This window comes from Bombina bombina, chromosome 4 (assembly GCF_027579735.1).
Source record: "Bombina bombina isolate aBomBom1 chromosome 4, aBomBom1.pri, whole genome shotgun sequence".
Lineage (NCBI taxonomy): Eukaryota > Metazoa > Chordata > Amphibia > Anura > Bombinatoridae > Bombina > Bombina bombina.
This window is the reverse complement of record NC_069502.1, coordinates 102,531,394-102,603,482: the sequence shown is the minus strand read 5'-3', so window position 1 is coordinate 102,603,482 and position 72,089 is coordinate 102,531,394. Positions and strand designations below refer to the sequence as shown.

Here is a 72,089-nt window from a genome sequence, read left to right as displayed (position 1 = left end):
CAGCCATAGTGTCTGCTAGCTCTTTGGCTTTTTTGGTCTCTGTTTTTACCCGAGGGTATTCACCCTCCAACACTACGTGTGTATTTGTTTGGATGTCCTTTCCAATAAATTGTTTCCAACATCCGCTCTCATCTCATCTCTGCTTCTCATCTCTTCTTTTTTTCTAAAATTCTAATAAGTGGTTATGCAATATTAAGAATTAACCTTTTGTTATGACACTCCTTAAGTACTTAAAGGTTTAATGGGTCAGGTTTAATAATTGTGTTGCTAGATAGGTTTTAGGTTCAGCTCTGATGTTTTGTATATGGGAAATCAGAGTATAATGTGTTAAATCTATAAATATAAAGTTCCCAAACATGACTCATCCCAAGCCATTAATATATTAGTATTAGCAAGGACTAATTGCATTCTTATATATATTCCACTATTCTTGATACAGAAATAATTTAGACAATAATTGTATGTCAGCAGAAAAAAAGTATATTGTGTCAGAAGCTAAATTAACAAATCAATCAGAAAGTCATGTATAGTTAGTTATGTAACAGAGCATATAATTCCTTTAATAACAATTTGTGAGGGATACTGGAATATAGAAACTCTACGTCACCTGTAATCCACATTTAGGTAACATTACATTTAACATCTCTAACTGTCACAGATGAACTTAATGCCAATTGTTGCAATAAAGAATCAACACTTTCTCCAAGGTCTTCTTGGTTTTTGTTTTCTGACTGAAAATGCCACACATCTATCTTCTTGATAAAAGCCTTATTTTCACATGGGGCCAAAAATCGATTTTAAAGAGATTCTTCAACATCTTTTCAAGACCAGTTATACCCTTTCAAAGTCAACACCTGAAAGCACCTGTTAAACATTGCACATTTACAAGACACTCTGAAATGGCCACAGAACACATTTTAGAAATGTATTAGCAGATATGGCATTGATTCATTAAAGCTTTATTCATTGCTATTGTATAATATGTAAGCAGCGGCCAAAGCATACATTTATATATGTATAAACTTATTTACATATGTATTTGTATTATGTGTATATTTACAGCTAAAGAGAATTTTACAGGAAAAATAAGATCAGGACTCCAAAAGCTAAAAATTGTATGGAACAATGTCGTAATTATCATTATTGATACAATTGTTTTAATAACTTTAAAATGCAACCACGCAATCATGATTTCTAAAATAACCCTATTGCAATTTGAATCCATCCCCCATGTGTAATGATTTTAAAGTATTGTTTTTAACAAATTTTACATGAATTGATTTAAAAGCACAATTTTCTGGTTTGGTATTATCTGCTGCTTTAAACATGGAGACTATATGCTTCTATGACAAGGACTTACAACATCTTATTATGCTGGACTTTAATAGTACTGAAACTGTAAAGTGAGAAACTGCTCCATTGCAATATTGTAAATACAAAGAAAAAATACAAACAAGATTGTGTCATATTAAAATATTAAAAATGACAATATAGTGATTAAGCAAAGATGCCTAGTATGCCCATCTTGCCTACACACAAATAACATTCAGATGGTTTAGCAGTGGCGAGGATGGATTCGTTTTCCAATAAATTAATCTCACACATGTAAATTAGTATTTCCCTTACACACTGAACAAAGGGGTTAAAGAACAGGAAACCCTAAAATTTTCTTTAATGATTTGGATAGGACATACAATTTTAAACAACTTTCCAATTTACTTCTATTATCCAATTTGCTTCATTATCTTGTTATCCTTTACTTAAGGAACAGCATTGTACTTTTGGTAACTAGCTGAGCATATCTAGTTAGCCAATCACAAGAAACAAATGTGTGCAGGCACCAATCAGCAACTAGCTCTCACTAGTGTAGGATATGTGCATATTCTTTTTCAACAAGCGATACCAAGCAATCAAAGCTCATTTGAAAATAGAAGTGAATGTAAAAGTGTCTTAAAATGACATGCTCTATCTGAATTATGCACGTTTAATTTTGACTTTCCTATCCATATAATTCAAAAGAATGTTATTGTACCCTTAAGAAGTGTGAAAGGACTATTGTATATGCCAGTTTTAAATGGCTTCCCAGTTTCTATCCTGATAACAAGTACCTAATACACAAAAAGGCCTTTTCATGAACTCTTCTAGTGAACACACTTTTGCAGACATGTTGCATTGTTATCACTCGAAAAAACATGCCGACCAATTCGCTTGGCGCTAGTTTATTTTTTAAATTTTTTGCTCTTCTGTATATGATTTTTGGAAATTGTGTTACTTTATCCCCTATTATGGGATCCGTCTGTACTATGAGCAAAAAATTTAAAAAATAAACTAGCGCCAAGCGAATTGAAACCACTAAAAACAAGAAATCAAGATATAAACTTAGAAGGAAATAAAATAAAAGGCTTCTTTCCATGCTTTGGATGCCGATCCTGTAAATACAGTAGCAAACTAAAAGAAATAGAAGTGAATAACTTTAAATACAGAATTGATGAAACAATCAGATGTCAAGACAAAGGAATTATATACATAATTGAATGTTCATGTAAAAAGTACTATATAGGTGAAACGACAAGAACCCTCCGCGATAGAATTAGGGAACATCTGTCATGCATTGATAGAGGCACTCTTGACACACACCTCTATTCTCATTTTAGGGACATTCACAATAACAATCTCAAACATTTTAAATTCTGGGGTCTAGCCAAGATAAAACTTAATTGGAGAGGGGGAAATTTAGAAAATCAATTATTGAAGTTAGAAGCAAAAATGATCTACAATATGGACACACTATTTCCAACTGGCTTAAATTCAGAGCTAGATATTTCCCCTTTCTTATAATAATTTTACATCATACTAATATATATAAATACCTCCATTCTAGGGTAACCCAGAAAGTGAGATACACATAGCCTAATGGTCAAGATCTCCCTCTCTAACCCTAAAGGTCACGAGTTCAATTCCCACCACATTCCTTTGTTGGTTCAGGTAAATGTTACTAAACATCCCTTACTACCACTAAAAACAATCTATATAGATTTTAGTCTCTTATGAATATCATCACTTCTTTCTCTATGGTCTTCATTTATACAAACAAAACCATATTGTAAATATAAATGTATATTAACATATATGTGTGTGTATATACATATACTTTCACTAATACATGTATTTCACTACATACAATGTTGAGGTAGATGTAGTTTAGTGGATAATACCCTCTGCTCAGTTTCCAAAAGGTCGTGAGTTCAATCACAAAAGGGAATACTGAAAACAGTTTTACATTTTTTTTTATTTTTTTTTTAAAAATTACTCACTAAGTCATAACTTTTTTATTTTAAAAAAATCTTTACTTATAATTTCTATTTGTTCTATATATTTAAAAATTAACATATGCTCAATATTCAAGCAACTATAAACACATCAAAATCAATACAAATACATACATTATATAGATATATTTAGAACTCTCTAAATAATGTTTATTGCATTCTTACAAGAACCTTTCTAGGATCTATTCATTCTCTTTCATTTATTACAACACAAAGAACAAAAACAAATGAAGGACAATAAGCTTCTTGTAGACACACACAACTATATAATTCCACCTTTATTTTGAATTTCCATATATCTAGACTTTCCACCTTTAATTAAATTACATAGAATAGCCAATCCAAACCAGTTAAGCCCTATATATAGACTCAGGTGACACAGACAAACATGTCTTGATAAAGCCTAAGGGCCAAACGCGTTGACCTTGACACTGTTGTCACTCTGCACTTTATGTTTTTATTTTGATTGCTGTTATAATTGCCAAGAAAGGAAAGACAACTACTACAAGACTTCCTTTGCTGATTACCTCCTGCAACATTGCAGCTGGACATTACTACAACCTGCATTTGTTTCTAATCAGCTCTACTAAGTTGCACAGAGAGATTGCCAAGTTTTACTTTGATCTCCAACGATACAGATCATTCTGTTAGTCACTACTAGTGACCACAAAGATTTCCTCTAAGTCACCACTGTTAGTGACCGCAAAGACCATTTTTAAGTCACAATCTGTGACCGCAAAGATATAACCGCAAGTTAATACATTCAAGTCACAATCTGTGACCGCAAAGACCTTGCTGTATAACGTCACTGATGTCCGGTAAAGATTCTACTCCTAGTCACCACTTGTGACCGCAAAGACCCCACCACTAGTCACCTCCGTGACCGCAAAGACCTCATTACAGTCACTACAAGTGACCGCCAAGTCCACTATACAGAAAGTGAGATATACATAGCCTAATGGTTAAGATCTCTCTCTCTAACCCTAAAGGTCATGATCTTTGTTGGTTCAGGAAAGACAACTACTACAAGACCTCCTTTGCGGATTACCTTCTGCAACATTGCAGCTGGACGTTGCTACAACCTGCATTTGTTTCTAATCAGCTCTACTAAGTTGCACAGAGAGATTGCCAAGTTTTACTTTGATCTCCAACGATACAGATCATTCTGTTAGTCACTATTAGTGACCGCAAAGATTTCCTCTAAGTCACCACTGTTAGTGACCGCAAAGACCATTACAGTCACTGTTAGTGACCGCAAAGACCATTACAGTCACTACAAGTGACCGCCAAGTCCACACTGCGAGGATTGCATTATAGTCACTGCACGTGACCGCAAAGTTTAACATCCAAGTCACTGAATGTGACCGCAAAGACCACACTAAAAGAGAAATCAGGTGTGCCAAGAGACCAGCGTAAGTTGCAATCTCCCCCAAGACTCCCTAATTACACACGGATACACATACAGATTAAAGTTAAAAAAATTGCAACATAATAAGCGCTTGACAGAATATCAAGGATCACTGGTTACATTACAACTATACTGAAACAGCTACGATCACAAGTGTGACGTAGGAAAAGTCACATGACATATTTTTAAATACCAGTCTCTAACTAACGGACCGGTAACACACACCCGCCACAATAGCGGGGAGGTCATTCTTAGATCTTTAAGTTTTTTTTAATCCAATTTCTGGACATTATCATTTGTTACACTATATAACAGGTACCTGATTATCAAATAGCAGAAATATATACTACAGTTATTCAATTGTTTTCTCTGATGAAATCGATGTTATAAGGGAGACGTCCCTTTTTATTTTATGTATGCTTTTAACAAGTTATTAAATTTCTGTCTAATTATACAAATGTTTTATTAGTTTTTATATATAGATAAGAAGCTCACATTAGACAACAAGTTTATATATATCAGATGTATATACCTGTTTATTTCTTTTTATTAACTGAATGTTGATAAATACTTAGGATTACCTACAATAAATATATAATAACATTGCAGTACATACATTAAACATTTATCCAATCACAAAATACAATATATTCAAATTATAGAATTTAACTAAATACTCTACCCGTGCTAATCTAGCGCTGGACTACATTCACTACATATCAACCACTGTTTTCTTAGAGGGGAATACATTAGTCTAGCAGGGTCAATTCTCCAGCGCCTCATCTTTCTCACTACCACTATATGTCTCATGATCATAGCAATATAAGACCAGATTATAATATTGAGCCTTAAAAACCTGAGCTTTGGTATTCTGAGTGAACCCTACACTTTATATATGCACTATCCTGGGTAGTACAATAAATGACCTCTAGCTGCCAGATCTATCCAAAAGTTAATTAAAACAAATCTGACCCAGGAGTAGAGTATAAGAGGAATATATTAATAAAATTGAGCATGTCTTATATGTGTGGGCCTGGGCAAGTTCTCAGAGCGTAACAGATCCTCACCCAGCGTATAGCTAGGTTCCCCTAAATAAACTGTTAACTAGATTGCTACACTATAGTAAATATCAAGTGACTGTTTAATACACAATATCATAGATTAGGAAATAAAAGGGTGACATATATAATCTGCCTAATGTCAAAGATACATCTTGTGCTGATAGAACTGCTATTGATGTTAGTGTACATGGTATACAAAAACAAGCAGTGTAGGACATAGAACCTTCTTAATATGGATCAAAGTATAGTGGGCAAAGCTCTACTGACCAAAACAAAAAATATATTGAATAAGTCTAATATACGTAAACCTAGGTGTATTCTTTGTTTGGTAGCTATTAATGATTATCTGGATAGACATAGGAGCTTTATAGTATGTATAAGAGGACAGGATATAACATAAGAAAGCATAATTATAACCAATAAAACATTATGATGAAAAAATAACTGAAGAGTCCACAATTCCATTGCAATATAAGGGTTAAAACAGATTACGTTAGCATAAGGTATCCTCAACTGAAGGGTAACCAAGTACCTCATAATTGCCAGTTAATATCGGTAAAACAGTCAGCCGACACCTCTTCTTTGTAACAGAGCATAATTGGAAATACAACAGGTGAGGGGGCCAAACAGATTGTATTGAATCAGCATGTCAGGGGGGGTTTCTTGGGTGAAATATATGTGGAGTTGTAAGGCAGTATTGAGCCCATATTTTGTGGCTATCGGAGCCTCCATTCCCGCCATGCGACACTGAGCATTTCTTCGCTCCCCCCATACATTAGGAACCTGCTCCGCATTCCTCCATTCTCTAAACAAAGACACATCCCATGCCCCATGGCCAGCCGCTCCGACACAGGTCTCGGTTGAGTAATGCTTCATATGTAAGTCTGTGACTAAAGTGGCTATATCAGGTCTGAGTTGAGTACAGGGGAGTATTGGTTCTCTGATGCAGATGATGATTTCCTGCTGCCTCAATGGTTTCCTTATCTCTAGCATGGGATCTGCCTTGAAAGGGGCATAGTATTCACTGACTTTAGCGGTGCCATGTGGCAGAACATCTCTCTTGCAATCCACCATCTTGATCACGGAATTAGTTCCCTGTGTGCTCATGGCCCTCAATAGGTTGGAGAGATCTTCATAATCACGGGACATCTGACAGTCTAAGTCCTCAAGCAGTGCTCGCACCTGTGCAGCAAAATCCCCCTCCATGTATAGATAATAATAAGAGTAAGATCCCCTTGATAGTTGCTTCACCTCCTAATAGATTCCAGAGATAGATCCCACTCTACCCGGTTAGCCCTCAGACTGGGAGGGGGGGGGTAGGTGGTATTGTGAGATGGGCCGCAGCAGTCCTTCTTAATCGAGCTGAATTATATCCTCTGTTGGATAAAATTACTATGCAAGTGGTTTCATCAGAATCAGCATTGACTCCTAGTGAGGCAGGTAGAGTTATAATAGTAAAAAGCTGAAAATATACTAAGTAAATAACTCTACTTTTGTAAATAGTAAGGAGAGCCAAGTAGATATGCGTCCGATCCTGTCTGCGACTTAGTCACGCCCCAAACTTTCCCTTTCTTAATAACATTTCCTGTTAGAATTGGTCATTTCTCTGCTTGTAAAATTTAATTTTTAATATACTACAGGACTTTTTCTTATAAGCTCTCTCTTTTAATCTAGTCATTGGAATGGTTAAAATTCCAATAGATATAGAGGAATGAGTTCAGGCGGTGTAAAATATAGCCAGGTGGGACAAGCTAATCAGAGTGAAAAATATATCGGTAAATACAGAAAACTGCAGTTGACCCTTTAACATATGCAATTCACTAATGACATCCCCCTGGACCCTGAGCACCTTGACCAAATTGCAAGATGGAGTTCCTCTTTCCTCTTGTTTGTTTGTTTGTAAGAACCTGACCTTCCGGTTTAATAACCACTTCCAAGTGTGCAAGTATAATAACATTAATACAAGTAGATAACCAGTTGCCTCCTTGCAAAAATGCACATACCTTTAAACTTGCCAAGCTCCGGTTTCTTTTCTGTATTCAAGTGCCTGGAGTGTAGTTTGGTATATCGTGCACGCACAAGTCGCTTCCTGTCAGGGGCAAACCATGGTTCCTCGTCCTACTGGTGCTTCCGGTTCGTTGCGCCAACCTCTGCAGCCCCCAGCCCAAAAGATCCGTGCTCACTCAGGCCAAACAAGTGCATAGAAAAAAACATAATTTATGCTTACCTGATAAATTTATTTCTCTTGTAGTGTATCCAGTCCACGGATCATCCATTACTTATGGGATATTAACTCCTCCCCAACAGGAAGTGCAAGAGGATTCACCCAGCAGAGCTGCTACATAGCTCCTCCCCTAACTGCCATTACCAGTCATTCGACCGAAAACATGCAGAGAAAGGAAAACCATAGGGTGCAGTGGTGACTGTAGTTTAATGGAAAAATTACCTGCCTTAAAGTGACAGGGCGGGCCGTGGACTGGATACACTACAAGAGAAATAAATTTATCAGGTAAGCATAAATTATGTTTTCTCTTGTTAAGTGTATCCAGTCCACGGATCATCCATTACTTATGGGATACCAATACCAAAGCTAAAGTACACGGATGACGGGAGGGACAGGCAGGCTCTTTATACGGAAGGAACCACTGCCTGAAGAACCTTTCTCCCAAAAACAGCCTCCGAAGAAGCAAAAGTGTCAAATTTGTAAAATTTGGAAAAAGTATGAAGAGAAGACCAAGTTGCAGCCTTGCAAATCTGTTCAACAGAAGCCTCATTCTTAAAGGCCCAAGTGGAAGCCACAGCTCTAGTAGAATGTGCTGTAATTCTTTCAGGAGGCTGCTGTCCAGCAGTCTCATAGGCTAACCGTATTATGCTACGAAGCCAAAAGGAGAGAGAGGTAGCCGAAGCTTTTTGACCTCTCCTCTGAGCAGAATAAACGACAAACAGGGAAGACGTTTGTCGAAAATCCTTAGTTGCCTGTAGATAAAATTTCAGGGCACGGACTACATCTAGATTGTGTAGCAGACGTTCCTTTTTCGAAGAAGGATTAGGACACAAAGATGGAACCACAATCTCTTGATTGATATTCCTGTTAGTGACCACCTTAGGTAGGAACCCAGGTTTAGTACGCAGAACTACCTTGTCTGAATGAAAAATCAGATAAGGAGAATCACAATGTAAGGCAGATAACTCAGAGACTCTTCGAGCCGAGGAAATCGACATTAAAAACAGAACTTTCCAAGATAACAACTTGATATCAATGGAATGAAGGGGTTCAAACGGAACCCCCTGTAAAACATTAAGAACTAAGTTCAAACTCCATGGTGGAGCAACAGTTTTAAACACAGGCTTGATCCTAGCTAAAGCCTGACAAAAAGCTTGAACGTCCGGAACTTCTGACAGACGTTTGTGTAAAAGAATGGACAGAGCTGAAATCTGTCCCTTTAAGGAACTAGCGGATAAACCCTTTTCTAAACCTTCTTGTAGAAAAGACAATATCCTCGGAATCCTAACCTTACTCCATGAGTAACTCTTGGATTCGCACCAATATAAGTATTTGCGCCATATCTTATGGTAAATCTTTCTGGTAACAGGCTTCCTAGCCTGTATTAAGGTATCAATAACTGACTCAGAAAAACCACGTTTTGATAAAATCAAGCGTTCAATTTCCAAGCAGTCAGCTTCAGAGAAATTAGATTTTGATGTTTGAAGGGACCCTGGATCAGAAGGTCCTGTTTCAGAGGTAGCGACCAAGGTGGACAGGATGACATGTCCACTAGATCTGCATACCAAGTCCTGCGTGGCCATGCAGGCGCTATTAGAATCACTGATGCTCTCTCCTGTTTGATTCTGGCAATCAATCAAGGAAGCATCGGGAAGGGTGGAAACACATAAGCCATCCCGAAGGTCCAAGGTGCTGTCAAAGCATCTATCAGAACCGCTCCCGGATCCCTGGATCTGGACCCGTAACGAGGAAGCTTGGCGTTCTGTCGAGACGCCATGAGATCTATCTCTGGTTTGCCCCAACGTCGAAGTATTTGGGCAAAGACCTCCGGATGAAGTTCCCACTCCCCCGGATGAAAAGTCTGACGACTTAAGAAATCCGCCTCCCAGTTCTCCACTCCCGGGATGTGGATTGCTGACAGGTGGCAAGAGTGAGACTCTGCCCAGCGAATTATCTTTGATACTTCCATCATTGCTAGGGAGCTTCTTGTCCCTCCCTGATGGTTGATGTAAGCTACAGTCGTGATGTTGTCCGACTGAAACCTGATGAACCCCCGAGTTGTTAACTGGGGCCAAGCCAGAAGGGCATTGAGAACTGCTCTCAATTCCAGAATGTTTATTGGTAGGAGACTCTCCTCCTGATTCCATTGTCCCTGAGCCTTCAGAGAATTCCAGACAGCGCCCCAACCTAGTAGGCTGGCGTCTGTTGTTACAATTGTCCAGTCCGGCCTGCTGAATGGCATCCCCCTGGACAGATGTGGCCGAGAAAGCCACCATAGAAGAGAATTTCTGGTCTCTTGATCCAGATTCAGAGTAGGGGACAAGTCTGAGTAATCCCCATTCCACTGACTTAGCATGCACAATTGCAGCGGTCTGAGATGTAGGCGTGCAAAGGGTACTATGTCCATTGCTGCTACCATTAAGCCGATCACCTCCATGCATTGAGCTACTGACGGGTGTTGAATGGAATGAAGGACACGGCATGCATTTTGAAGCTTTGTTAACCTGTCTTCTGTCAGGTAAATCTTCATTTCTACAGAATCTATAAGAGTCCCCAAGAAGGGAACTCTTGTGAGTGGAAAGAGAGAACTCTTCTTTTCGTTCACCTTCCATCCATGCGACCTTAGAAATGCCAGTACTAACTCTGTATGAGACTTGGCAGTTTGAAAGCTTGAAGCTTGTATCAGAATGTCGTCTAGGTACGGAGCTACCGCAATTCCTCGCGGTCTTAGTACCGCCAGAAGAGCACCCAGAACCTTTGTGAAGATTCTCGGAGCCGTAGCCAATCCGAATGGAAGAGCTACAAACTGGTAATGCCTGTCTAGAAAGGCAAACCTTAGATACCGGTAATGATCTTTGTGAATCGGTATGAGAAGGTAAGCATCCTTTAAATCCACTGTGGTCATGTACTGACCCTTTTGGATCATGGGTAAAATTGTCCGAATAGTTTCCATTTTGAACGATGGAACTCTTAGGAATTTGTTTAGGATCTTTAAATCCAAGATTGGCCTGAAAGTTCCCTCTTTTTTGGGAACCACAAACAGATTTGAGTAAAACCCTTGTCCTTGTTCCGACCGCGGAACCGGATGGATCACTCCCATTAATAAAAGATCTTGTACGCAGCGTAGAAACGCCTCTTTCTTTATTTGGTTTGTTGACAACCTTGACAGATGAAATCTCCCTCTTGGGGGAGAGAATTTGAAGTCTAGAAGGTATCCCTGAGATATGATCTCTAACGCCCAGGGATCCTGGACATCTCTTGCCCAAGCCTGGCCGAAGAGAGAAAGTCTGCCCCCCACTAGATCCGTTCCCGGATTGGGGGCCCTCGATTCATGCTGTATTAGGGGCAGCAGCAGGTTTCCTGGCCTGCTTGCCCTTGTTCCAGGACTGGTTAGGTCTCCAGCCTTGTCTGTAGCGAGCAACAGCTCCTTCCTGTTTTGGTGCAGAGGAAGTTGATGCTGCTCCTGCTTTGAAATTACGAAAGGAACGAAAATTAGACTGTCTAGCCTTAGGTTTGGCTCTGTCTTGAGGCAGGGCATGGCCTTTACCTCCTGTAATGTCAGTGATAATTTCTTTCAACCCGGGCCCGAATAAGGTCTGCCCTTTGAAAGGTATATTAAGCAATTTAGATTTAGAAGTAACGTCAGCTGACCAGGATTTTAGCCACAGTGCTCTGCGTGCCTGAAAGGTGAATCCGGAATTCTTAGCTGTAAGTTTAGTTAAATGTACTACGGCATCTGAAATAAATGAGTTAGCTAACTTAAGGGCTTTAAGCTTGTGTGTAATCTCATCTAATGGAGCTGATTCAAGTGTCTCTTCCAGAGACTCAAACCAAAATGCTGCTGCAGCCGTGACAGGCGCAATGCATGCAAGAAGTTGCAATATAAAACCTTGTTGAACAAACATTTTCTTAAGGTAACCCTCTAACTTTTTATCCATTGGATTTGAAAAGGCACAGCTATCCTCCACCGGGATAGTGGTACGCTTAGCTAAAGTAGAAACTGCTCCCTCCACCTTAGGGACCATTTGCCATAAGTCCCGTGTGGTGGCGTCTATTGGAAACATCTTTCTAAATATCGGAGGGGGTGAGAACGGCACACCGGGTCTATCCCACTCCTTAGTAACAATTTCAGTAAGTCTCTTAGGTATAGGAAAAACGTCAGTACTCGCCGGTACCGCAAAATATTTATCCAACCTACACATTTTCTCTGGTATTGCAACTGTGTTACAATCATTCAGAGCCGCTAACACCTCCTCTAGTAATACACGGAGGTTTTCCAGCTTAAATTTAAAATTTGAAATATCTGAATCCAGTTTGTTTGGATCAGAACCGTCACCCGCAGAATGAAGCTCTCCGTCTGTTCTGCAAATTGTGACGCAGTGTCTGACATGGCCCTAATATTATCAGCGCACTCTGTTCTCACCCCAGAGTGATCACGCTTACCTCTTAGTTCTGGTAATTTAGCCAAAACTTCAGTCATAACAGTAGCCATATCCTGTAATGTGATTTGTAATGGCCGCCCAGATGTACTCGGTGCTACAATATCACGCACCTCCCGAGCGGGAGATGCAGGTACTGACACGTGAGGCGAGTTAGTCGGCATAACTCTCCCCTCGTTGTTTGGTGAAATATGTTCAATTTGTACAGATTGACTTTTATTTAAAGTAGCATCAATACAGTTAGTACATAAATTTCTATTGGGCTCCACTTTGGCTTTAGCACATATAGCACAGATATCTTCCTCTGAATCAGACATGTTTAACACACTAGCAAATAAACTAGCAACTTGGAAATACTTTTCAAGTAATTTACTATAATATGAAAACGTACTGTGCCTATAAGAAGCACAGAAAAAGTTATGACAGTTGAAAATTAATAAACTGAAAAGTTATAGCATCAAATCTTTGTAAAAAACACAATTTTAGCAAAGGATTGCTCCCATTAGCAAAGGATAACTAACCCTGATAGCAGAAAAAAAATAAAAAAAAAATACAGAAATAAACGTTTTTTTTTTTATCACAGTCAACTACAATCTCACAGCTCTGCTGTGAGTGATTACCTCCCTCAAAACAAGTTTTGAAGACCCCTGAGTTCTGTAGAGATGAACCGGATCATGCAGGGAAGACAATAAACTTCTGTCCTCCCCCTCACACATAACAGTGAGAGAGATCAGTAAACTGTCATAAATTAAATAAAACGACTGCCAAGTGGAAAAAAATAGTGCCCAAAACATTTTTTCACCCAGTACCTCAGAAAATTAAACGATTTTACATGCCAGCAAAAAACGTTTAACATTAATAAATTGAGTGTTATTAAAAAGCCTGTTGCTAGTCCCTGCAAATTAGGCTTAAGTTTTATGCATACAGTATAATTCCAGTGAAGTGCCATTCCCCAGAATACTGAAGTGTAAAATATACATACATGACAGCCTGATACCAGTTGCTGCTACTGCATTTAAGGCTGAGTTTACATTATATCGGTATGGCAGAATTTTCTCATCAATTCCATTGTCAGAAAATAATAAGCTGCTACCTACCTCTTTGCAGATTAATCTGCCCGCTGTCCCCTGATCTGAAGTTTACCTCTCCTCAGATGGCCGAGAAACAGCAATATGATCTTAACTACTCCGGCTAAAATCATAGAAAAACTCAGGTAGATTCTTCTTCAAATTCTACCAGAGAAGGAATAACACACTCCGGTGCTATTATAAAATAACAAACTTTTGATTGAAGGTATGAAACTAAGTATAATCACCACAGTCCTCTCACACATCCTATCAATTCGTTGGGTGCAAGAGAATGACTGGTAATGGCAGTTAGGGGAGGAGCTATGTAGCAGCTCTGCTGGGTGAATCCTCTTGCACTTCCTGTTGGGGAGGAGTTAATATCCCATAAGTAATGGATGATCCGTGGACTAGATACACTTAACAAGAGAAAGAAGAGATGAGAAGCACCGAGCGGATGCTGGAAACAATTTATTGGAAAGGACATCCAAACAAATACACACGTAGTGTTGGAGGGTGAATACCCTCGGGTAAAAACAGAGACCAAAAAAGCCAAAGAGCTAGCAGACACTATGGCTGACGCGTTTCAGCATAAGCTTTACTGATAGCTTTGAGTAAGGCTTACGCCGAAACGTGTCAGCCATATTGTCTGCTAGCTCTTTGGCTTTTTTGGTCTCTGTTTTTACCCGAGGGTATTCACCCTCCAACACTACGTGTGTATTTGTTTGGATGTCCTTTCCAATAAATTGTTTCCAACATCCGCTCTCATCTCATCTCTGCTTCTCATCTCTTCTTTTTTTCTAAAATTCTAATAAGTGGTTATGCAATATTAAGAATTAACCTTTTGTTATGACACTCCTTAAGTACTTAAAGGTTTAATGGGTCAGGTTTAATAATTGTGTTGCTAGATAGGTTTCAGGTTCAGCTCTGATGTTTTGTATATGGGAAATCAGAGTATAATGTGTTAAATCTATAAATATAAAGTTCCCAAACATGACTCATCCCAAGCCATTAATATATTAGTATTAGCAAGGACTAATTGCATCCTTATATATATTCCACTATTCTTGATACAGAAATAATTTAGACAATAATTGTATGTCAGCAAAAAAAAAGTATATTGTGTCAAAAGCTAAATTAACAAATCAATCAGAAAGTCATGTATAGTTAGTTATGTAACAGAGCATATAATTCCTTTAATAACAATTTGTGAGGGATACTGGAATATAGAAACTCTACGTCACCTGTAATCCACATTTAGGTAACATTACATTTAACATCTCTAACTGTCACAGATGAACTTAATGCCAATTGTTGCAATAAAGAATCAACACTTTCTCCAAGGTCTTCTTGGTTTTTGTTTTCTGACTGAAAATGCCACACATCTATCTTCTTGATAAAAGCCTTATTTTCACATGGGGCCAAAAATCGATTTTAAAGAGATTCTTCAACATCTTTTCAAGACCAGTTATACCCTTTCAAAGTCAACACCTTAAAGCACCTGTTAAACATTGCACATTTACAAGACACTCTGAAATGGCCACAGAACACATTTTAGAAATGTATTAGCAGATATGGCATTGATTCATTAAAGCTTTATTCATTGCTATTGTATAATATGTAAGCAGCGGCCAAAGCATACATTTATATATGTATAAACTTATTTACATATGTATTTGTATTATGTGTATATTTACAGCTAAAGAGAATTTTACAGGAAAAATAAGATCAGGACTCCAAAAGCTAAAAATTGTATGGAACAATGTCGTAATTATCATTATTGATACAATTGTTTTAATAACTTTAAAATGCAACCACGCAATCATGATTTCTAAAATAACCCTATTGCAATTTGAATCCATCCCCCATGTGTAATGATTTTAAAGTATTGTTTTTAACAAATTTTACATGAATTGATTTAAAAGCACAATTTTCTGGTTTGGTATTATCTGCTGCTTTAAACAAGGAGACTATATGCTTCTATGACAAGGACTTACAACATCTTATTATGCTGGACTTTAACAGTACTGAAACTGTAAAGTGAGAAACTGCTCCATTGCAATATTGTAAATACAAAGAAAAAATACAAACAAGATTGTGTCATATTAAAATATTAAAAATGACAATATAGTGATTAAGCAAAGATGCCTAGTATGCCCATCTTGCCTACACACAAATAACATTCAGATGGTTTAGCAGTAGCGAGGATGGATTCGTTTTCCAATAAATTAATCTCACACATGTAAATTAGTATTTCCCTTACACACTGAACAAAGGGGTTAAAGAACAGGAAACCCTAAAATTTTCTTTAATGATTTGGATAGGACATACAATTTTAAACAACTTTCCAATTTACTTCTATTATCCAATTTGCTTCATTATCTTGTTATCCTTTACTTAAGGAACAGCATTGTACTTTTGGTAACTAGCTGAGCATATCTAGTTAGCCAATCACAAGAAACAAATGTGTGCAGGCACCAATCAGCAACTAGCTCTCACTAGTGTAGGATATGTGCATATTCTTTTTCAACAAGCGATACCAAGCAATCAAAGCTCATTTGAAAATAGAAGTGAATGTAAAAGTGTCTTAAAATGACATGCTCTATCTGAATTATGCACGTTTAATTTTGACTTTCCTATCCATATAATTCAAAAGAATGTTATTGTACCCTTAAGAAGTGTGAAAGGAATATTGTATATGCCAGTTTTAAATGGCTTCCCAGTTTCTATCCTGATAACAAGTACCTAATACACAAAAAGGCCTTTTCATGAACTCTTCTAGTGAACACACTTTTGCAGACATGTTGCATTGTTATCACTCGAAAAAACATGCCGACCAAAGTAAAAAAGAATTTTGAGAGCAAATAGTCAATAGATTGTGAACAACCCCTCAGTGATCTAATCTTAAAAACTTCCAGGGGGTATAGAATTGTATGTGTGAGTCTTAGAGAGGATTTTAAATATGGGCATGTTTGGGAGATTTATTATTTAGTCTTTGTCAGTGAAATCCTTTTTCTTCAACATTATAAAAGGGTTTTAAATTTATTTCCAATTTGAATATAGTGATAACTTTATATGTTAGTCTGATATTATCACTTAGTTGCCGTGAGGCTTCATTTATCTAAGAGGATCTATTTGTAACCATTATGTCCTCTTCCATATCCATTCTTGTATATTCTTACAGCGTATGTAAATTGTAAAAACAAAGTTACAATAGAAAATCCTAGCAGCACAAGATTTTTTTTATAGCAGCACTATTTTATTGATAGGATCATAATTGCACCTTTATTGTTTACTGAAAACTTGCTCACTACAGCCCACTAAACAGTAAAAATACCTACCTCTTCTGCTGTACCACCTCTTAATGTACTGACAAATAAGGGTCAAATGTGTCTTAGAAAGGAGTAGTTATGTATTTAGGGATATCACATTGCAAGTATACCCTAGTATGTAGCCAGACCACCTGAGGTACAAATATATTGAGACTATGCCCCTGGTAGAAGTTTCTAATACACTTGAGGGGATATATGAATATTGGAACTGATTTAACTGTGATGGTACTAATGGTGTCATATCTAATGTACTGTTATTGTTCTAATGGTATAATATCTAATGGTACTGTGATGCTACTAATGGTATAATATCTAATGGTACTGTGATGCTACTAATGGTATAATATCTTCCTCTAATGGGTCATTATGAGTCTGTGGTATGTATTAAATCCTGTAAAGACCATAGGCCTTGTTATTCTGGGTTTTTTAATTCCAGGTGTCATAGCAATGTGGAAAACCATTTTATCACAAGGCTGCCCCTAAGAGATTTTTAGTGTTTTTAAATAATATAATAGGTTCTATTTTTCCCTGGATAGTATCACAGTGGCTTTAAAAGCTATAACACTATCTTTAAATAGCCCAAATTGGAGTCTCCAAATTAATTTTAGAGGAATGTTGTACTTATGTACCTGACGTAACCCTTAACCTTACCCACATAAGGTAAACAGGTAAATAAATAGATGAGGATATTGTGCAGCTTGGATATAAGCCATTGGAATGCTTTGAGATTAAGATCCTGGTTGGGAATGCTAGGAAGAATAATATAAATGTGCATAATGGTTTGTGTGTGTACTGTGCCTGTTTCTAAATCCCCAGATTTCTCTTGACTCTGTGCCTCACCACCCTGGGTTCTGGCTGCTCTCAGAGTCTACCCCTAATGTAATCATATAATCTCCAGCAAACAGAAACTGTCCTATGTGCCAGGCATGATTTGTGCAAATGGACTATGAAACTAAATCTGAGCATCTGAGGGTGATGGAACTCTAAAGGACAGTAAACGCATTTCAGTTTGTTTTAAAATATTAAAGGAAGGGGATTCTGGGTGTTTTGTTGTGTATTATGCAGGTCAAATAGACAAAGGGGAGGCTGGGGGAGAGTCAGGTTTCTTGTGTGAGTCAAAGAAGGGGTAGGGTGTGATCTGGAGAGGGGGCCGGGATGGTTGAGTGTGGACATCATTTGCAACTGCAAATAGTTCTTGTCTGTCTTTAGTTGATTTTTTATGAACATGCATAAGACTATTTTATTTTAATCCTCTATGTTTGGTCAAAGGATGGGAGAATAATAGATATATGTAAATGATCTAATAGCTGAAAAAATCTCCATATTATTCAATTAATGTTAATACATTTCTGGTGAACAGATACACATCAGCTCTATGCTTGTGAAATGTCCAGGAAATGTTAGGGTATTATAAGTTTCTTTTCAGAGTGCTGTGGAATCTGCTGATCACCCAAGAATGAAATCCGGCCTGGCAACTACATTTTTAGGTAAACAATCTTCATGTGCATTTGTAGGATCTGGCCAGCATCATATTTTTCCTAGGGATACTGAACATTTGCAAATTAAAGGATTCAAGATTTATGTCAGAGCATGGAATTTTAAACAACTTTCCAATTTAGTTCTATTATGACATTTGTTTAATTTTCTTAGTATCCTTTGTTGATAAGTATACCTAGGTAGGCTCAAGATCAGCTATGCACTGCTGGGAGCTTGCTGAAGATTGGTGGTTGCAACCATATGTCTCTTGTAATTGGCTCACTAAATGTGTTAGCTATCTCCCAGCAGAGTATTGCTGCTCATAATCTTACTCTTCAACAAGGAATACCAAGAGATTTCAGCAAATTTTATAATAGAAGTAAACTGGAAAGTTATTTAAAATTGCATGCTCTAGCTCAATGATGGCTAATCTTGGCACACCAAATGTTTTGGAACTGCATTGCCCATGATGCTTATGCACTCTGCATCCCAGTTGTGTATCATGGGAAATGAAGTTCCAAAACATCAATGGTGCTAAGGTTAGCTATCATTTAGCTGAATCACGGAAAATTAATTTTGATTTTACTGACCCTTTAACATGTGATTAATATTTTTTAATTTACAAGTTTATATTTTAAATAAATCACAATTTTACTAATTCCTTAAAATAGTCATATTTATTAAAAAAATAATGAGTCTCATTTAACAATTCTATGCAAAACAATTACATTTCACCATACTATAATAACAGAAATGATTTGACTACAGTTCTTTAAATTAATACTTTTTAATCAAATAAATAACAATAGTAGAATATAATATTTCAAATAAATATAAATATTTTTAAATTTGTATAAAATAGGCAACATAAAAAAATATATAATCATTATAAATAAAACAATATTAATTTATTAAAATACAATTTAAATAGAATATTCTTTTAAATATAAAAAAATGCATAATAATATTTAACTTTAGGATATAGCCATGTTGGAAGAAGCACACTACTTTATTTCATTGTTATTGCACTGGCAGGTAGCAGGGCAATCTTTCCGAACTGATGCATCAGTTATACACGACCCCTTGAAGTCCTTGCAGTTGCCGTAATAGTCTTGAACTCTGCAGTAATTCGCTAAAACAATAAAAAGGTCAAATTAATGGTTTGTCAACGTTTACTTCTTTGTATGTAAATTTCTAAATAATACAAACAATTGTTATGGAAAAGTTTTACATTTCCCAAAAATATTAATACATTTCAAGGTATTCGCCCATTTTTAAACAATGCAACACAGGGAGTGGAAAAAGTCAAAATAAATTATTTGGAGATTTATGACCCTCCGTATTACAAAATAACTGACAATAGCTACATTAGATTGATGCTTTCATGAGGATCATGAGAAAATAAAGAAATAGCTCATAAGTAAACCTCTAATATAAATTAACTTACTGCATAGTCCATTGTCACAACCATTAGGACAGGCTCCACAAGGAGATCCAATTTCATAGGGATTCCCCATAGACTTGACATTATTTCCTCTGAAATATATTTAAAATATATATTAAGTAACAAGTTGAAGGGACAGAATTGTTTTTGAATAGCTCTAAATTCCATAATAATATTTTGGACTAAAAACAACTTTCCAATTTAAATATCTTATAAAGAATTTTAGGCATCCTTTGTTGAAGGAGGAGCAAAGCACTTCTGGGAGATAGCTGAACACATCTGGTGAATCAATAAAAAAATTGATTTATGTGCAGCCACAAATCAGCAGCTAGCTCTCAGTAATTTGTTGCTGCTTCTGAGACTACCTAGGTAGGCTTTTCAAATAAGGATACTAAGAAAATCAAGCAAATTATATAATTGAACAAAATTGGAAAGTTGTTTCAAACCACATGTTCTGTCTGAAACATAAATGAAAAATGTTGGGTTTCATGTCCCGTTAAAAATGGTTCAATCAATATAACTGAAAACCACAAGGTGAGTGGAAAGCACAACCTTCATATTAAATTAGCTAGGTCCTATTGCTTATCCTATATTCACCATAACATTTGAGCACAATACAATATAACTCATTACACCAAAGATGCATGTAAGTGCTTCTTTATATGTGTAATATGCTACAATAGTCACGAATTACAGCTATAAGGGATTTTAAAATAAAAAATAAACTTTTATTCCATTTAGCGGTGTTTTGAAAACGACTTTGTTCTCTTGCTATCATATTTTAAAAAAATATTTAGGTAGGCTCACAAGCAGCAACACACATACTCCTCTTTGATCAATAAATGTGTTCAGATAAGTCCCGGTAATACCTCACTGAATTTGGAGCTGAATTTGACCGGACATTAAACAGAAATTGTAACCTGATAATGTGCCTTCATATCTGAGAATTTAACAGTTAACAATGCAGCTTTTATTTGCCAGCTGAGTATATTGTTTTATGGTTTTCCTTTTCACTGATTTTTCTATAAGGCTAGAACAAAAGAACCCTAACTAACCAATCACAGACTAATACACACATATATAGGGCTTAAAGAGACAGTTTACACCTTAGTCATCTTAAAGGCTTACTTTAGATTAAGCTGCAAATATCCTCCTTCACCCTTTTCTATATCATGCAGCAGTAATATTAAAAAAGTTATTTTAAAATTAATATTGTTTCTGGTTTCTTTGAAATGGCTGCCAAGCTCTGCCCACTGATGACATCACGAACAGGGCTGTATCTAGGCACTCTGCTGAATAGCATTGACATTCTGTTTAATCCAATTAGTGAGTCTTTTGTAACTAGTGAAGCCTGTTATGCAGCCCATATAGTGATGTCATCAGTGGGCAGAGCTTGGCAGCAATTTCACAGTGACCAGAAACAATAGTCATTTTAACATACATTTTTTATTGTTACTGCTGTATGATATAGAAAGGGTGCGGAATGATATTTGCAGTTTAATCTAAAGTAAGACTTTAAGATTACTAAGGTGTAGACTGTCCCTTTAATTTATCATCAGGCAGGTGGACAAGGCTTGCGGTCATGTACCTCATCTGCCCAGCCTAATGACTAACGGACAACAATATGCTGCCTGCATTTAAAGGGACAGTCTACTCCAAAAATGTTATTGTTTAAAAAGATAGATAATCCTTTTATTACCCATTCCCCAGTTTTGCATAACCAACACAGTTATATTAATACACTTTTTAACTCTGTGATTACCTTGTATCTAAGTCTCTGCAGACAGCCTACTTTTCTCAGTGCAATTTACAGACTTGTATTTTAGTTAATAAGTGCAGACTCATGACTAACTCCACAATAATGTTATCTATACGGCACACATGAACAAGCAGTGTCTTGCTGTGAAAAGCCATAAGAATACTCTGAGATAAAGGCGCCTTCAGGGGCTTAAAAACAAGCAGAAATTTCGAGGTTTAAAGGTTATAAAGTATATTAATATAACAACATTTGTTGTGCAAAGCTCTGGAATGGGTAGTAAAGGCGTTATCTATATTTTAAAACAATAAACATTTTGGAGTAGACTAAACAGCAAACATTTTGGAGTAGACTATCCTTTTACCATTTGTGCAATGGCGTCCCCTACTTACGCCAATCACATGCAAGAGCAGGCAGTCAATCATCCTGATCAGATCTGATTGGGATGATTAAAATCTATCGCACTTTAGACCACTGCTACTTGGGCTTGTAAAATGAGGCTCTTAATATGGTATGTGGACTCAACAGTAAAAGCAAACTAAATCATATCTGGTGGGACATTGCATAGCATGGCCATATTACAACTATTTTGTACATTAAATTCATGAATAGTAAGTTTAATTATATTTTAATAAGCAAACTATGTAGGTTTATTCTCAACACATTTAATACTTACGATGGACAGTAATGACAAACATAATAATATTGATATTGACTGCTGGGGCATTCTACAACATAGCATCCAACCTGGTATGAACTGTACCACATAACCTGGAAGAAAAACATTTTATTTGTGAAAATTATACTGAAATGTTAGCAAATTATAAATAAAACGTCTACATTTGTCAAAAAGCCAAAAAGATGAAAGTGAAATGCTTAATAAACATCTTACCTGAGTATAGTGTCCGATCTCCTGACCATCAATCTTTGCTCCTTTTCCAAATTGAAAATCTACAACTTCACTATAAAATGATTCAATTACATCCTTCCAGGAGGCCTTAAATGAGGATAAGAATAGGTTTTCTCCACAACCAAAATCTAAAACACAAACAGAAGTTATTTACTTTTACTCTATTTATAAACACAAGACAATGCTAACAAAATGTTATGTATAGTGAAAGCTCCACTCAGATCTACCTGAGCAATGCCACATACCAATTAACTTTACCCAGAAACCGCTGAAGCTCTACACTTTATTGTACAAGTCTCATTTTAAATGGTCTGCATTAAGCACCTGAGGAATATAGTCTTCATATCTGAAACATTGTATGCAGTTATGCATGGTAATATATAATAAAATTTTAAAATAATAGTTAATTTTCTTTGCCATAGTTTGCATGCAGGGTAGACATTTACAGTTTACAACACAGAAAAACAGTCTTCTGTATAACTTAATTAAAAAATACTTTTTAATATTATAGAATGCAAAAATCATTTTTTTTTTTATTTCTTGTATTTGGTTTTATTGAATTTATTTGGCTTCTTTTTCATCTTTATTGATGGTTACAAGATTGCGCACTAAGTAAATAAACTTCATTATTGCATATTCACTTACTTGGGATTTGTCTAACTTCAGTTGGACTGTGATGTTGAGTGCACGTTTTTGCCCATCGTTCAGCTGTTTTTGCTGCTTCATTATTCCAGATCTTGAAAGTAAAAATTAATTTATGTTTTATACCTTGAATAAACAATCACTTTTTCTTTTATATGAAAGCATGATAACTTTGTATGAAATATTTACTTTATGTTTATTTTCCTTAATCTTAAACTCTTGCATAAAAAAGAAAAAGTGTATAAAAGACATATAAGTGATAGTTCTTAAGCCACATTCTTCTGACATACTTACCATTTTCAACATGTTTTTTGCAGGAGGGCTGGCTTTTCTTCTTAAATTATTGTGTGTGTCAACTATGATATTTCTTACTGATGAATTACTAGTGGACAGTGTAGAAAATGGCACATTAGCCTGAAAAGAAAAGAAATTAAGGAGTACATTTATTGAGCTAAGTCAAGTCTTATTTGATGTTTGAAAACATATTTTAATATTATACTCTAACTGAATCTTTTATTGTAATGTTTACTGATAAGGATGTGCATCATTTGTAGTTGCCAAGTACTTGTTATATAAATACACATCTAACTTGGAGTCATTAACTCCCCGTACCAAGTTTAATATTAGACTAAATGAGGAAGAAATAAACCTAAATATAAACATCTATATTTATATTTAGTAATTGGCCTTGAATAATTGACACAGTAAAATATATTTTGTCTACACATTTTGTAATTTAAACCTTAATTTATTCTGCTACCCAGAGTAGCTAAAGTGAATACTACAGGATTCAGCAACCTTACACTCCTACAAGGTAAAAGCTATTTTTTAATATGCAGGAGTTAATTTATATATGTATCCTATTGACCAAAGCATAGGAGATAGCTTAATCAACAATTAAAAGGATTATTAAAGGGTGTGTGCCTGGACTGCAAAATAATGCAAATTACCGAACAAAACTAAATGTGTATAAAGCATATATTATTTATGCGATGAATAATTTCTGATGTATATATAAAAATGACTTTAACATTCCTTTAAATAGACATTATACTTAACACTGGGGCATTCATTTAAACAAATGTTAAAATGTTCTCATAGAAGCAACCACAAAAAACCTATTATAACTTATTTTCAAGTTTATTTTAAGCAATTTATGAAAAAATGTAACTGACTATACTTTTATAAACTCACCATGTTTAAGATGTTTTCAGTTGGAATAGAAACTGGCCTTCCAGATGAAGAAGTTGAACTGGCAGCACGTCTAAATCTTGTACTGGCATGTTCAACAAGTAAGGATCCTAGTAATGCGTCAGCCTTTGAAAGAATTTCATATATTATTTAATTTATTTGTAGCATATCTCCCTATTTTAATGAGATAGCACTCATAGATTGCTCTGAAAGAAGAGTGTCATTTCTCAGGAGAGTTCAGGTACAAACAACGTTTTTTGATACATTTATATGAAAAACAAAATAAAATTACATTTTTAATTTTGGAACAGATGTTGACTTAAGTGTTCTAAAATAATATGAAAGTCATAATTAAGCTAAATTTGATTTATAACTGAATATGGAAATAGATTTGGAAAACAATGTTTATATAAGAAATTATATTTTTTATTGTAATGTTCTGAAATTGAAAAGCTGTGCACAGCAGTATGTAGCATTCTTGGAGTGATGGATGGCAGTTTATGCCGGAGAAAATAAAGATTTATTAAAAGTAATGATTGGTTAAATTATTTATTAAGTTTTGGAAAAGAACAAGTTCATAATTATTATTTGACAAGGGTGAAAGTTGGACATTAGCAAATTGAATGATAAAACAAATTTCATGACATAACATTCTCATTCAAATATTTCTATAGAACAAATCTTAAATGTTAAAGGTACACTAAATGCAATTTTTTTCTTTAATGATTCAGATAGAGCATTCAATTTTAACCAACTTTCTATTTAACTCATATTATCAAATTTTCTTCGTTCTCTTGCTATCTTTATTTAAAAAGCAGGAATGTTATGCATAGGAGCTGGCGCATTTTTGGATGAGAACCTAGGTTATGCTTGCTTATTGGTGGGTAAATGTCAGCCTCCAATAAGCAAGCGCTATCCATGGTGCTAAACCTAAAATGGGCTGGCGGCTAAGATTTACATTTATGATTTTCAAATAAAGGTAGCAAGAATACGAAGAAAAATTGATAATAGGAGAAAATTAGAAACTTGCTTAAAATTGCATACTCTATCTGAATCATGAAAGAAAAAAAATAGGTTTAGTGCCCCTTTAAATGTAATCTTTGAATATAACACCTGAGTATTGATTGCCATATAATTTAACTGTAGGTGATATTCACATGTTAAGTTCAAACAAATGTGACATTCATTGAAGGGAATATATTATTATTATTATTATTATTATTATTATTATTATTATTATTAGCATCTTTGCTTTCTATTAAAAAAATAATGTTTTTGATTAGACCGTTTAGACTGAGCAAAGCAGGTAATATAGCTTATTTTTAACAAAAGCTCATATCCCTACTGTCAAGGTTACCACCCTAGAACTACATGGTAATTATTACTTCCTTTTGGTACTTGGTTTACATGAACATATGATGATATCATATCATATTTAGACACTATTGAGCATTTCTTGTAATACATTACATACCTGTACAGTTGCGTTCGGCAGAAAAGTTAAAAGGCAAATTAGTGCAACCAGCATCATATTTCCTTAAAAAAAAAAAAAAAAAAAAAGATTTGTTAGTGAGAACATATTTGTGCATATCTATCATATCAACCACATGTGCAAATCTATCATATCAACGCATGTGCATATCTATCATTTGGTTAATGTCAACTACTTAGTTAAATTATATTTGTTTGATGACTTAAAGGGACATGAAACCCAAAAAAATTATTCATGATTTAGGTAGAACATACAATTTTATACAGCTTTCCAGTTTACTCATATTATCAAATGTTCTTCATTATCTTGGTATCATTTGGTGAAGGAGCAGCAATGCACTACTGGTTTCTAACCAATGAGAATTGGCATATATATTGGTATATCCACTACAATCTGGTTTCCGCCTTAAACACTCAACAGAAACCGCTCTTACTAAAGTAACAAATAACCTTTTGTCAGATAAAGCAAAAGGCCACTACTCCTTAATAATTCTTCTTGACCTGTCCACTGCCTTTGACAGAGTTGACCATCATCTCCTCCTTAAAATACTACATTCATTTGGCATCAGAGACACAGCCCTCTCCTGGATTGCCTCATATCTCTCAAACCGCTCATTTTCAGTTTCCTTTAACAACATATCGTGTGAACCTATGCCTCTCTCAGTTGGAGTACTGCAAGGCTCTGTCTTGGGTCCCTTGCTTTTCTCTCTCTATACATCCTCCCTTGTAAAACTTATAGCCTCCTTTGGATTCCAGTACCACTTATATGCTGATGATACCCAAATCTATCTTTCCTCTCCTGATATCTTTCTCTCTTTACTCAATCAGATTTCCAACTGCCTCTCTGCAATTTCCTCTTGGATGTCTTCACACTACCTCCAACTCAATCTGTCCAAAACTGAGCTGCTTCTTATTTCCGCCCTCTTCGAGACATTCAACACCTGACATTTCGCTGATGGTTGGAGACTCTATTCTCAACACCTCACCCCACTTCTGCTGTCTTGGGGTTACACTTGACTCAGAACTCACATTCAACCCACATATACAAGTGCTTACCAAATCCTGCCGTTCCCACCTACGCAACATTTCCAGAATTCGTCCCTTCCTTACTCAAAAAGCTACAAAAATACTTATTCATTCGCTCATTTTGACATGCATTGATTATTGCAATCTACTTCTAGATGGCCTTCCAAAACACCGCCTCTCCCCCTCCAATCTATTATAAATGCTTCTGCTAGACTCATCCACCTAAGTCGCTGATCTACATCAGCTGCTCCGTTCTGTCAGTCTCTATGCTGGCTCCCCATACACTCCATAATACAATTTAAAGTATTAACCCTAACTTACAAAGCACTCAACAATCTAACTCCCAACTATATTTCCTCTCTCATCGTGAAGTATTCCCCATCCCGTCCTCTTCGATCAACCTTTGACCTACGTCTCTCCACTCCTGTTATCTCTCCAAGACTTTGCACCTGCTGCTCCTGTCCTCTGGAACTCACTACCCCGCTCCATAAGACTATCTCCAACCTTGTATAGCTTCAGATGCTCCTTGAAAACTCACTTATTCAAAGAGGCTTACCATCTCTCCTCCATCTCTCATCCTAACCAAGCTAATACATGAACTGCCTGACTTACTGCTGCAACTACATCCGATGTGACAAGCTACCCCCCAAACTTATGTCTCTGCACCCTAAACCTGTAGACTGTGAGCTCTCCAGAGCAGGGCCTTCTTCCTCTTGTACTAGATTTGTTTAGTTTTGTTATGTTTTGTATTTTATCACAAATCCTTGTCATTGTATACCCCTGTCACTGTACCCAGCGCTTAAGGAATTTGGCGGCGCTATACAAATAAATGATAATAATAATAATAATATACATATATGCAGCCACCAATCAGCAGCTACAACTTAGGCTTGTTGCTGCTACTGAGCTTTACTAAAACCTTTCAGCAATGGTAACAAGAGAAGGAAACAAATTAAATAATATAAGTAAATTGGAAAGATGTTTAAATTGGTTTGCTCTGTCTAAATTATGAATGTCTAATTATGACTTTACTGTCCTTTTAAGTATTAATAGTATGCCACACTCCTAAGGACTAGGGTATTATTTATTGGTTGTTCTTTAATTTGGGGTCTTATTGCCAGAAGAGGAAATATCCAGTTATTATAGATAAAATAATAAAATAATAAAATTAATAAAAATAATAATGATAAAATAATAAAAATTATAAAATTTGCAAAACAACATGTAATTATATACACGTAACCAAGTGATGTTTTAATACTACTAATGATATAAACAACAACTTACAGTATAATACACCATGTATGGTATTTATAATACTGCACTACATAATAGAGTCTATATTGTATATTGACATCACAATATTTTTTATCAAAAGGACATTCTCTTTGAATGGTTCATTATGAGAAAAATAAAAAATGTGATTACAAATTTCAAACATATAACAAATTGATGTGGTGCCTCAAACCCTTATAAAGATGACAATCTGAATTATCATACATTTTGTATTGTTATAAAACTCTTAGTGATTCGTAATATCCCTTTCATAAATGACCTATCGTATTCAATATACTCTATGTTAGAGTCATCACTTCTCTTGTAAATATATTTCTTACCGTTTTTTAGTGAAGGAGCTTAACACTGCAAACTTGGAATCTTCAGACATAATAACAACTGGATAACAACTCTCTATATATATATGTGTGTGTGTGTGGCTACATTATGTAGTACTTCCTGTGTTTTTTTTATTTTGAATGAAATCATCATTAGACAATGCTCACTGCTGACTTAGTATTGCAACACTGTATATTCTGCATTCGTGTAATACATTTCAGGAACAAATTTTATTGTGTAAATGTGCTGGATGCACTTACAGTACATATAATTAATTATTGTAAATCTATTGTTATCCATCGGTTCCCTCTGTGACAAATTCCCAAAATTCCTAACTACATTTAAATAGCTTGTTCCTTAAAAAATACTGTAAACTATTGCAAACTTAAAGTAGCACAAATAAACTCTATCAACTCGTATTTGGTTTATTGAATAGAGCCTAACAAGTGCGTGTACTGAGATAAAGTTTATTAAAACAGAGAAAGAGATGTCAAGTCACTTGAAAACAGTTAAAGGGACAGTCTAGTATAAATTAAAGTTTCATTATTCAGATAGGACTTTTAGTTTTAAAGAACTTTCCAATTTACTTTAATCATCAAATTTGCTTTTTTCTCTTGGTATTCTTAGTTTAAACTAAACATAGGTAGGATCATATGCTAATTTCTAAGTCTTTGAGGGCTGCCTCTTATCACATGCTTTTTAAATCTCTTTTCAACACAAAGAGACAGAAAGATACAAGGTAATCACAGAGGTAAAAAGTGTATTAATATAACTGTGTTGGTTATGCAAAACTGGGGAATGGATAATAAAGGGATTATCTATCTTTTAAAACAATAACAATTCTATGGTAGACTGTCCCTTTAACAGAGATATTTTTTTTACATAAAAAAATATTTTTCTTTTTTAAATTAATGTATCATACTCAGATATGAAAATTTAAATTAACAGAGATATTCTGAATGTGTACATTTAAGTTTGTTACATATATATATATATAAAACATTTTAACTGTATTCTGATGTGGAGTTTGAGAGTTAATTTAAAAGCATGTTAGAAATAGGTAAATTTCCTCTTTAAAGTGAAGGTCAATTTGGATGAACTAGTGCCCGGTTTTAATAAACCTATTAAAAACAAGGGCACTTTAATTCATCAAAATTGACATTTCACTCCATTTCTTCAAAAACATACCTTTTAATCCTGAAAGCAGCTCCAGCATTTCCCCCGGCCGTCGGAAGCCTCTTCTGACGTCAGAAATGATGAATCTGTCTTCCTCCAATCACAGCTTTCCCCCCAGGGGGATCATGGCCTGATGCAACGCTGTGATTGGAGGAAGCCGGATTCGTCATTTTGGACCGGCGAAGATGGCTTGCGACGGGCGGAGGAAGCGCTTGAGTGGCTTTCAGGATTAAAAGGTATATTTTTGAAAAAAAGTAATGAAATGTCAATTTTGATGAATTAAAGTGCCATTGTTTTTCATAGGATTATAAAAAAACGGGCATTTATTCATCAAATTTGACCTTCACTTTAAGCTATATAAGATGAGTAGTATATTGATCTTGAGACACCATTTAAGAGATTTTCTACTGTTAAAAATAAAATATTCTTTTAAAGGCATTTTTTTAAACACTATCATTTCTTTCACTTGTTTTTAACTCATGCAGGTTATGCAGTCAAAGCTGTGCGTCTTTGCCCCTCCACACAACTGGTGAGCAAATAAGAAGCTGGCATACAGGCTCTAACCAATAGCTGTATCCTCATGTTAGGGATGTTTCAGGAGTGCAACTTTGATTGTGTTAAAGGGACAGTATACTATAAAATTGTTTTTCCCTTAATGTGTTTCCAATTACTATTTTTTTTTTACTAGCTGCAGAGTATAAAATGTATGAGATTTGCTTTTAAAGGTTTATTTGTGTATATGGATTAGCTTGTTTTGTGTTTTGAAGCCATAACCTAATAAAATGGGTTGAGCTTGTAGGTATAATCAAATCGCATAACTTTATCCCATTGTGTACATATACTGTACATGTTTCTTTATATTATATTTGTCTGTAAACCAATCACTAATACCTGGAAAGAACAATAGAAAATTAACATTGTATTACCTTATCTCTTATATACCCCACTGGGAGTGGAATTTCTTCTACTGGCTGTGTTCACACAGCTTGAGTTTCAGGCAATATCAACTATTTCAAATGCCAGTATAAGGGTAATGGAAATATTTGTAAACAATTAGTACACTTCAGCAGGTAAAGTGGATCATTGGCAACAAATTCAAGGGGAGGCATTTTTTTTCTTAAACTGTCCCTTTAAACTTGACATTTTAAAAATGTATAAAAAGTGAATCATTATTGAAATATACATTCATTATTTATTTTTCTTCCAGAGAGGTTGGGTTAATATTTCTATGGCAATTTATGTAAGCTTTTGTTTACTTTACCCTCCCCCTTAAGATTCTTAGCAGTCACATGTTTGGAAAAGGTGGATTAACAGTTTTGCATCAACAATCATGATAGGACAAGCATTCTTTGCAATAGTAACTAAGTTGAATCAGTGCTAAATCACCTTAAAGGGACACTAAACCCATTTTTTTCCTTTCATGATTCAGATACAGCATGCAATTTTAAGCAATTTTCTAATTTACTCCTATTATTATTTTTTCTTTGTTCTCTTGCTTTTCTTTGAAAAAAAAAAGGCATCTAAGCAAGCCATTTTTTGTTTCAGACCCTGGACAACACTTGTTTATTGGTGCTGTCCAATCAGCAAGAACAACCCAGGTTGTGAACCAAAAATGGGCCGGTTTTTAAACTTACATTCTTGCTTTTCAAATAAAAATATTAAGAGAATGAAGAAAAATGATAATAGGAGTAAATTAGAAAGTGGATTAAAATGTCATGCTCTATCTGAAACATGAAAGAAAAAAAATGGTTTCAGTGTCCCTTTAATGGAAGAGATAAGGGCAGGCTTCCCCAACTGCACATGTGCAAATAGAGTTTGTGCTATATCTGAATATTAGTTTCTCATTGGTTAGCAGGAAATCTTTTGTTCTGGGGAATAGGGAAATCAGTAAAATTAATAAACAAAAAACAATATACTCATTTCAAAAAAATAAAACTGCAGTTTTAATTGCAAAATTATTCTCAGATATGAGGGTTCAAAATCATGTAGTTTTAGTGGTCCTTTAACCCTTTTAGAGCAGTTAAACACATATTAAAAATGAATATAAAAAATAGAAAATTTCATATTCACCCTAGAATGCCCCTTTAAATTATGAATTGCTGCATCCATTAGTTTTAGCAGGATAGGTAAAATAATGCAACAGTATTACAAACCTGTTGTAATTAATTGGCTATGCTAAAATTATCCTACATTTCTTTTTACCGGCTCAAATCTAGTGAAAAGTCCATTATCTATAACTAAGAAGCACCTGAATGAAATCCTTAACACGAGAAATACAAACTGACGGCTAGATTACGAGTTTTTGCGGTATTAGTGAAAAAGCAGCGTTAAGGCTCTTTTTCACTACCGCTTGTATTACGAGTCTTGCAGGTTTAGGGGCACCGCACACTTCTTTGGCCGTAACGCAACGTAATTACTGCAGCTTTCAAAAGTCCTTTTTCAATGGGACTTCCATAGTGCTGGTATTACGAGTTTGCCTGGGGGGGCAAAAAAGTGAGCGGTACACCCAAGATCCATACCGTAAACTGAAAGTCAGTAGTTATGGGTTTTACGCTACAAAGCTGTAGCATAAAACTCATAACTAAAGTTCTAAAAAGTACACTAACACCCATAAACTACCTATTTACCCCTAAACTGAGGCCCTCCCGCATCGCAAACACTAAAATAAAATGATTAACCCCTAATCTGCTGCTCCGGACATCGCCACCACTATAATAAACATATTAACCTCTAAACCGCTGCACTCTCGCATCACAAACACTAGTTAAATATTATTAACCCCTAATCTGCTGCCCCTAACATCGCAGCCACCTACCTACATTTTTTAACCCCTAAACCTGAGTCTAACCCTAACCCTAACACCCCCTAACTTTCTTTTTTTTTTTTTGTGAGTTTCAATTTTTTTTTATTGATAGACAAATAAATATTACAAACTGTTCAACATATTTTATGTTTACATATGTTTCTCCGAATATTAGCGCCTGGCGCTATATACAATAAACTTTTCTTTGGGAGAAAAAAGATAAAGTAAAATGTCCAAATGATTATTTCAAATAAACAATTAAAAGCATATTCCATATACTTGTTTTGTTCCGTACAATTCTGCAAAAAAAAAAAAAAGGATTTTACCTTCTTAAATGGTTGAAAGGAAACATACAAAATCAAGCCAGTTCTCAACACCGTTGGGAAACACCGATGAAGAGCAGTAAACCACACAACCTTGAATATATTTCTCTAAGGGAATTATACTACTACGTTTCTACTCTGACTAAATAACTCCATTTCTACCCTTTTCCTTCTTTTCCTTACTTTCTTCCCTTGTTATTTATTCTGTATCTTCAACAGAAACAGAAAAACAAAAGGCAACAACAATAACAACTTTAGCAAAGCCAGTCATACAGTAGATTTTCATGAAGATGCAGCTTCCAACATAATACAGAGAGAATCACAGCTCCCAATACATTTTATACTTTAGGTCAATAAAAAGGAGACATATGAAAACAATCTAAATTATTCCTCCCTATCTTGGAAGGATATATAGATCCACTATAGAACAACCCAAATATAACTAACAAGACAGACAAAACAAGACAAGACAAGAAAAAAAAAAAAAAAAAAAAAAGGAGATATAATTCCTCTCCTCCTCCCCCCCATCCCTGCTACCCTTCCGGACGGACCCCTCCAGGCCGCCTAATCCAACTATGTGGAAAGACATTCAATAAGGTCAATTCCGCAAAGCTCACTGATGATAAGAAGGGGGAGAGAATCAATTTTTGAACAGCATTTGGATAAGATAAGATCACTGGGGACCATCTCCATAAGAACTTCTTAATTCTTTTCTCCGAGGCATCATGGAGATGAAATGATTCAAAAACAATTTGATCTTGAAGTGTTTTAAACACCATGGCTAATTCTGGTACGTGCCTACTTTTCCAATTTTTTTTTTTCCAACTGTTAGTATAATTGTATTTAAACTATTTATGGTATTACTATTGAAGTCATTTTTAGGTGGAAATAGAAAGATAATATCCTCAGCGGCTAATGCTATTGTAACTTTGTATAATTTATTGAACCAATAAATGATTTTCAGCCATAGTTGTCTGACTTTAGGGCATGTCCAAAACATATGAAGTGAATCTGCCCTATAAAATGCACAGCGCGGGCATAAATTAACCGAGGAAGGATAAAACTTATTTATTTTCCATGATGAGAGATAAAAATTATTAATCAGCTTCATACGCGATTCATTCCAAGCTACTGGTACTTTACATTTATGAATTGAATCAAAGCTCTGCGTGATTATTTCATGATCTAAAGAAGGGATTATCAATGACCACGATTTACATATGTTATCCCTGATGAGAAGACTCTCATCAGGGAATATGCTTATTCAGCATAATGTCATACAGCAGAGAAATCGACGCGTCACCTGTTGTGAATTTTTGTATACAGAGTTTAATATCCGGCCATGCCACTGTGGCTGAATCCTGCCAATTCTGTGCTGAAATAAAATGATGAATTTGGAAGTAAGCAAATAAACTTGATCTAGGTATACCATACTGACTAAAAATAACCTCTGCAGATACCATTTGATAGTTTTCATCAAAAAGTTGTTTTACATACTGTAGCCCTTTTTCGGCCCAATCTTTGAAAACTTTTTGATATAACCCTGGAAGAAAACTAGGATTATTTAGAATAGGTAAAAATTCTGAAAAAGAGAAGTCCAGGTCAAGAATTAAAAAACATTTTTGCCATGCATATACTATATAGAGATAAGACAACTAACATTCTGCGGCAAGTTCTGTACTTGAGAATGTAAAATAGCTTTTAAGGAGAACAGGGTGATTAAAAATGATTCTATCTCATCAGATGAAACTATATTTGATCCAGCGAGCCAATCTATTGCTATTTTGACCATCGCAGCCAGATTATAAAGTTTAAGGTTAGGGAGCGCTAGACCGGCTGCTTCCGTAGTTTGCATAAGTCTTCCCAAAGCAATTCTGGGCTTTTTATTATTCAAAATAAATTCAGAGAATAGAGCATTGATACATTTCAAATCTTTATTTAATATAAACAAGGGAAGGTTCTGTAGCGGGTATAACAAACAGGGAAAAATAATGGATTTAATTAAATTGACACGCGCTATCATGGACAGTGGAAATGCCGCCCAGAGTTGTAAATCTGCACAAATCTTTTGAAATAAAGACTCAAAATTAGCTTTGTTCCAATAACTAGGATTTCTATTCAAAACTAGACCAAGAAAAAAGTTTTTGTTCAAAGTAGATTCCCGATCTGGGTCTTAAGTCAATTCAGTACAATTAACATAAAAAATAACTTAAACCGGGGATTAATCCCAATATAGCAACTTAATACTATAGTCTATAAATTTATTTAATGCATTTCTTGGAGCAATACATATTTTCAAGTTGGGAGCAAATCCCATACAATGTAGTACAGTTGTTTACAAAACAAGAACTTCGCTGTATCCATATTTTTTTTTTTTATTATTGTCATTTATAAGCGATTGTCTTAAATAATTTCTCACAGAGGGTGGCAAAAGCAGAAAAGAAGTTTATAGAGAAGGATATAAAAAAAGAAGAGATAAGGGACATAGTCAGAAAGCTAGAGAAGAAGGAGAGAGAGATAGAAAAAAAGGGGGGAGGATGGTGTGGTGTTGGCAAACTGGGTCACAACATGGTAGACCCATCACCTATCACCAAAAGTGCATATAGTGAAATTTTTCCATTAATAAAAGTCTATCTGTTTGTTGTATGCAATCATCCTGGGAGGGGATACTGACTGATTTCCAATGTTTAGGAAACAAGGATTAAGCACTGTTAAGCATAATGAATAGAAGGTATTTTTAGGCTTATCTGCTAATCTAGGTAGTCCATGAAAGAGTAGGAGATCAGGTGATCTATTTAGGGTGATGTTTAACTTAGGATCTATGGTATCCATTACTGTTTCCCAATACTTTTTTATTGCTGTACAATCCCACCAAATGTGGAGGAATGAGCCATGCTCCCCACACCCTCTCCAGCACTTCCCATTTCTATGTTTATAGATCTTTTTTATTTTATCTGGAGTCAAGCACTACCTTGAGAGGAACTCTAGCCGAGACCAAGGCCTTGACATGTTTAAGAAAAATCTCACCCCATTCCTTATCACTGAATGTATTAGGTAGTTCCCGACCCGAGAATTTAGTGTAACGGGGAAGAGGCATATCATTATGAGACATTAACATTCGGTATGTAATAGAGATCAGATGTCTAGGTGTTTGATCCAACATGCAGAGGGATTCGAAAAACGTTAAAAGTCTGGTTAGCAGTTGAATTTTTTTATTTGTGTGAAGGTAATGTTGTAGTTGCATGTGATAGTACCATGGTAGGATGACCCCCACACTTTCCAGCTCCGACCTTTGTTTAATTTCTTTATCTGTCATAATTTTGTGGAAGGCAATATGTGTAACCTTTGATTTGTCTATGTCAATTTGTTGCACTTTTGTAAACAAAATATCTGGGTTTTCAATGTATGGAGTAAGTGGTGATGGATTTGATGATATTTGTGGGTTTTCCTCAAGTGTTTTGTCCCATCTTGGATGAGGCCCAGCTCAAAGAACCTATATTGTGTATATGGAGAATTGCTCTGCTCACCTGAAGCCATGTTTTATTTTTGGAGTTATGACACCACTCAACTTGGTGTTGGAGATTTATGGCCTTTTGGTGTGTCAGTAAACTGGGAATTCCTAGCCCTCCACTTTATTTAGGTAGATATAGTGTTTTTTTCACAATCTGCACTGGACTCTTGGTCTTCTTCTATATATTATGCTGCCTGCTTTGCCTTCTCTAAGGGTAAAGTAATTTGTTTCCTGGATGTCGGTTGTGACCCTGCAAGTGTCTTGACACCAAGATCCATTGGAGGGTTATCAAAAAACCCTGCTATTATTATCAGGTATGTGTAGAGCACCAACAGGTTCGTTCTGCAGTGCTATGAACATGGGTGGTATATAAAATTGATTACAGGGATCAAATGGGTGAACGGTCCTGCCGAGAGTTGCACTGTTGCAGTTGGCTCTTATGAAAGTGAACTACAAACAGCTGGGCTCATAGGCTTACATGCTATGGGGTTTTAGGGGACAGCAGTTGAGATAGGAAGGTTAGTGAACACAGAAAAAAAAACACAGACCTTTTCACTCAACTGCTTCAATTGCCATCTAACTTACTACAGACACATTCTCTCTCAGAACACAGAAAAAAAACCACAGACCTTTTCACTCAACTGCTTCAATTGCCATCTAACTTACTAATCTCCACAAGCAACCCTACTTCTCTACTCTTATCTCTAATTTTTCTTCAATCCCAAAACGTATGTTCTCCACTTTCAATACTCTCCTCCACCCTTCCCCACTTCCTAATACAACTTCTCTGTCAGCTTCTCTGTCAGCACATTCTCTCTCAGTTCACAGAAAAAAAACCACAGACCTTTTATCCATCCTTAACAATCTCGCCCCTCTTACCACTGCTCGGAAATCACACACTCATCCCCAACCCTGGCATACTCCTCTGACACGGTTCCTATGCAGATGTTCCCGTACTGCTGAACAGCATTGGAGAAAATCCCGGAGTTCAGCTGATTTTCTTCATTACAAATTCATCTTGAACTCCTACTACTCTGCCTTTAATCTCCACAAGCAACTCTACTTCTCTACTCTTATCTCTAATCTTTCTTCAAACCCAAAACGTCTGTTCTCCACTTTCAATACTCTCCTCCGCCCTCCCCCACTTCCTAATACAACTTCTCTGTCAGCTTCTCTGTCAGCACATTCTCTCTCAGAACACAGAAAAAAAAACCCACATACCTTTTCACTCAACTTCTTCAATTGCCATCTAACTTACTACAGACACATTCTCTCTCAGAACACAGAAAAAAAAAAAACCACAGACCTTTTCACACAACTGCTTCAATTGCCATCTAACTTACTACAGACACATTCTCTCTCAGAACACAGAAAAAAACCCACAGACCTTTTCACTCAACTGCTTCAATTGCCATCTAACTTCCTACAGACACATTCTCTCTCAGAACACAGAAAAAAAGCCATAGACCTTTTCACTCAACTGCTTCAATTGCCATCTAACTTACTACAGACACATTCTCTCTCAGAACACAGAAAAAAACCACAGACCTTTTCACTCAATGTTACAGAAGCTTTAGTTATTTTGTTGTTTAGAGCTTATTTCCCAGCAGCAATGCCTGAACCAGCAAGCCAGCGCCTAAGAAGGGCTCCAAGAAAACCGTAACAAGTATCATTTCATAAAGAGTTAACTCTTTTTTTTCAGCTTTTAGAAACTATTGCCTAAATACACGTTTGCTGGCCTCAGCTCTAAGTTTAGTGATAACCAATCCCATTGTCTAATCACCTCTGGAACCAGACTGCTAATTGATAAAATGAACTTGTAAACTTGTTATCTTAAGTACTGTAATCCTATTGTGGCCTGTCAAAGGACAGTGCTCTCTATCTAAATGTGTGATGGGGGATTTTGTGCTTCCCCCCCCCCTCTCCCCCTGGGAGTGCCCTGTGTGCATGTAACCTTTATAAAAAGCAGGCTGGGCATCCCAGTCCTGAGTTCTTGTTTGACCCTCAATCGCAGCATTGACTCGTTTTTGTGGGCAGAAGGGTATCCTAGGTGTACTGCAGCTAAGGGAGATTATTCTATATTTGCGAGACTCATATAGAATACTATGGAAAGCAGCTTCTCCCCTCTTTAGCAATAGGGATCCAGGGATCCAGGCTACTAAGCGGTCCATCTCTCAGCGAGACTAAGGGTAACCGTAACATTTGGCGGCAGCGGCGGGATTTTCCTGGATTTCCTAGGAGAGGTACAGAACGGATGGAGAAAAATTGAAGCGTACAACCCTAAAGGATTTATTTGAAAGCAGAGGGGGGTACGCCAGCAACCGGCCGAGGAGAGAGCTGATCGCAGAATTGACCGAACTGGATCAGAGCTTCACAATGGCGGAAACACCGACCACGATTAGTGACGAAAAAACCAGGATTGTTCGGGAAAGGCTCTCATTATACGGGCCGAACCCCTCCATGGAATTGGTACAGCAGTTGATGGCGGAGGCGGACGAGGATATAAGAGAGACTCGAGCCCACAAACTCAACCTAGCGAACGCACACCGCAATGCTGAAGCCCCGCAGGTAATCATCCCTGTCGAAAATGCTGGGAGGCCCAAGATACCCTATGCGGCATTTCGACCCTTCCTAGAGAGCGAGACAGGGATTGATGAATATTTGGCGGACTTCGAAAGGCAATGTGCCCTGCACCAGATTCCCAACAGAGAGTGGCCCACGATATTGTCTGGGAAACTATCCGGGCGAGCCCTGGAAGCCTTTCGTACTCTGGGTGCTGAGGAAGTGACACAGTATGAGCTAGTTAAGGAGACACTGTTGTGACGGTACGCTGTAACTCCGGACACGTATCGCCGACAGTTTCAGGGCACGGAAAAGAAGCCTAACGATACCCATATGGAATGGGCGCACCGAATGCGGAGAGCGGCAAATCACTGGCTGAGCGGAAGTAAAGCGGTGACTGGGGAGGAAATTTTACAATTGTTTCTCTTAGAACATTTTTATAATGGCATGGAACAGCAAGGGAAGGAATGGCTGCGAGACAGGCGGCCTTCTACCTTAGAAGAAGCAGCCACATTGGCCGATGAACATTATGACTCCCGTCTTCACGAACCCATGAACTACCGAGCTCCAGCACGGGTCAAACCCAGAGAGGTTTACCGTGCACCCCCTCGTGCTGAATTCCGAGCCCCGGTGCCCACAGGGCCCGTCCGACACTCAGGACCACCCAATAACAGCTCTGAGCATCCCAGACCGACTTGCCACTGATGCAAGCAACCAGGGCATTTCATGGCTAGCTGCCCCCTTAATACGCACCAGACACCCAGGAATTACAATTACCCCTCTGGGTCCTATCGTCCGGCCCGGGCCCTCTGTGTTAACCAAGAGGCCCCTATGGAGGAATATGTGGGGCCGCTTCACGAGGCAGACCCTGTATATGCTGCCTCAGATAACCGCCAGCACCATCGGCAGAGGGTATGGCTCGAGGGGCGATCTACCGAGGGATTGCGAGACACAGGGGCTACTATCACGCTGGTACAGAGTCATTTGGTGCCAGAGCACAAGCGATCCGGACAGACTGTGGCCGTTAGAGTGGCAGGGGGGGATGTGTACAAAATTCCAACAGCTAAAGTGCATCTTGATTGGGGAGCGGGAAAGGGGGCTGTGAACGTGGGCCTAATGGATAATTTACCTGCCGAAGTACTACTGGGCAACGATTTGGGCCCCATGACTTCTGCCTATGCTCCAGTATGCAACAACGAGGCGGACCCAGTGACTACACGGGCCCAAGCCCGGACGGAGCGAGAGCTCTCACCAGTGCGGGAGACACAGGTAAGACCTACCCCGATCTTGCCTGACAGGTTAGGCCCCATACCCTGGGACACCCCAGATGCTTTCGAGGCAGAGTCTAAGACTGACCCGACCTTACAAAAGTACCGGGAACGAGCAGAGACCAGAGGGGGCGGGGCAGATAACGAAACATTCTTATGGGAAAAAGGGAAACTATACCGCTGGACAGAGAAAAGGGGACAGCGTAGGCGACAGCTGGTAGTGCCCCACAAATACCGTCAAGAAATCCTCAAAAAAGGCCACGACATCCCCTTAGCAGGCCACCTAGCCGTAACCAGTACCCTACACCGCATTACTCACACGTTCTTTTGGCCAGGGGTGCACGCTGACGTTAGAACTTACTGTAACACCTGCTATGTGTGTTAACGAGTAGGAAGGCGAGGTGATCACCCTAAAGCCCATCTAGTAAATATGCCCATTGTAGAGGAACCCTTCAGCCGGGTTGCTATTGACCTAGTGGGACCACTGGCTACCCCTAGTCCCTCCGGTAAGCGCTACATTCTTACCGTAGTGGACTACGCTACCAGGTACCCAGAGGCTGTCGCCCTATCCAACATACAAGCGGATACGGTAGCGAATGCACTAGTACAGGTGTTCTCCCGGGTAGGATTTCCAAAAGAAATCCTATCCGACCGAGGCACCCAATTTACGGCTGAATTGACCCAACAACTCTGGCAGGTTTGCAAATTTAAGTCCCTCCTGAGCTCCCCATACCACCCCCAGATGAACGGGCTGTGTGAGAGGTTCAATGGGACCCTCAAGCAAATGCTCAAGACGTTCACTCAGGAATACCGAGACTGGGAACGCTTCCTGCCGCACCTCCTATTTGCTTATCGGGAGGTGCCCCAGGAAACGACAGGGTTCTCTCCCTTCGAGTTGCTCTACGGAAGAAAGGTACGGGGACCCCTAAAACCTGATCCGGGAGCACTGGGAGGGAGAGATGGAGGCTGACGGTGTCCCCATTGTGCCATACGTGCTGGAACTCAGGGACCGAATGGAGCAATTAGCCAAATCCGTGCGGGCTAATCACCAGTTGGCCTAGAGAAGACAGAAAGTATGGTACGATCGGGGGGCCCGAAAGAGAATCTTCACCATAGGACAAAAGGTGTTAGTACTTAAGCCGGTGAAGACAGACAAATTGCAGGCGTCCTGGCAAGGTCCCTACCAGATCGTAGAGAAAAGGGGAGACACCACTTATGTGATAGCTAGCTGCCATGACAACAATCTTAGAAAGACATTCCATGTAAACATGCTCAAGGAATATTTTGAGCGACCAGAGAACGTGACGGCCGTATGTTGTTCCCCTCAGGAAGACCCCGACAGTTTACCCATTCCAGACCTATTAGAAAAGAGCCTCCCCACAGGTATAGTGGCGCAGGTTCAGATAGGGGACAGACTTAGCCCCACTGAAAGGAAGCAGCTCAACCAACTCCTCCAGTCCAAACACCTCACCTTCTCCCCGAAGCCAGGGTACACTACTTTAACCACCCACCAGGTAGATACTCCGGGACAAGCTCCCTTGCGCCAGGCTCCGTACCGAATCCCCGAAGCAGTTAGGACAGGAATGAAGAAGGAGATCGATGAGATGCTCCAGCTCAGGGTAATTGAGCCCTCCGATAGTCCCTGGGCCTCCCCAGTTGTCTTGGTGCCCAAGAAAGATGGGACCACCCGGTTCTGCATAGACTATCGGAGGCTCAATGAAAATACCGTGACGGACGCTTACCCTATGCCCAGGGTAGACGAGCTACTCGATCGTATAGCCAGGGGAAATTACCTGACCACTATTGACCTCTGCAAAGGTTACTGGCAGATTCCCCTGGCCCCGGAGGCTATCCCCAAGTCGGCATTCGTCACCCCATTCGGCTTATATCAGTTTAGGGTAATGCCGTTTGGGATGAAGAATGCCCCAGCTACATTCCAGCTCTTGGTGGATAGGCTCCTGGATGGCTTCCAGAGTTTTGCTTGCGCCTACCTGGACGACATAGCGATCCACAGTGAGTCCTGGGAGGACCACTTAGCTCATGTGGGAATGGTTCTGGATCAGATCCGGGCTGCTGGCCTGACTCTGAAGCCAGAAAAATGCCACTTTGGGATGGCCGAGGTACAGTACCTGGGTCACCGGGTGGGGTGTGGAAAGCAGCGACCAGAGCCGGCCAAAATAGAAGCTGTCGCCAATTGGCCCACCCCCATCACTAAGACTCAGGTCCTAGCCTTCCTGGGCACGGCAGGGTACTATAGACGGTTCGTACCAGACTACAGCACACTTGCCAAACCCCTGACTGACTTGACCAAGAAGAACTTACCTCGACAGGTCCTGTGGTCTCCCCACTGTGAAACGGCTTTCCAGGCTCTCAAAAATGCTCTAATTAAAGCTCCTGTCTTGGCAGCCCCAGCCCTTAACAAACGTTTTATCGTCCATACAGATGCTTCCATGTTCGGGCTGGGAGCCGTCCTCAGCCAAGTAGGCGAAGATGGAGGGGAGCATCCAGTTGCCTACATCAGCCGGAAGCTCCTGCCCCGCGAAGTCAGCTATGCAGCGGTCGAAAAGGAGTGTTTGGCTTTGGTGTGGGCATTAAAGAAATTGACTCCCTATTTATATGGGCAGGAGTTCACTCTGGTCACCGACCATAACCCGTTGGTGTGGCTGAACCGGGTCTCTGGAGATAACGGCAGGCTATTACGTTGGAGTTTATCATTGCAACCCTTCAATTTCACCATTACTTACAGACCTGGGAAACAGAATGGCAACGCCGACGGGTTGTCCAGACAAACCGACCTCAGCCCCGCATAACCAGAGGTCTGGACAGCCTTAGTCTGCCCCGAAAAGGGGTCAGACCGTGTCTGCCAGAGTGTTCCACAGAAAGGGAGCACTGTTACAGAAGCTTTAGTTATTTTGTTGTTTAGAGCTTATTTCCCAGCAGCAATGCCTGAACCAGCAAGCCAGCGCCTAAGAAGGGCTCCAAGAAAACCGTAACAAGTATCATTTCATAAAGAGTTAACTCTTTTTTTTCAGCTTTTAGAAACTATTGCCTAAATACACGTTTGCTGGCCTCAGCTCTAAGTTTAGTGATAACCAATCCCATTGTCTAATCACCTCTGGAGCCAGACTGCTAATTGATAAGATGAACTTGTAAACTTGTTATCTTAAGTACTGTAATCCTATTGTGACCTGTCAAAGGACAGTGCTCTCTATCTAAATGTTTGATGGGGGATTTTGTGCTTCCCCCCCTCTCCCCCTGGGAGTGCCCTGTGTGCATGTAACCTTAATAAAAAGCAGGCTGGGCATCCCAGTTCTGAGTTCTTGTTTGACCCTCAATCGCAGCGTTGACTCGTTTTTGTGGGCAGAAGGGTATCTTAGCTGTACTGCAGCTAAGGGAGATTATTCTATATTTGCGAGACTCATATAGAATACTATGGAAAGCAGCTTCTCCCCTCTTTAGCAATAGGGATCCAGGCTACTAAGCGGCCCATCTCTCAGCGAGACTAAGGGTAACCGTAACACTCAACTGTTTCAATTGCCATCTAACTTACTACAGACACATTCTCTCTCAGAACACAGAAAAAAACCCACAGACATTTTCACTCAACTGCTTCAATTGCCATCTAACTTAATACAGACACATTCTCTCTCAGAACACAGAAAAAAAACCATAGACCTTTTCACTCAACTGCTTCAATTGCCATCTAACTTACTACAGAAATATTCTCTCTCACAACACAGAAAAAAACCACAGACCTTTTCACTCAACTGCTTCAATTGCCATCTAACTTACTACAGACACATTCTCTCTCAGAACACAGAAAAAAACCCACAGACCTTTTCACTCAACTGCTTCAATTGCCATCTAACTTACTACAGGCACATTCTCTCTCAGAAAACAGATAAAAAACCACAGACCTTTTCACTCAACTGCTTCAATTGCCATCTAACTTACTACAGGTAGCCTTCTGGAAAACAGCTTCCCTCCCACCCTACCCCTCACCCCACCCACCCCAAGCTCATTTCCTCATTTATAGATAGTCTCCAACACAACTTTCACTCTCCTGAAATGACAGGTGCAAACACTGATCAGCACATCCTTCCATTCCCTTAACCCGATAGAATACACAGTACTTTTATTATATTATGTTTCATATACCTTTTGTTCCCGTATGCAATTGTTACAGTAATTCTGTGTCTTATGTTTTTAGCTGGTTCCCAATTCTGTAAAAATGCTCAATATATTCATATTCCTTTTTGCTACCCTTGTCTCTATAACAAACTACACTATTCAATTACTCCTTCTCCCTCTCCACCTGCACTGTTCATTAGCCCATCTCTCTTAAACTCACCTTACTTTTCTACTCATGAACTTTACCTATTCCTAAACACTCTCTCTACCCCCTGCAGCTCATCTCAAAAGCAGTCTCACTACTGCAAATCTGTATCTCATCTCATGTCACTCTCCCTCTTGCTTCTACTTACTGCTGGTGACATCTCCCCTAATCCTGGTCCCCAACCACTGACAAGCCGTGAACATCCATGTGTACCATCCCATAGTTTCAGAAAACAAAACTCTGCACACCTTACTCACATTCCTCTTGCATCTAAAGCCACTACCCCTTTCACTTGTGCACTCTGGAATTCTCGCTCTGTTTGCAACAAACTCACTTCTATACATGACCTCTTCATCTCCCGCTCTCTCAACCTTCTGGCCCTAACAGAAACCTGATTCTCTCCCCTAGACACAGCATCTACTGCTGCTCTGTTACATGGGGGTCTCCACTTCAGCCACACTCCTAGGTCTCGTAATAGACAAGGAGGTGATGTAGGTATTTTACTTTCCTCTCGTTGCACCTTTCAACAAAAACACCCTATCTCTTCCCTCACTTTTCCCTCATTCGAAACCAACATGATTCGCTTATTCTCCCCTCTCTCTGTATGTGTTGCAGTCATATACCGACCCCCTGGCTCCGCAACTCAATTTCTAGATCACTTGGCTGCCTGGCTACCCTATTTCCTTTCCTCAGACACCCCTGCCCTCATTCTTGGCGACATCAACATCCCCCTTAACAATCCCACTGCTTCATCTGCTAAACAACTTCTGCAACTCACTTCCTCTTTCGGTCTGTCACAATGGACTGATTCTCCCACTCACAAAGACGGTCACTCTCTTGAACTGATCTTTAGCTATCTATGCACTCTCTCAAACTTCTCAAACTCCCTTTTCCTCTTTCTGACCACCATCTCCTTACCTGCAACATATCATCCCTTCCTACAACTCTCCCACCTTCTACTCCTCACACCAAACTTCACAGAAGCATTAGGTCTTTAGATCAGCAACAATTTGCTAATTCCCTTAAACCGCTCCTCTCATCCTTCTCCTCCTTTTCCTGCCCTGAACAATCTATCTGCCACTATAATTCCACCCTTATATCCGTCCTTGACAATCTCGCTCCTCTTACCACTGCTCGGAAATCACACACTCATCCCCAGCCCTGGCATACTCCTCTGACACGGTACCTATGCAGATGTTCCCGTACTGCTGAACAGCATTGGAGAAAATCCCGGAGTTCAGCTGATTTTCTTCATTACAAATTCATCTTGAACTTCTACTACTCTGCCCTTAATCTCCACAAGCAACCCTACTTCTCTACTCTTATCTCTAATCTTTCTTCAAACCCAAAAAGTCTGTTCTCCACTTTCAATACTCTCCTCCGCCCTCCCCCACTTCCTAATACAACTTCTCTGTCAGCTTCACTGTCAGCACATTCTCTCTCAGAACACAGAAAAAAAAACCACATACCTTTTCACTCAACTACTTCAATTGCCATCTAACTTACTACAGACACATTCTCTCTCAGAACACAGAAAAAAAACCCACAGACCTTTTCACTCAACTGCTTCAATTGCCATCTAACTTACTACAGACACATTCTCTCTCAGAACACAGAAAAAAAAGCCATAGACCTTTTCACTCAACTGCTTCAATTGCCATCTAACTTACTACAGACACATTCTCTCTCAGAACACAGAAAAAAAGCCATAGACCTTTTCACTCAACTGCTTCAATTGCCATCTAACTTACTACAGACACATTCTCTCTCAGAACACAGAAAAAAAAGCCATAGACCTTTTCACTCAACTGCTTCAATTGCCATCTAACTTACTACAGACACATTCTCTCTCAGAACACAGAAAAAAACCCACAGACCTTTTCACTCAACTGCTTCAATTGCCATCTAACTTACTACAGACACATTCTCTCTCAGAACACAGAAAAAAAGCCGTAGACCTTTTCACTCAACTGCTTCAATTGCCATCTAACTTACTACAGACACATTCTCTCTCAGAACACAGAAAAAAACCACAGACCTTTTCACTCAACTGCTTCAATTGCCATCTAACTTACTACAGACACATTCTCTCTCAGAACACAGAAAAAAACCCCACAGACCTTTTCACTCAACTGCTTCAATTGCCATCTAACTTACTACAGACACATTCTCTCTCAGAACACAGAAAAAAACCCACAGACCTTTTCACTCAACTGCTTCAATTGCCATCTAACTTACTACAGACACATTCTCTCTCAAAACACAGAAAAAAAACCACAGACCTTTTCACTCAACTGCTTCAATTGCCATCTAACTTACTACAGACACATTCTCTCTCAGAACACAGAAAAAAACCCACAGACCTTTTCACTCAACTGCTTCAATTGCCATCTAACTTACTACAGGTAGCCTTCTGGAAAACAGCTTCCCTCCCACCCTACCCCTCACCCCACCCACCCCAAGCTCATTTCCTCATTTATAGATAGTCTCCAACACAACTTTCACTCTCCTGAAATGACAGGTGCAAACACTGATCAGCACATCCTTCCATTCCCTTAACCCGATAGAATACACAGTACTTTTATTATATTATGTTTCATATACCTTTTGTTCCCTTATGCAATTGTTACAGTAATTCTGTGTCTTATGTTTTTAGCTGGTTCCCAATTCTGTAAAAATGCTCAATATATTCATATTCCTTTTTGCTACCCTTGTCTCTATAACAAACTACACTATTCAATTATTCCTTCTCCCTCTCCACCTGCACTGTTCATTAGCCCATCTCTCTTAAACTCACCTTACTTTTCTACTCATGAACTTTACCTATTCCTAAACACTCTCTCTACCCCCTGCAGCTCATCTCAAAAGCAGTCTCACTACTGCAAATCTGTATCTCATCTCATGTCACTCTCCTTCTTGCTTCTACTTACTGTTGGTGACATCTCCCCTAATCCTGGTCCCCAACCACTGACAAGCCGTGAACATCCATGTGTACCATCCCATAGTTTCAGAAAACAAAACTCTGCACACCTTACTCACATTCCTCTTGCATCTAAAGCCACTACCCATTTCACTTGTGCACTCTGGAATTCTCGCTCTGTTTGCAACAAACTCACTTCTATACATGACCTCTTCATCTCCCGCTCCCTCAACCTTCTGGCCCTAACAGAAACCTGGTTCTCTCCCCTAGACACAGCATCTACTGCTGCTCTGTCACATGGGGGTCTCCACTTCAGCCACACTCCTAGGTCTGGTAATAGACAAGGAGGTGGTGTAGGTATTTTACTTTCCTCTCGTTGCACCTTTCAACAAATACACCCTATCTCTTCCCTCACTTTTCCCTCATTCGAAACCAACATGATTCGCTTATTCTCCCCTCTCTCTGTACGTGTTGCAGTCATATACCGACCCCCTGGCTCCGCAACTCAATTTCTAGATCACTTGGCTGCCTGGCTACCCTATTTCCTTTCCTCAGACACCCCTGCCCTCATTCTTGGCGACTTCAACATCCCCCTTAACAATCCCACTGCTTCATCTGCTAAATAACTTCTGCAACTCACTTCCTCTTTCGGTCTGTCACAATGGACTGATTCTCTCACTCACAAAGACGGTCACTCTCTTGAACTGATCTTTAGCTATCTATGCACTCTCTCAAACTTCTCAAACTCCCCTTTTCCTCTTTCTGACCACCATCTCCTTACCTGCAACATATCATCCCTTCCTACAACTCTCCCACCTTCTACTCCTCACACCAAACTTCACAGAAGCATTAGGTCTTTAGATCAGCAACAACTTGCTAATTCCCTTAAACCGCTCCTCTCATCCTTCTCCTCCTTTTCCTGTCCTGAACAATCTATCTGCCACTATAATTCCACCCTTATATCCGTCCTTGACAATCTCGCTCCTCTTACCACTGCTCGGAAATCACACACTCATCCCCAGCCCTGGCATACTCCTCTGACACGGTACCTATGCAGATGTTCCCGTACTGCTGAACGGCATTGGAGAAAATCCCGTAGTTCAGCTGATTTTCTTCATTACAAATTCATCTTGAACTTCTACTACTCTGCCCTTAATCTCCACAAGCAACCCTACTTCTCTACTCTTATCTCTAATCTTTCTTCAAACCCAAAACGTCTGTTCTCCACTTTCAATACTCTCCTCCGCCCTCCCCCACTTCCTAATACAACTTCTCTGTCAGCTCAAGACTTTGCCAGTCACTTCATTAACAAAATTGACTCCATCAGACATGAAATCAGCTCTCAACATAATTCCATTCTCCCCCCCCCCTCAAATACTCTCACTCAACCACAACCTGAAACTTAGTTCATTCTCCCCTGTTACTGAGGAAGAAGTTTCAGCACTTATACTGCGCTCTCACCTCACTACCTGTCCCCTTGACCCTATCCCCTCACAGCTGCTCCCCTCTCTCTCTGCTACCCTTACCCCTATACTAACACACATTTTCAACCTCTCCCTCAGCACTGGTACATTTCCCTCATCGATGAAACATGTACTCGTCACACCTATCCTCAAAAAACCTTCCCTTGATCCGACCTCCCCATCCAACTACCGCCCTTTTTCCCTCCTCCCTCTTGCTTCAAAGCTTCTTGAAAAACTAGTATATGCACGCCTATCCCATTTCCTTACGTTAAACTCCCTTCTTGACCCACTGCAATCTGGATTTCATCCCTATCACTCCACAGAGACAGCTATTGTTAAGTTCACCAACGACCTACTTACAGCTAAATCAAAAGGCCACTTCTCTCTGCTTATCCTCCTTGATCTGTCCGCAGCCTTTGGCACTGTCGACCACCCTCTTTTTCTCCAAACCCTCCAATCCTTCGGCATCTGTGACACAGCCCTTTCATATCTCTCTTCCTACCTGTCAAACCTTACCTTCAGTATAGCCTTCTCTGGGGCCTCCTCTGCCCCATCACCACTTTCTGTCAGAGTACCACAAGGCTCTGTCCTCGGTCCCCTTCTCTTCTCAATCTATACGTCATCACTAGGTTCCCTAATTAAGTCCCACGGTTTCCAATATCATTTGTATGCCGATGACACCCAAATCTACTTCTCTGCACCAGAACTATCTCCTTCCTTGCTAACCCGTGTAACTAACTGTCTTTCTCACATCTCTTCCTGGATGTCCTCTCACTACCTCAAGCTAAATCTCTCCAAAACTGAGCTCCTCATTTTCCCCCCTTCTTCCAAAATCTCTACCCCCAATATCTCTATAATATAACTGTCGACAACTCCATCATTACCCCTACCCCGCATGCCCAATGTCTCGGGGTCACATTTGACCCAGATCTTTCCTTCACTCCTCACATTCAGTCCTTGGCTACAGCCTGCCGCTTTCACCTTAAAAACATCTCTAAAATTAGACACTTCCTTTCCCCAGGAACAACTAAGATTTTAATCCACTCTCTCATTCTTTCCCGCCTTGATTACTGCAACTCTGTCCTCTCTGGTCTCCCCACCTGCCGCCTAACTCCTTTACAATCCATAATGAATGCCTCTGCCAGACTCATCTTCCTTACACGTCGCTCTTCATCTGCTGTGCCTCTCTGCCAATCCCTTCACTGGCTTCCTCTTGCCTCTAGGATCAAACACAAAACTCTCACTCTTACATACAAAGCCCTCAACTGCACTGCTCCCCCCCACATCTCAGACCTTGTCTCCAGATACTCTCCCTCCCATCCCCTTCGCTCTACTCATGACCTCCAACTCTTCTCCTCTGTAGTCACCTCATCACACTCCCATTTATAGAACTTCTCCAGACTGGCTCCCATCTTGTGGAACTCTCTGCCTCGCTCCACAAGACTCTCTTCTAGTTTTAAAAGATTCAAGTGCTCCCTAAAGACTCTACTGTTCAGGGACGCATACAACCTACGCTAACCTTTCCTAATACCAGTTCCTCTCCTCCACTGCAATCCCCTGAACCCTCTTAGCATGTAAGCCTAAAAGTCCAGCTGTTTGTAGATCACCTTCTTAAGAGCTGACTACAACAGTGAAACTCTTGGCAGGGCCATCTACCCTATAATTGTTTTGTTGTACTCCCCCTTTGTTTATAGCGCTGCGGAATCTGTTGGCGCTCTACAAATAACCAATAATAATAATAATAAAAATAATAATAATAATAATAATAATAGTGTAGGTTGTAAGCATCCCTGAATTGTAGAGTAATAGCAGTGATATGGGCCTAAAATTATCAGGCCGTTCAGCTGTTTTTCCTGGCTTTGGTATGAGAGAGATATGGGCTGTTAACATAGAAGAGGGGAATCCTAATGAGTCTTCTAGTGAGTTGAAGAGAGAAGTCAAGTGCGGGGTTAATATCTGTTTGAAAAGTTTATAGTATTTAGTACCAAACCCATCAGGTCCTCAACTTTTGCCTGGCGCCAAACTTTCTATAGTCTTCAGAAACTCCTCAGTGGAAATGGGAGTCTCCATCTCCCCCGCCTCCTCACTTGTCAGTTTGGGAAGTGTAACCTTATCTAAATACTGTTTCACATCCAGAGGGGTTGGTTGTCCCCCGGTGTCACCCTCTGTCTGATTAGGAGATTTCAAATTATATAAACTATGATAATAGGCTCTAAGAACCTCTGCTGTGGCCAGACTGTCATAACACGTAGCGTTGTTTTAGTTAGAAATGGAGTGAATATGAGTTTAAACTTTTTGCGCTTTATCCCCAAACTCACAATATTTTTGTTGCATTTTAAGAGCAATTTTTTGCTGTTCTTGTATGTGTAAGTCTTGTATGTCCTTTCTTGATTGTTTAAGCTCTAAGTTTATATCCCTATCTGTTGGATTTTGTTTGTGTTGTTTCTATAAACTACCTATCCTAGTAAGTAATGAGGAGTATTTAGCTCTTGTTTGTTTTGCCAATGCTGCCTTTTGTTTAATAAGCTCCCCTCTTCCCACAAGCTTGACCATGGTGTATCGGCTAGATTGTTGTGCCTAAAATATTCTTGAATTGTGGTTTCAATTTTAGTTTTAATTGTTATATTGTTAAGCAAAAAATCATTGTACCTCCAAATAAAGGGTGCAGGTGGCCATCTAAGATAGCATATTACTGGTGCATGATCGGACCATGTCATGGGTAGAATTTTCGTGTTTGTTACAAGAGCTAGCGTGTCTTGATCAGTAAAGATATAATCTATCCTGGAATATATATCGTGGGGATGGGAGAAAAAAGTGTAATCCCTTCTAGTTGGATGTGCAATGCGCCATGTATCATGTACTGCCATTTCCTCTAGTCTATTGTTGCTTTGTCTAATAATTTTTTTGGAGACTGAAGCTAACCCTCTAGAAGTATCCAGCTGAGGATCTAATGGTAGATTAAGGTCCCCTCTAAAAATCAGAGCTCCCTTCCGGACTTCCAGTATTCTGTTTGTAACGCTTCTCATGAATTTATTTTGGTGCTGGTTAGGGAAATAAACATTAACTAGTGTAACCAGCCTATTGTGAAGGGTGCCAAGAAGTATCACGTATCGTCCTTCTGTATCTCTTTCTTTGTGTATCAATTTAAATGGGGATGTTTGTTTTATGAGTATCCCTACTCCATTTTTTTTTTTTTTGTGGGACCGGAGGCGAAAAAAACTGTCGGGAATTTGGGGATGTGCCACCTTGGTTCTTTGCCTTTTTTAAAGTATGTTTCCTGTAGGTAGACTATATCACAGTGTAGTCTATTGATATCCCGTGTAGCATGAGATCTTTTCTCTGGGAGATTAAGGCCTTTTGGGTTTAGGGTCATAACTGTCAGATTATGGGTTTTAAGTTTCGGCATTGTAGATTGCGTAGAATTGCATGGGAAAGGGAGAAGGAAAAAAAAAGGGGAAGTGAAGAGAGTAAGAAGAATATGAAAAGGAAAAAAGTTAGAAAGATAAGGAAGGAATTAGAAAGAAATTAAAAAGAGAATCTCAATTTAGAATTGCATCTTTTACACATTTTGTGTTGTATTGTCTTAAACAATTGATTACCTTGATTTATTTATTATCCTGACTTTGGTAAATATGGTGTGTAATAGAAACTCTCTTACAGTTTTTGTGACTTTAAAATGAGACACAACCAAGCCTGGCTATGCCTAATAGAAATAAACAAATACGGGGTCAGTAACCTCACATTTAACTTGCTAATATAGCTTTAAATATTATGTTAGGGTTGGGTCATAGTGACCTGATCTGATCAGATGATATTAAAGATCATTATGTCTTTCTGCTATTTTGAAGGCTGAGTGCATAATTTGCTTCTTAAGTGAAAAGGTGTTTAATGCGACACATAGGATTATCAACACACTTAACATTCTCTGCAAATCAATATACATATATTTAGCAAAAACCTTTTAAGGACTCCTTGGTACCTACTATACCTATGAATAAAAACTCTTCCCCCCCCCCCCCCCAAGAACCTGCAAAACTCTTTCATACCTTTAATCACGTAACTATTTTTACATACTCGTATAGAAACTTAAACATTTTTTTTTTATCTTAACAGGGCTATAGCCTAAAGTTATCCCTGATTTTATCTTAGATATGTGTTATTGTAACAGAGTTCTTCTCTCTGTCAACTCTCTTCATATCTAATAGGTCCCCATAGGAATCGAAATGGTTGTCAGTATTTACAGGGTACTGAAAATGAATAACCAATTTCAACGTAATACTTTACATCTCAGCATGTCTCTAAAAAAAGAATGTTAACATAGTACAATCATAACCTTTTCAATTTCTAAACATGCATCTTAATTGCTTCTGACAAAGCAATAATACTTGGATAACTCAGATTTTGTGTGCCTGAAGTTCCAAAGTGATACATTTTAAATCTCTTCTCTTTATTAATGTAGCTTGGCTAAGATCTGAGAAGATCTTTATGGGGCTTCCAGCATGTGTCATGTTCTTTGCTGCTCTGGTTTTCTGAGAAACTTCTTCTTTGTCCTTGTAGTTAAGGAATTTAATAATTGAGTTTATTGTTGACTGCTTTATTATTATGATTATTATTTTTAATACCAGTGGGACGACATCACCTTCAATATAGAACAGGTGAACAGTATATTAAAAATAGTCCAATAAGGCATCCAGCAAATTATGCCCTATTGATTTTTTATATATATGTATTTTGGACTGATGTGTTATAGGTATAATAATGTATTATTATTTATTATGTATTATTATTCATTGATATAGATTTTGTTAGGCAAGTTATAGTTTTGGAGTAGGATCATATTACCATGTTAGCTAAACAGGTATTTATATTTTGTAGGCAGTCCTACTAGTAGTGGGGGCACTCCATTTTACCCTAATGTTATGTCAAGGGTTTAACTGGAGGTGTAGGTGTATCACTAAGAGCGACCCCTCGGTATAATAAATCAGATTAATATCACTACTATTTTAAATCTTTGCATATATATATATATATTCCGCGCCAATTATGGTATTCCATTTATGTTAACAATTTTTTTTTAATTATTTTAAGTTGCGATAGCGCATACAATTTTAATGTACTTAGAGGCCGGAGCATTTACGCTCTCACTATTTGCTATGATGCTTTCAATGGAAGCTCTGCACAGTTGTTACACCTTCACGCATGCGCTGTCCATTTTAGTAGACGCTGAGAATTCGGCAATAAAAGTTTGTGGTTTAGATGAATATGTAGATTGCACCTGAGGAAACGGTCAGGAGAGACCGAGAAACGTTGTGCTTATGTGCTTTACAATAAAGTCTTTTTTACTTTTATAAGACTTTGCCAGGAACTATCTTTTATTACCATCTCCTTTGACACTTTGTATCCCAAGTAGTTTATGCTACTACAGGACGAGCCTGCTGTGTATGCCAGACGCTGGAAACAGTTTCTTCGCCGCTCTCACATAAAGACGACAGTCAGGATTCCACCAGTGGGAGTTAGCTGGACAACTCTTTAATAGTCCAGAAGGCGGTTGTGACACTTCTCAAGTGTCTTCTATCTTGTAAGTACGGTCTTACTTGTTCTACTGGCGTGTTATACAAATCTGATTGTGCACTATGGTGGTGCCTTCTTTCTTATCATTTATATCTGAAGGAATTTAACAATAATGTCTCTGGTGGGGCCTTAGGCGATGGTTTGGGCCTCAGGGCCCTATGTGCTCTTTCTATAAGAATATTTCGGGGAATTCGGTGTACCTGAATGTTCTGAATAGGTCCTGTAAATATCCGTCAATAGAAGTGTTTGTAACGGTTTCTGGAACCCCTCTTATCCTTAAATGATTCCTCCTGCCTCTGTTGTCCAGGTCTTCAATCCTGGACAACAGGAATTGGATGTTCTTGTCGTGATCTTTCAGCTGCTGTGCATTTTCCCTGATATTAGTCCTCAGGCATTCTTGATTTTGTGTTTGGACTTTTTGGTTAACCTGGGTCATACCTTTTTTCAGATTGCCAAACAAAGATCAAATTTCTGATAGTACTGCATTTATATCGTCTTTGGTTGAGATGGTTTTTAAATCCTCTCCGGTTAAGTACGTTTGTTGTTGTGGTTCCTGAGGATGTTCCTGTGCATGCATTGTGTGTGCTTGGGAAGGTGACCCCTGCTCTGACATGCTTTCCCTGTGAGGTGCAGCTTTTAAGTCATTGGTTAGGTTTGTGTGCTTTGTTGTTTTGTCTGTTTTTGTGATTCTCCTATTAGACATTGCTTGTAAGCAATAATTCTCCAACACTGGTGGAGTGCAAGGTGGAGTGTCCCCTTGAACGCTACCTCCACTCTGTAGATGTGTGCTGTGTGTTACAAGCTTCAGGCCCTTTATTTAGCCTGCTGCTTTCACTAACTTTTTGTCTGTAATATGGGCTGGGATTCGCCTTTTGTTTGATATGCAATAGCACCCACCTGTATGATCGTGGGACCCTTTTATTTGCAGGGGTTATTATGGTTTGTCTCCCCTCCAAGGCACTGTATTGTTACTGTATGTACCCTCTGTGCTTATTGTCTATTGAAATCTGATCTATTAACTGAGGGCACACACTTGCGTGTAATTTGAGGAAGGCCCAAACCTCTGGACAGCCCTAGATTTGCAGCTAATCTCTCAGAATACTGGTATCCCTCTGATCTACTTGGGGCAAGTATTGAGCGGGTGCTGTGGTTTATTCTGGTCAGGTATAATTTTCTGCCCACACTACCTACTACTGTTTTTGTTAGAGTTTCAAGTAGCTAGATCAGCATACCCCATGAGTAACAATATGACCTGTGCCTATAATGGTTGTCAGTCTCCTGTCACCTCGGTCTGAGAAACTAATATATCTCTCTGTCGGCCCTTCACTCCTTTGCAGCCCTTATGGTCAGATGCTTACCGGAATGTGAGTGAGAGTAATATCGCAGAGCCCAGTCCTCACTATCTGCCACACACTGTGGATGCCCTCCTCTTTATTGATTTCTAGGTCCCTCTGCTGTACTCGGCATATGGTTTTGTTGATCCGGTATCAGCTGTGTGCAGCATTTACCCCTCTTCACCGTTCTGAAGATCGTGTGCGTCATGCGAGGTAGGCCCCGTTTTTACGGTATTCAGGCCCCTGCAATATGTGTCAGATTACCCTTTGCTCGCTCCTTCAGTAACTGCCGATGTCTGATCACTCTTTTCTTTCATTCAGCAGTAGTTTGATAAAGCTGTTGACCCTTACATGTGCAAGATTTAGATGCGAGGCTTAAGAGCCAAAAAATAAGCAGCCATCATCCAGCATGGCTAGACTCCGCCCCCCCTAAATATATATGTTTTATCACTGTTAATGGATGTTTTGTTCTCCCAAGCTCTCCATTACCATAATATTATGTTTACTTTACCCACATTAACACATAGGATTCATAGGACCCTATGATCTTAGGACCCCGATGACCAGAACTGGCCTTGTGGAATTAACATATAAAAGGGGCATTCCCTGAGAGTGGCGAGAGTTCTATTGAAAAAAATGGAGATTGCTCAAAAGGGACATCTCTATGTGGAGCAAAATTAGCAGTGAGCAGGTGGCGCACATTAAAAATGAAATCCTGCAGCCAAAATAAATCACATTACGCTGCCTTGTGTATAACAGTTTACAATTGCCTATATTTTTGTATGAATGTGTTTTTCTATTAGGGTTATAAGTTTTAAATGTTTTGAGAAAAGATTGCCACCTGTTAGTTTGGAAGAAAAAACTGTGAGATCTATAGTGCGAAAATCTTTACAGAATTATGCTGAGATTAGAGAGACAATTTCCTATACGCCCACGGAACTCCCTTGCTTAGATATTTTACAAAAAAACAACGACTGCACTTTGTATTTTTCATTTATAAATTAAAAATTTCTTTGTGTTTTTTGCGCATCCAGTGCACTTAAATTACAATTTCATGCTGTACACATTTAATACAATTATTCCTGTGTAATTTACATACACATTTTAAGTTTCTGATACAAAACGATTTAAGGTGAAGAATATTGTTACTATTTTTCTGAACTTTAACAAAATATTTTTTTTTCTTGCCTATTTTTGTGTGAATGGTTAAATTATTTGTTTTTAAAGATTTTTAAAACATAAATTGTATTGTGCACTTTTGTAATATATTCTAATGTTTCCATCTCATTCACAAACAAAATTGCAGTATACGCCCCTCAGCGAGACATTCGGTTTTTAGGCTTAAAAATAGCTATAGATCATTCCATCAACATTATTAAATAATCTCACCAGCCAAGGGACCTTTTAGATCATCGGCAAATAGTGCATCATTTCCCCTAACTTTAACTAGCCCTACCTCATAGACCCCCATATAGCAAATAAACATTAACAGTGATCCCTCCATCTCATTAACTTCTATTACCGAACAAATATTATAAAAGCCCACCAAATTAAAAATATTGCTGCCCCCAAGCAACAAACCCTACTTTGCATTTCCTTCAGCATCCAATTATCTTTTTTTTTTATGATTTCACCCAGTCCAATCTCACCTAACATAAGGTATATTAGTTCTGGGGGATAAGACTGGTTGTGTTTTGAAAGCGGTTTTTGCACTTGGGGGTAATAAAAAAAGTTCTCTCAAATGTCAAGTGTAACATGATAAGGTGAACTGAAATAAAGTTAAAAAAAAATCAGTGTTATTTAGTAGGTTAGGGATAATTTTAATTTGCAGTGAGTCGGGGGGGGGTTAGGGTTAGAGGTAGAGAGTTTATTGCTGGGTAGTATCTGGTGTGGCAGGTTTAAGTCATCCAATAACTATCTCTGTATTTCTCATGTTAAGGATCTCATGCAGGTTCTTCTTAGTTATAGGTAATGAGCTTTTAACTAGATTTGAGCCGGTGAAAAGAAATGTAGGATAAATTCAGCATAGCCAATTAAGTACAACAGGTTTGTAATACTGTTGTAATTTTATACTGATCCTGCTAAAACTAATGGATGCAGCAATTCATAATTTAAAGAGGCATTCTAGGGTGAAGATAACATTCTCTATTTTTTATATTAATTTTTACTATGTGTTTAACTCCTCTGCACACAATCAAAGTTGCACTTGTTGAACAGCCCTGTTCTTTTATACATTAGGATATAGCCATTGGTTAGAGGATGTATGCCAGATACTTATTTGCTCATTGTGTGGAGGGGCAAAGATGTACATCTTTGATTACATAACCACTTTACATGAGTTTGAAACAGTGAAAGAAAATATTGTTTTTAAAAAAATGCCTTAAAAAGAACATTTTTTTTTTTTTACAGTATATTTCTTTAATGTTGTCTCAAGAGCAATTAACTGCTTATTTCATATAGCTTAAAGAGGAAATTGACTTATTTTGATCTCTCAAACCCCATGTCAAAATACAGTTAAAAATATTTATATATATTAGTAACAAACTTAAATATATCAATTCTAAATATTCCTGTTGATTTAAATTTTGATATCTGTTTATGTTATATTAATTTAAAAAATAAAAATAAATATTTTTCTATAAAAAAAATTTTAGTTGACATCTTTTCTGTTCTACAAAAGTTTATCTCAGAACACTCATTTGTAAAGGCTCTATTCATTAAACCAAACAAGACTTCATAGAGTTCATATGTGCTAGTTTAAGTTTACAATAGTTTACAATCATTTTTAAGGAACAAACAATTTAAATGTAGTTAGGCATTTTGGGAATTTGTCACAGAGGGAACATATGAATAACAATAGATTTACAATAACTGAATCTATGTAAGTGCATCCGGCACATTTACACAATAAAATTTGTTGTAGCTACAGTCTCACCCATAGTCATACAGTTCCTGAAATGCATTACAATACTGCAGAATATACACAGTGTTGCAATACAATACAGTCAGCAGTGAGCATTATCTAATGATGATGTCATTAAAAATAAAAAACACAGGAAGTACTACACAATGTAGCCACACACACACACATATATACTGTATATATATAGAGTTGTTATCCAGTTGTTATTATATCTGAAGATTCCACATTTGCAGTGTTAAGCTCCTTCGCTCAGTAAACGGTAAGAAATATATTTACAAGAGAAGTGATAACTCTAGCATAGAGTATATTGAATAAGATACACCTTTTATGAAAGGGAATTACAAATCACTAAGAGTTTGTATGGCAATACAAAAGGTATAATAATTCAGATTGTCTACTAATAAGGGTTTGATTCACCACATCAATTTGGTATTTGTTTGATAATTTGCAATCACATTTTTTATTTTTCTCATAATGAACCATTCAAAGAGAAAGTAATTTTGATAAAAAAATATTGTGATGACATTCATTTACTATATAGAGTCTATTATGTAGTGCAGTATTATAAATACCATACATGGTCTATTATACTGTAGGTTGTTGTTTATATCATTAGTAGTATTAATGTATATAATTACTTGTTGTTTTCCAAATTGTATTTCTAACTATAATAACTGGATATTTCTGTCAATAAGACCCCAAATTAAAGAACAACCAATAAATAATAGCCTAGTCCTTAGCAGAGTGAGATACTATTAGTACTTAAAGAGACAGTAAAGTCATAATTAGTCATTAATAATTTAGACAGAGCAAACAATTTTAAACAACTTTTCAATTTACTTCTATTATTTTTTTTTCTCTTGTTATCCATAGATGAAAGGTTTACATAGTAAAGCTCAGGAGTAGCAAAGAGCCTAAGTTCTAGCTGCTGATTGGTGGCTGCATATATATACCAATTCTCATTGGCTCAGCAAGTGTTCAGTTAGAAACCAGTAGTGCATTGCTGCTCCTTCAACAAATGATACCAAGATAATGAAGCAAATTTTATAACAGATATAAACTAGAAAGTTGTTTAAAATTGTATGTTCTAACTATATCATGAATGACACATTTTGGGTTTTATGTCATCAAACAAATATAATTTAACTGAGTAGTTGACATTAAAAAATGATAGATATGCACATGAGGTTAATATGGCAGATATGCACAAATATGTTTATCACTAATAAATGTCTTTTTTAAAGGAAATATGATGCTGGTTGCTCTACTCTGCCTTTTAACTTTTCTGCCGAATGCAACTGTACAGGTATGTAATGTATCACAAGAAATGCTCAATAGTGTCTAAATGGCTTATTATGTCATCATCTGTCTCTGTCCATGTAAATTGTGTACCAAAAGGAAGTAATAATTACCCTGTAGTTCTAGGGAGATAACCTTGACAGTAGGGAAATGAGCTTTTGTTAAAAAATAAACTATATTAGCTGAATTTGCTCATTCTAAATGGTCTAATCTAGAACCTTTTTTTTTTAATAGAAAGCAATAATGCTAATAATAATTATATGTTCCCTTCAATGAATGTAACATTTGTTTAAACTTAATATGTGAATATCACCTATAGTTAAATTATATTGCAATCAATAAGAGGTGTTATATTCAAAGATTACATTCAACATTTAAGATTTGTACTATAGAAATAGTTGAATGAAGATGTTATGTCATGAAATCTGTTTTATCATTCGATTTGCTAATGTCCAACTTTCATCCTTGTCAAGTAATAATTATGAACTTGTTCTCTTACAAAGCATAATACATAATTTAACCAATCATTACTTTTAATAAATCTTTATTTTATCCAGCATAAACTGCCACCCATCCCTCCAAGAATTCTTCTGCTGTGCACAGTTTTTCTATTTCAAATCCATTTCCATATTTAGTCCCAAATACCTTATTTAATTTAGCTTAATTATGACTTTCATATTATTTTAGAACACTTACATCTATTCCAAAATTAAAATCTAATGTTATTTTTGCTTTTCATATAAATATATCATAAAAATTGTTTTTACCTAAACTCTTCTGAGAAATAAGGACACTTTTTCTTTCTGAGCAATCTATGAGTGCTATCTCATTAAAATAGGGAGCTATGTTACACTTAAATTAAATAATATATGAAATTCTTTCAAAGGCTGATGCATTACTAGGATCCTTGCTTGTTGAACATACCAGTACAAGATTTAGACGTGCTGCCAGTTCAACATCTTCATCTGGAAGACCAGTTTCTATTCCAACTGAAAACATCTTAAATATGGTGAGTTTATAAAAGTAAAGTCAGTTATATTTTTTTTCATAAATTGCCTAAAATAAACTTAACAAGAAGTTATAGTAGTTTTTTGTGGTTGCTTCTATGAGAACATTTTAACTTTTTTTTTTTTAAATGAATGCCTCAGTTATAAGTATAATGTCTATTTCACCCTTTCCCTACCGGGACTTCCAAAAAAAACTTGCCCAAAATACCAGAGCATTTTTCTTATCATTAAATTTAAACAGAAATAGAGCCTTGTTTTGTTTTTTTAATTTACCTATATAATCTATATATATTTGTTAAGTAGACAACCCAAGGTATTGGTCTAGGTCCATTTTGGTATATTTCATGATAACATTTCACCGCCAAATGCCATCAAATTTAAAAAAATGATACTTTTTTCACAATTTTTGGGTTTCTCACAGAAATTATTTACATACTGCTTGTGCAATCATGACACAAATGTTTGTAAAAGTTTATCTGGGATCCCTTTTGTTCAGAAATAGCAGACATATATGGCTTCACCATTGCTTTTTGGTACTTAGAAGGCCGCTAATTGCAGCTGTGCACCACACTTCTATCATTCCCGGGAGTGAAGCGGTTAATTAGGTAGCTTAAAAGGTTAACGTCAGCATTAGTGTAGAGATTAGACTCCTACCTGAACCCTCCCAAATAGCTCTCTTCCCTTCCCCACCACCCACTGGTCACCCCCATCTTATGTACTGGCAGATAGTCTGCCATTAAAAAAAATGAAACCTTTTTTTTATATATATACATTTTTTTAGTTTTTTCTTGCAGTGTAGGATTGCCCTAACCCTCAAAAATCTCCCCTACCCTAACTATTGCAGCCATATTAGGTACTGACAGCTATCTGTCAGTACCTGAAAAAACATTTTTTTAAAATATTATTTTTTAAATATTTTTTTAATTTTCTATAGTGTAGTGTCTCACCCACAATCTTTATTTTAGGGTGCGCCCACACCCCATTTTCTGTAGTGTAACTACCCCATTCCTCTCTGTCCCTTTTAAAGTTTTTACATAGCATAGGGCCCCGCCCACTTCTTCCCGCTTCCTCCCACCTCCCCTGCTGGGCTGCCCACCCACCTCCTGCCCAAACTTCCCACTGGCTCCAGCAGAAGATCGTTACAGAAGGTGACACACACAGTGTCACCGTCTGTAACGATCAGGCATCTGCCCTCATATGGAGGCGGAGCACCAATCGCGCTCTGGCTCCATATGCGGGAGATGCCTGAAGTTTCAGGAGCTCCAGCTCTCATCTGTAACTTAACAGCCGAGATTGTTGGAGCTTCCTGAAGCTAGTGCGTATATATACGTCCTGCAGTACGATAGGCAAAGTACTACAGGGCGTATATATACGTTCATATGGGTAAAGTGGTTAAAGGAATGTAAAAGTCCTTTTTATATATGCATCGGAAATTATTCATCGCATAAATAATATATGTTTTATACACATTTTGTTTTGTTTGGTAATTTGCATGATATTGCAGTCTCGGCACATACCCTTTGAAAATCCTTATAAGTGTTGATTAACCTATCTCCTATGCTTTGGTCAATAGGAGACAGATATGAATTAACTCCTGCATATAAAAAAATAGCTTTTAACTTTTAGGAGTGTAAGGTTTCCGAATCCTGTAGTATTTACTATAGCTACTCTGGGTAGAAGAATAAATTAATGTTTAAATTACAAAATGTGCAGACAATATATATTTTACTGTGTCAATTATTCAAGGCCAAGTACTAAATATAAATATAAATATAAATTTATATATATTTAGGTTTATTTCTTCCTATTTTAGTCTAATATTAAACGTGCTACAGGGAGGTAATGACTCCAGGTTATATATGGGTTTATATAACTCAGGTACTTGGCAACTACAAACGATGCCCATCCTTATCAGTAAACATTGTTATTTAGATACAGTTAGAGTATAATATTAATTCAAACATCAAATAAGACTTGACTTAGCTCAATGAATGTACTCCTTAATTTCTTTTCTTTTCAGGCTAATGTGCCATTTTCTACACTGTCCACTAGTAATTCATCAGTAAGAAATATCATAGTTGACACACACAATAATTTAAGAAGAAAAGCCAGCCCTCCTGCAAAAAACATGTTAAAAATGGTAAGTATGTCAGAAGAATGTGGCTTAAGAGCTATCACTTATATGTCATTTATAATCTTCTTCTTTTGTATGCAAGAGTTTAAGATTATGGTAAACACACAGAAAGTGACTATTTCATACAAAGTAATCATGCATTCATATAAAAGAAAAAGTGATTGTTTATTCAGTGTATAAAACATAAATTCATTTTTACTTTCTAGATCTGGAATAATGAAGCCGCAAAAACAGCAGAACGGTGGGCAAAAACGTGCACTCAACATCACAGTCCAACTGAAGTTAGACAAATCCCAAGTGAGTAAATATACTTCTGCCAGAATGTGAAATAATAAAGTTTATTTACTTAGTACACAACCTTGTAACCATCAATAAAGATGAAAAATAAACCCAAATAAATTTAATAAAAACAAATCCAAGAATTTAAAAAAAAAAAATTAAATGATTTTTGCATTCTATAATATTGAAAAGTATTGTTTAATTAAGTTGTACAATAGACAGCTTTTCTTTATTGTGTACTGTAAATGCCCCCCCCCCCTTCATGCAAACAGCTGCAATGAAAATTAACTATTATTTGAAAATTATATTATATTCCAATCTATAACTATGTTCTTTTCAATTTCAGAAAAATGTTTAATTATATTTATCTATTTAGGCTAAACATATTATGTTTATTTATTTCATTTTTATTTAATAACCAATGAATAAAAACAGCCCCAGCTCAGCCTCCTTAATAGAAATGATAGACAGAATTAACAAAGCTTTAAACAATTTCAGTGAGGTCCATAGAGCTCTACTTGTGCCAATCATATATCTTTTATATAGAGACAATGAATGTGTGATGATTCTTTTTTAAAATAAAAAACACTAAACTCAAAATTAAACTTTCATTTCTTTTTATTTGCACACTTTTTGTGCCATTGGCTCTTACTGACCATATGCAAGAATTCATATTATATACGTATATGCATTTTGTAATTGGATGATGGCTGTCACATGATGCAAGGGGAAGGAAAATTGATTTAACTTTGTTTTATTTATTAAAAAACTACTCATTTGAAATCCAGACTAAGTGCGTTTGCATCGTCTTTTTTTATTATATGGTAATTAATGTTCCTTTAAGAAGCTAAGAAACTGCATACCAATGTTTCAGATATGATGAACATAAACCGCAGGTGCTTAAATCAGAATATTTAAAAATGAGACAATAAAGTGTAGAGCTTCAGCGGTTTCTGGGTAAAGTTAATTGGTATGTGGCATTGCTCAGGTAGATCTGAGTGGAGCTTTCACTATACATAACATTTTGTTAGCATTGTCTTGTGTTTATAAATAGAGTAAAAGTAAAAAACTTCTGTTTGTATTTTAGATTTTGGTTGTGGAGAAAACCTATTCTTATCCTCATTTAAGGCCTCCTGGAAGGATGTAATTGAATCATTTTATAGTGAAGTTGTAGATTTTCAATTTGGAAAAGGAGCAAAGATTGATGGTCAGGAGATCGGACACTACACTCAGGTAAGATGTTTATTAAGCTTTTCTTCTGTTTGGATTTTTGACACAGCTAAAATTAAATGTAGACGTTTTACTTAGAATTTGTTAACATTTCAGTATAATTTTGACAAATAAAATGTTTTTCTTCCAGGTTATGTGGTACAGTTCATACCAGGTTGGATGCTATGTTGCAGAATGCCCCAGCAGTCAATATCAATATTATTATGTTTGTCATTACTGTCCATCGTAAGTATTGAATATGTTGTGAATAAACCTACATAGTTTGCTTATTAAATTATAATTGAACTTACCATTCATGAATTTAATGTAGACTATCATTTATACAAAAAATAGTTGTGATATCACCACCAGATATTATTTTGTTTGCTGTAACTGTACAGTCCACAGACCCTATTTAGAGCCTTATTTTAAAAGCCCAAGTATCAGTGGTCTAAAGTACGTTGGATTTCTATCGTCCCAATCAGATCTGATCTGGATGATTGACAGCCCGATCTTGCACGTGATTGGTCATGTGTGAGTAGGGGATGGCATTGCACATGCAGCGGTATGTGAAATGTTAAAGGGATAGTCTACTCCTAAATGTTTATTGTTAAAATAGATAACTAGACATGTGCAATTCGTTTCGGATAGATTCGGAAATTCTGAAAATTCGGCAAATTCGGAGATTCAGATCGATCCGAATTTCCGAATTAAAATACTGCTGAATTTACCGAATAAATCCGAATTAGTTCGGATTTATTTGGTAAATTCGGATTTCCATGGATTACACTAGTATTGTACAGTATATAGGTTATATCACTCTGCTATGGGTTACACCTAATATACAGTACATAATACTAGTCTAATACACAGCACACATACCGAAATTCTGAATTTCCGAACCAAACCGAATCCAGCCGAATTTTTTCGAATACGAATGAATCCGAAATGAATCCGAAACAAATTCATTTGAAGTTTTCCGAATTCGAATCGATCCGAAACAAAATTCGAAAAACTTCGAATCAATCCGAACCGAAACAAATTTTTCCATCATGCACATATCTATAGATAACCCCTTTATTTCCCATTCCCCAGCTTTGCACAACCAACATTGTTATATTAATATACTTTATAACCTTTAAACCTCTAAATGTCTGCCTGTTTTTAAGCCCATGCAGGTGCCTTTATCGCAGGGTATTTGTATGGCTTTTCACAGCAAGATACATTGTTCTAACTCCCGTGGAGTTATTCATAAGTCAGCACTTATTAGCTAAAATGCAAACCTGTAAATTGCACTGAGAAATGTAGGCTGTCTGCTAAGGCTTAGATACATTGTAATCACAGCGGTAAAAAGTGTATTAATATAACATTGTTGGTTATGCAAAACTGGGGAATGGGTAATAAAGGAATTATCTATTTCTTTTTAAACAATAACATTTTTGCAGTAGACTGTCCCTTTAAATGCCGGCAGCATATTTTTGCCCTCTAGTTGTGAGGCTGCACAGATGAGGTACATGACAGCAAGCCTTGTCCACTTGCCTGATGATAAATTAAGCCATATATGTGTGTACTACTCTGTGATTGGTTAGCGAGGGTTGTTTTGTTCTAGGCAGAAAGAAAAATCAGTGATAAGGAAAAACATAAAACAATATACTCAGGTGTAATGGGTTATATTGTATTGTGCTCCTTTTTATTGTAAAAATAGGATAAGCAATAGGACGTAGGTCATTTAATAATTTAATCTTAAGTCTGTGCTTTGCAATTTTTATTGAATTAACACATTGAGATATTCAGCTATCTTGATTAAACAATTTTTAAAGGGACATGGAATCTATCATTTTTCTTTTAGGTTTCAGACTGATCTTGTGGTTTTAAACAACTTTCCAATTTACTTGTATTATTTAATTTGCTTCATTTTCTTAGTATCCTTAGTTGAAAATCCTAGTAGGCTCAAGAGCAGCAATGAAATACTGGGAGCTAGCTGCTGATGGGTGGCTGCACAAAAATACATCTTTTCATTGGTTCACAAATTTGTTCAGCTATCTCCCAGAAGCATTGCTGCCCATTCAACAAAGGATGCCAAGAGAATGAAGCAAAATTGATAAGAGAAGTAAATTGGAAAGTTGTTCTTAGTCTAAAATATTATTATTGAATTAGAGCTATTCAAAAACAATTCTGTCCCTTAAACTTCAGTTACTAAATATATATTTTTAAATATTTCAGAGGAAATAATGTCAAGTCTATGGGCAATCCCTATGAAATTGGATCTCCTTGTGGAGCCTGTCCTAATGGATGTGACAATGGACTATGCAGTAAGTTAATTTATATTAGAGGTTTACTTATGAGCTATTTCTTTATTTTCTCATGATCCTCATGAAAGCATCAATATAATGTAGCTATTGTCAGTTATTTTGTAATACGGAGGGTCATAAATCTCCAAAGAATTTATTTTGACTTTTTCCACTCCCTGTGTTGCATTGTATACAAATGAGCGAATACCTTTAAATGTATTAATATTTTTGGGAAATGGAAAACTTTTCCATAACAATTGTTTGTATTATTTGGAAATTTACATTCAAAGAAGTAAAAGTTGACAAACCATTAATTTGACTTTTTTATTGTTTTAGCGAATTACTGCAGAGTTCAAGACTATTACGGCAACTGCAAGGACTTCAAGGGGTCGTGTATAACTGATGCATCAGTTCGGAAAGATTGCCCTGCTACCTGCCAGTGCAATAACAATGAAATAAAGTAGTGTGCTTCTTCCAACATGGCTATATCCTAAAGTTAAATATTAATATGCATTTATTTATATTTTATAGAATATTCTATGTACATTTTATTTTATTACAAGTAATATTGTTTTATTTATCATGATAATATTTTTTTTTTATGTTGCCTATTTTATACATATTTTAAAATAATTTTATTTATTTATATATTATATTCTGCTATTGTTATTTATTTAATTAAAAACTATTAATTTAAAGATCTGAAGTTAAATAATTTATGTTATTATATTGCCATTGGTGAAATATAATTGTTTTGAATACAATTGTTAGATGTGACTCACATTATTTTTTAATAAATTTGGCTATTATAAAAAAATGTGTAAAATAGATATTTACTTAAACATAAATTGGTAAATTAAAAATTATTCATCACATTTTAAAAGGTCAGTAGAGTCAAAGTTCATCTTTTGTGATTCAATGTTATCCATCACTGAGCTAGAGCTGGAATTTAAATTAACTTTCCAGTTTACTTCTATTATCAAATTTGCATAAATCTCTTGTTATTGTTAATTGAAGAGTAAGACTATGAACAGCAATGCACTACTGGGAGATAGCTAACACATTTAGTTCCAGATTAAAAGCAGAGTACAATATATCGATTCCGCCATAGCTGATCACACCCTACCAGTTCTTCGACTCACACACGAAACCTCACTCTCCCCCAGCCTCGCCTCTGTCTATTTGACCTGCATAATAAACCAATAACAAAACACCCAGAATCCCCTTCCTTTAATATTCTGAAACAAACTGAAATGCGTTTACTGTCCTTTAGAGTTCTATCACCCTCAGATGCTCAGATTTACTTTCATAGTCCATTTGCACAAATTATGTCTGGCACATAGGTCAGTTTCAGTTTGCTGGAGATTATATGATTAGATTAGGGGTAGACTCTGAGAGCAGCCAGAACCCAGGGTGGTGAGGCACAGAGTCGAGAGAAATCTGGGGCTTTAGCAAGAGGCACAGTGCACACAACAACCATTATCACATTAATATTATTCTTCCTAGCATTCCCAACCAGGATCTTAATCTCATAGCAGTTCCATGGCTTATATCCAAGTTGCACAATATCCTCATCTATTTATTTACCCTTTTACCTTATGTGGGTAAGGTTAAGGGTTACATACGGTAAATAGATACCAAATTCCTTTAAAATTAATTTGGAGATTCCAATTTGGGCTATTAAAAGAAAGTCTTATAGCTTCTAAAGCCACTACAATACTATCCAGGGAAAAATAGAACCCATTATATTATTTAAACATAGTAAAAATCTATTTGAGGGTAGGAGCATCCTTGTGATAAAATGGTTTTCCACATTGCCACATTGGAATGTCATTGCTTTGATACCTGGAACTACAAACCAAAAATAACAAGGACTATGGTCTTTACAGGGAAGAATACTGCAGACTCAATATGACCCTTGAGAGGAAGTTATTATACCATTAGTACCATCACAGTACCATCAGATGTTAAATCAGTTTCAATATTCATATAACCCCTCAAGTGCATTAGAAACCTATACCAGGGGCATAGTCTCAATATATTTGTACATCAAGTGATCTAGCTACATATACTATACTTGTAATGTGATATCCCTACATATATAATACTTCCCTTTCTCATCTCTTTTCCATTTTAAGACACATATGACCCTTATTTGTCAATAAATTAAGAGGTGGTATAGCAGAAGGGGCAGGGGTCAAGTCGAGCGGGAAACCATGGAAACGGCGTTCCTGCAATATGTTTGCAGGGAGAACTAAGTTCCCCCTGGAAAGAGAACAGAAACGCTCCAGTAAACACTTCTGCTGATGATGGGAGGAGCTGGAGCAGTCAGGTTAGAGGATAAGTGAGATCATCTAGTAATGCGCAGTAACACTTCCTACAATACACTAAATTCAAGCCTGTCAGTAAAATAGAGCTGCTATAAAATCTTGTGCTGCTAGGATTTTCTATTGCAGCTTTGTTTTTGCAGTTTACATAGGCTCTAAGAATAAACAAGAATGAATATGGAAGGGGCTATAATGTTTACAAATAGATCCTCTTATATAACATAAGACACAAGACATCTAAGTGATAATACCAGTCTAACATATAAACCTATCACTATATTGTATTTGGAAATAAAATGAAAACCCTTTCATAATTTTGTAGATAGAGGATTTAACTGACAAAGACTAAATGGTAAATCTCCCAAACATGCCCGTATTTAAAATCTTCTCTAAAACCCACACATACAATCCTATACCCCATGTGAGTTGTTGAGTTTCTAAGATTAGGTCACTGAGAATGTTGTTCACAATCAGTTGGCTATTTTCTCCCAAAATGAGTTTTTGCTTTCAGGCCAAATTGGTCAGCGTGTTTTTAAAGTGAAACAATGCAGAATGTCCACAAAATAGTTTTCACAAAACAAAAGTTCTTGAAAAGGCCTTTTTGTGTATTAGGTACTTGTTATCAGGATAGAAACATGGAAGCCACACAAAACTGACCTATACCATAGCCCTTTCACACTTCTTAAAGTTACGATAAAGTTCTTTTAAATTATAGGGATAGGAAAGTCAACATTAAACTAGCATAATTCAGACAGAGCATGTCATTTTAAGACACTTTTAAAATCACTTCTATTTTCAAATGTGCTTTGTTCTCTTGGTATCCCTTGTTGAAAGAGAGAAATGCATATATCCTACACTAGTGGGAGCTAGTTGCTGATTGATGTCTGCATACATTTGTCTCTTGCGATTGGCTATCTAGATATGTTCAGCTAGCTGCCAATTAACAAGATAATGAATAACAAGATAATGAGGCAAATTTGATAATATAAGTAAATTGGAATGTTGTTTAAAAGTGTATGTTGTGGGGGAGGAGCCAACTATGAGACTGACTGGTCGCACAGGACCGGAGCTCCCGCTTTCATACCACTATTTTAGCATAGAAAACCCCTCTGCTTTGCCTAGCTATTTAAATCCCCAGCCATAAAACCTTGGCTCATACCTCCCCTCCATACCTCTGTGTTTATTTCACTATTTTTCCCCCTGTAATCGCCCCATAGTAACAGCCTGAGGATCGCAACATCCCTATCCTGCTCCCTTGCTGAACACTAACAAGCAGGCGATACCGCGCTACAAAGCGCTATACAAATAGGTTGCCTCTCACACGCTTGCTTTTCTCACCTCCCCGGTAACTTCGCTGGCAAGCTAGATTCCGGGGATTCCCTGGCTCAACTTCACCTGGGACTTTGAAGATCTGCGGCGCCTTGGTAATAAAGCCCGCGAACGGCGGCCATTTTGGGACCTGCAGCCGCACTCTCCTAGACGCTAAGAGAGAGAACTGACAGCACTGCTGCACCCGGAGCTCTCCTCACAAGCAATCGGACAGCAGTGGGGCTTTTTACACACAGCAGGGACCTGGGGGCCTTCACCCTTCTCAGGTAATCTTGTCTCACACACATATTCCCACAACTTTCCAACCGCTGCTCTCATTGTGTGAGCTTGTCTGGGACCCATATCAGAAGGTGTCAGCCCTCTTTCATAAATGCTTGAGGCATTACATAGGCTCCTTAGCCCATAACACAGTCACATAGTTCCCTGCATATTTTGCATGAGCCTGCCCAAACTTTTCAACAGACTTGATATAGGGACTCTGTGCCCAGATCAGCATTTTGGCTCATAGGCTGACCCCTGCAGCACTCCTGCCCTCAGCTCACATACGCACAAGTGCTGCTAAGAAGGTGGGGAGACTCTCCCATAATCTAACGCAGGACAAGCCCTTTTACAGCGGTTCCAGTATTCTAACTTTCAAGACCTTCTTAGCTTAACATTAAGCTCCAGTTAGCAGATACCACAATTTTTACTTCTCTGCTGCATACAGGTCTGAAATCCTATTGCTGATATTTAACTTCAGGAGAGTCAGCTAGAAAGGCAAGACTTTATTTTCTACTTCAATCTCTCATAATCTGGGACATCACACCCTCCTGTGTGGAGAAGCTCATCAGAAAATAGACCATCCCTGCTGGTTTTGTCTGACAGTTGGCCCCCTCTCCCCCCTTTCCCACAGGTACCTTGCTCTGCGGGTCATACCCACTTTCCCTTCCCGGTCTCGCCCAGAGGTGGCACTGCCCCTGGAGAGGAGCCACTCTTAGTACATTATCAGAAGGCTACACGAAAACTCACCCTCATCACCACAACCTATCATCTGGGCCCATTTTTTTTCTTCAGGGAGTTAGAACCGTGATGGAGGGCTGAGGCGACATGATCTAGGAGTGTTTGCCTACCGTGCCCCCAGCTATCAACTATATCAGGAACATATTCACTAAGGAACCAGGTGACTCCCCTCTTTCACAATGGCGCACTCAGCTAAAAGAAAGCCTAAGCATCAAGATAACCCCAAGTGAACTCTTACGGACCATTTCCACAGTAAACAGCTATCTGATCCAGATCTTTCAGATGAAGACTCTAGAGACTCTATAGCTCTACCCTCTGAAAGTGCCAAATTAGAGTCCTCCCGCAGAGATAAAACAGCTCTTTCACAATCTACATTTCTTGAAACCATCAAAATCCTAACAGATAAAATGGACACTCACTACTCCTCTCTCAGACAGGAACTCCGCCAATCTGTAAGTGAATTGAAACGTGAAATTTCCTCACTAGGGGAGAGGACAGAGATCTTAGAAAAAAAGCACGAAAATCTAGCAACGGACCACTCCAATCTCCTGGCTTATTCACAAAGCCTTGCGGAGCAAATCTCTGATTTGGAGACCAAAATGGCAGACATAGAGGATA

At 37.7% G+C, this 72,089-nt stretch overlaps 1 protein-coding gene across 1 annotated transcript; it reads right to left on the bottom strand.

The window, feature by feature from the left end:
- Window positions 1-19,337: 19,337 nt before the first annotated feature.
- On the bottom strand, window positions 19,338-54,776 carry LOC128656934 (cysteine-rich venom protein-like). The gene is made up of 9 exons (XM_053711112.1): window positions 54,635-54,776; window positions 25,751-25,812; window positions 24,280-24,402; window positions 23,380-23,499; window positions 23,089-23,179; window positions 22,426-22,571; window positions 22,210-22,304; window positions 19,781-19,869; window positions 19,338-19,465 (listed from the first exon to the last, which is right to left on the bottom strand). The coding sequence occupies exons 1-9, from the start codon at window positions 54,774-54,776 to the stop codon at window positions 19,338-19,340; spliced, it is 996 nt and encodes a 331-aa protein (XP_053567087.1).
- Window positions 54,777-72,089: the final 17,313 nt, after the last annotated feature.

Coding starts and splice junctions, on each gene's coding strand:
- LOC128656934 (XM_053711112.1), bottom strand. CDS start 54,776: ATGACCCAGGTTAACCAAAAAGTCCAAACACAAAATCAAGAATGCCTG. Junction 25,813..54,634: donor TGAAGACCTGGACAACAGAG/GCAGGAGGAATC, acceptor TTTTTTTTTAAG/GAAATATGATGCTGGTTGCA. Junction 24,403..25,750: donor TGCCGAACGCAACTGTACAG/GTATGTAATGTA, acceptor ATTCTTTCAAAG/GCTGACGCATTACTAGGATC.